The sequence below is a fragment of the Lactuca virosa genome, chromosome 3 (assembly GCF_052849685.1).
Source record: "Lactuca virosa cultivar CGN04683 chromosome 3, Lactuca_virosa_CGN04683_v6, whole genome shotgun sequence".
In the NCBI taxonomy this organism is placed as follows: domain Eukaryota; kingdom Viridiplantae; phylum Streptophyta; class Magnoliopsida; order Asterales; family Asteraceae; genus Lactuca; species Lactuca virosa.
In genome coordinates, this window is record NC_136428.1 from 41,372,866 (window position 1) to 41,440,695 (window position 67,830).

At 36.5% G+C, this 67,830-nt stretch overlaps 2 protein-coding genes across 6 annotated transcripts; both read left to right on the top strand.

Moving 5' to 3' along the window:
• Positions 1-4,439: 4,439 nt before the first annotated feature.
• LOC145165532 (heat shock factor protein HSF8-like) lies at positions 4,440-7,622 on the top strand. 2 transcript variants are annotated; one of them, XM_079084263.1, is made up of 3 exons: positions 4,440-4,871; positions 5,742-6,907; positions 7,274-7,622. In XM_079084263.1, exons 1-2 carry the CDS (start codon positions 4,587-4,589, stop codon positions 6,876-6,878), a joined length of 1,422 nt encoding a protein of 473 aa, XP_078940389.1. In that variant the 5' UTR covers positions 4,440-4,586; the 3' UTR covers positions 6,879-6,907; positions 7,274-7,622. The 2 variants fall into 2 exon arrangements, with proteins under 2 accessions (XP_078940389.1, XP_078940388.1); XM_079084262.1 differs by lacking the exon at positions 7,274-7,622 and having other exon boundaries at positions 5,742-7,106.
• Positions 7,623-30,176: 22,554 nt separating this feature from the next.
• On the top strand, positions 30,177-59,237 carry LOC145165533 (beta-amyrin synthase 2-like). 4 transcript variants are annotated; one of them, XM_079084265.1, is made up of 19 exons: positions 30,180-30,326; positions 30,401-30,613; positions 30,705-30,890; positions 30,989-31,078; positions 31,219-31,416; positions 31,559-31,643; positions 54,950-55,116; positions 55,194-55,382; positions 55,482-55,595; positions 55,721-55,840; positions 55,958-56,080; positions 56,165-56,263; positions 56,465-56,521; positions 57,266-57,312; positions 57,412-57,555; positions 57,654-57,831; positions 57,960-58,040; positions 58,142-58,225; positions 58,749-59,237. In XM_079084265.1, exons 2-19 carry the CDS (start codon positions 30,413-30,415, stop codon positions 58,869-58,871), a joined length of 2,286 nt encoding a protein of 761 aa, XP_078940391.1. In that variant the 5' UTR covers positions 30,180-30,326; positions 30,401-30,412; the 3' UTR covers positions 58,872-59,237. The 4 variants fall into 4 exon arrangements, 3 of the variants coding, with proteins under 3 accessions (XP_078940391.1, XP_078940390.1, XP_078940392.1); XM_079084264.1 differs by having other exon boundaries at positions 30,181-30,326; positions 30,410-30,613; XR_013740106.1 differs by lacking the exon at positions 58,749-59,237 and having other exon boundaries at positions 30,177-30,326; positions 30,410-30,613; positions 57,970-58,040; positions 58,142-58,182.
• The last annotated feature ends 8,593 nt before the right edge of the window (positions 59,238-67,830 follow it).

Sequence of the window (67,830 nt, forward strand, 5' to 3'; positions counted from 1 at the left end):
CAAAGGGCCGGCCTTGGTGCCTTCGACCATTGAGTATAGTGAGGAAAACTCACCTCACAAGTAGTGCTGTAGTGACAATATCCAACTCCCAATCATAGCTCCAAGCTCAAACGCCTGTAACCACCATATGACTAGTTCCATCAAAATCCCAAATTACCAAAATACCCTCAGAAGTCAATCTTGGTCAAAGTCAAAGCCAACGGTCAAGGTCAACAGTCCATGTTGACCCGACTCGTCGAGTGCAACTTACTGACTCGTCGAGTTCCTTCAGAACTTAGAAATCATGAAAACTCGAGTCAACTCGCCGAGTCCATGTAATGTCCAGGAGATCGGGTAAACCTTAACCAACTCATCGAGTTATCTCACTAACTCATCGAGTTCACTCAGAATCCAGAAAGCGGGAAAACCCTTATCAAACTCGTCGAGTTCCTTCAACCCTTTTCTCATTCAGGCTCTTTTAAGCGAAACCAATGTTCCAAACTGTAGATCTAGCCTCCTAGGGTGTACTTACCACATAAAGGTGCCAACTTTACGTGCATGCAAGGCTTCAAGAGACTAAAATGCTAAAACCAAGCTTGATAATAGGTTTAGGGCATGGAGAAGGGCCAAAGCTTGATAAAGTCGATAACTTTATGACTATGGGGGCCTAGAGGAGTCTAGATTTGAAGTTACAACTTCAATTCATGCCCAACTTCCAAAAATGGATCCAAAGTGGGCTAAAAAGACCCTAAACTCTTGAATGGAGAGATCTAACAAGAGAATGATCAAGGTAACAACTTTTTACCTTCAAATGGTTGCTACAACTGAGTAGATGTTGGATCTACAAGCTCCTTCTCGTTCCAAGCTCTTTAATCTTCGAGTTCTTCAAGAAGTGCACCAAACACACACTCTTTAGCCTTACACACACTCAATATGGAAGGTTAGCTTGATTAGGGTTTGCTTCTGGACGATAAGGTGGTAAGGGAGGCTGGAGAGAGGACTTAAGAATATTTAAATAGGGTGCAAACCCTAAAAATTAAGGTTTTCATAATCAGCTCCAACTCGTCGAGTAAGTTCTCTGGAATAAGCGACCCTTCTTGGTTTCTACATGACGGGTTGGGGCCTCCAACTCGTCGAGTAGACTTTCTAAAGTGCACAAATCCCTAAATTTTATTCCTGAAAATCAGGATGTTACAGTTCGATCATGCTCAATGAGATTATCGATTGTATAGAAAGAAAAAGAAACAGTTAATGTTTTTTAAAGTGGATTTTGAAAAAGCTTACGACTCTTTGAGTTGGTAATTTTTGGATCGTATCATGTCTTTTATGGGTTTACCCATCAAATGGCGTGCGTTGATTCGTACTTGTCTTCAGACTTCTAGATGTTCTATTTTGGTTAAGAGGAGCTCGACTAAAGAGTTTTCTTTGGAAAGAGGTGTTCGACAAGGAGATCCCATTTCACATTTTATTTTTATTTTGGCTATGGAGGGTTTACATGTGGCTATCATGGACGCCATGCAAGCTAATCTTTTTACTAGAGCTGCAGTTGGCAACCAACTATAATTTTATTATGTCCCATTTATTTTATGCAGATGATGTTATTTTTTTGGGGTGATTAGTCTCAAGAAAATATGGATAACGTGGTGCGTATTCTTCATTTTTTCCATCTGACTTCGGGCATTCGTCTAAATTTACACAAGTCTAATCTGTTTAGGTTGGGGTAAATGAGGATAAGGTCAATCTATTGGCAGAGGGGACTCGTTGCAAGGAACTGAGGAAGGTAAATTTCCTTTTGTTTACATTGGTATTCCTGCTGCTGAGAACATGGCTAGAGTTGCAGGGTGGATATTGATTATTCAGAAATTTGAGGAAAGACTTGCCAAATGGAAAATTCCTTTATTTTCTATTGGAGCGAGATCTATGCTTTTAAAGGCTGTTTTAGGCCCTCTAGGGATTTATTTCTTCTCTATTTTCCTTCTGCCAACTACTGTTAAAAAATATCTGGAGAGTTTGAGGTCTCGTTTCTTTTTGGGGTTCTACTGATGTCAAGAAAATTCCTTGGGTGAAATGGGACCTCGTTATGGAGTCTAAAGATAAAGGAGGTTTAGATATTGGTAGCCGGGGGAATTTTAATCATGCTCTTCTCCAAAAATGGCAATGAAGATATCTTATTGATAAGGGTTCGTTGTGGGTTAAAGTCATTAATTCGGTCCATAATAAACACAGTGGGATTCGTTTTGGTGATTCCTTGGGGCATAGTCCGGGTGTGTGGGACAGGATATTGAAATCGCTTAATTATATTCATGTGGCAGGTGTTATCCCTCATAATACAACTATGCGGGTTCTTGGTGATGGTTGCTCAATCTGCTTTTGGTATGATATCTGGATGGAAATATGTTGCTGAAACAAAGATTCCCACACCTTTTCTCTTTAGACCTGAATGAAGATTGTTTCATCTGAGATCATAGGCATGATGGTGGTTAGTGGTGGGAGTGGAGGCGTGACATAAGGGGAGGGTCAGAATCTTACCAACTCATGGAATTGAACTCTCTGATTGAGAATGTTACCTTTAATTCCCATGCACATTCGTGGAGTTGGAGTTTGAATAACATGGAATTCTTCTTGGTTGCTGATGTTAGGAAAGCTCTTGCTGACTTTTTCCTTGCTATTTCAGTTTCCAAAACTAGATGCAACACTTTTGCGCCCAGAAAAGCCAATATTTTCATTTGGAGGTTGATGTTAAATCAGTTTCCTGTTAGACAATCTCTAGTTGATAAAGGAATTAATGTTCCTTTGATCACTTGCCCATTTTGTAATGGAGAATCAGAAACTACTTCTCATTTGTTCCTGTTTTGCGACCTAGCTACTCAAATATGACATAATATCTTCAGATGGTTAGACCGGTTATTTGTGCCTATGACATCGATCTCTCAGATTTTTTTTGTGGTTGGATTCGCAGCCTTTATCGAGTGGTAAGAAGAAAATGGTGGATCTCATTATAATTTCTACGCTTTGGGTGTTATGGTGTTATCAAAATGATGTGATTTTTGAAGGAAATAAGTACCGAAGACAGACGATTTTTGATTCTATCGGGGATCTTTCTTTTTCTTGGTAGAAGTCTAGGAATCAAAATTCCTCTGAATGCATTTCTAGTGTAATTCCTCTAGTTTCTTGCTAGAGCCGTTTTTGTTTTCTAATAACTTTCATCCGTTCAAAAAAAAATTGTGAAGGAGAACGCTTTGGCAAAGGCTCTATCACATCCATGGTGGCCGAGATTGAAGATGTTCAAGATTTTGAATTTTATTTTTATTTTTTGTTTTTAATTTAAGATTTTTTTTCTCTTAACAACCATCCGATGGCAATTAGATACCAATAACCGGCTAACCCCTTCATATTTTGAATATTGACATTTTTTAACACATAAAAATCGAGTTTATTCCTTTATAAAGCCAAAAAATAACATGAGGTACCTTTTAAACAAAAAATGATTAGTTTGTTAGGCTATAGTGATATTATCCAAGGTTATTAAAAAACATGATTTTGATCGTAGAATTACACGATTCTACGATCCCACATCAATATTTCGATTCCGATCTTATCAAACTCATTTTTAGGTAGAATCGTAGTAGAATCGTAAAATCGGATCGTGAAATCGTAAAGTCGTAAGCGTTCTGATTTTGCCTACACTAATTTTTTTTCCGACCAGTTTTCCTTCTCATTTGATTCTAATTAAATGAGTATAATTCCAAAACTCTAAAAGGAAACAACAAACAAAAAACAACAATTAGTGTAGTTGAACTGTTGATGTTTCAAAAATGAATTACTAAGCATGAAATATAGTTTCGTGATTTGCAAATAACTAAATATACTCGTCATTTTTTTATTATTTTTTTATTTCATTTTAACATGATGGTTCGGCCGTTAGCAATTTAACACATAAGTAATATGAACAAAATAGTCCAATAATTCATAAAAAATGAAAATGAATAGCCATATTGTATATATAATGTTTTTGGCATTTTATGTTAGTTTTGATTAAGTGTGATGGTTTGGAAAGTGAATAGTGTGTACATAATTGATGTTAGATAATTAACAACAAGATTCTTCATTTTTGGCATTGTTTTTTAGATTTTTTTTGGGTTATGTGAATGAAAACTAATTAAAATTAGCACTAGCAATAGTTCATTGGTAGAATCTTACAAATTCTATTCGATTTTACGATCACGATTTTACAAAGAATCTTACAAATTCTATTTGATTTTACGATCACGATTTTACAAACATGAAAATGATTTTGATTTTGTAAACCTTGATATTATCCCTAAATTTTATCCTAATTTTAGTTTCTTTTGGATGTGAAGGTTGATATCTTGAAAATAGGTCCAAGTTATTTCAGGTCATTATTTATCTGTCTATAACAAAAAGATATTAATAAACAAATCCAACTTGCGATCCGTGTCCCCCTTTCATCGACCCATCTAAAGATCTAATCATCATTTTCTTTTTCCATAGTTTCTCCATACTTCCACTACAATTTTTAATCTAGGGTTTTTAAATTCCGTTAATGGCGCTACCACATCCCTAAATTGGACACAACATCCATCGCCATGGAAGCTCGTAGTTATAGTAATGCTGCCGCATCCGCACCAGATGGCGGTACTGCTGCTCCACCGCCTGCACCGCCTCCGATGTCCAGTGTCAATGCTCCACCGCCCTTCTTGGTCAAGACTTACGATATGGTGGATGATCCTGCTACCGATAAGGTTGTTTCTTGGAGTGCTACGAATAACAGCTTCGTCGTCTGGGACCCGCCCGAGTTCGCTAAAGACCTTTTGCCCAAATACTTCAAGCACAATAACTTCTCCAGCTTTGTTCGACAGCTTAACACTTATGTATCATCCTGTTTCCCTTCCTATTGAATTTCAAGTTACTGTTGACATGATTCTCTGATTGCTCTGTATTTGATTGGTTATGTTTCTAATTGCAGTAAGTGATTAGATGTTAACAGATTTGTAAATTTCAATCACTTTTCACGTATGATGATCCATTAGGTTAAGAATTTAACATTTTAGGGCAAGAAAGACCAACTGTTCATATTCTGGTTGCCTGGAAATGTGTAGACTGTAGAGTTGTCAAAGATCTTATTACTAACTATTTCTGAGCGTACAAAGTAATACAAAAAAGCAGAGTATCATTCACTATGTAACATCAATGCTTATCTTTGTAATTGGGCAAATAGATACCACCAACATGGCATCCTCTTCCGTATGATGTGAGGTCTCAGGAAAGACAAATCATGAAATGTAAAACCCCATTTTCAGATTGATCTTTCATGTTGACTGGTTGTCAGATTATATTCTTGAGTATCAGTCTGCACTTCTGGTGTTTATGTTGGATTTTCAGTGGATCTTGTAGGTTGAATTAGTCTGAGATTGTCACCTTCCAATTGTCTTTTTCATACCATAATCGGAAGAAAAATGCACTCAATCCTTTTTGGTTACGTTTTTGTTAGTTGGAGTCATATCTGTATAAAGCCATAGCAGCTCTGAAACATTGAAGATACTGAGATCATTTAGCTTCTTATTTCCTTTTCCCCATTTGCTTAGATCACGAACCTCTATAAGACTAACTAAATCACAGAGATAAGAATATAAGATTAGATAATGTTGGCTTCATTTCTCTTTCTCCTGTTATATATATTTTAACCCTATTTCATAGTTTGATCCTCATTCTATTCTTTCTTTTGAGGTGTTTTCAAACAGGGGTTTCGAAAAGTCGACCCTGATCGATGGGAATTTGCAAACGAAGGATTCTTAAGAGGCCAAAAACACCTGCTCAAAACCATCGTCCGCCGGAAATCCACCTCCGGCCACCACCAACCACCGCCACAGCCCCACCAACAAACCACCTCTGTGAGTGCATGTGTTGAAGTCGGAAAATTCGGTCTAGAAGAAGAAGTAGAAAGGCTAAAAAGAGACAAAAATGTCCTGATGCAAGAACTTGTGAGATTAAGACAACAACAACAAAGCACAGACAACCAAATGCAATCAATGGTGCAACGCCTTCAAGGCATGGAACAAAGACAACAACAAATGATGTCATTTTTAGCAAAAGCAGTCAACAGTCCAGGATTCTTGGCACATTTTGTACAACAACAAAACGAAAGCACAAAATTAATAACAGAAGGGAATAAAAAAAGAAGGTATAAAGAAGAAGACGGGGTCATTTCAGACAATTCACCTGATGGAAGGATTGTTAAATATCAACCAATGATGAATGATGCTGCACAAGCAATGCTTAAACAGATCATGAAACTAGACACTGCATCTCCACGTTTAGGTCCTTTCACTTCAGGGGTAACCCTTCAAGAAGTCAACCCACCACCAGCTTCCGGTCAACCCTATCTACCATCAGTCACCGGTGTATTATCCGCACCTCTACAAGCAAATTCCAATGTCATTGCAACAAATCAGAGTCTGCTAGCGGATGGTCAACAGCTGCCCGAACTGCCTGAACTACCCGAACTGCCCGAGCTCTCACAGTTGCAAGAAATGGTGCCTGAACTGTATCCTGAAACACAGAACATGGTGGATGAGAAGCTTCAGTTAGAAATTGGGGGGTTTTCACCTGATGTGGATGTAGAATGGGACAATAATTTGCTGACCGAAATGGAGAAATATCTGACCGCATATGACCCGTCATGGGAGCAGTATATTGAGGGGAGCCCGGAGGTTGACACGGCTGATGACATGGACGCGGGCCCGGCCCCGGCCCCGGTGGATGATGTCATGAATGGAGTTGATAGCAAATCTTCAGAAAGTAGTGAGTGTTCGAGGTCTCAAGTGCAACAGCTTACTACACAAATGGGGCTTCTTTCTTCAAATACTAGAAAATCTTGAAGCCATATATTATACAACAAACATGTGAGGTAAAAATCCGAAAAAGAATTATGATATTTGTCGTAGTTGTTAGTGTGTTTGTCTTTTTTTTTTTCTGCCCTCGAAGGGAAAAGCTAATACTTGATTCAAGATTTGCCTTCTTTTTGCATGAGGTACTTGTATACCTAAAATTTCGGACGCTTTATTATGTCTTTTAGAAAAAGAAAAAAGAAAACATTTATTATACAAGTTCAAACTCGTAATCTTTGTTGGGTGAGGTATTTGTATGCATGACATGACATGTTGTATTGTGATACTGTGTTTGATGTGCACTGGATTAGGATTAGATTGATGTGAGTAAGACAAAAGACAAAATAGGCATAGAAAGTTTGTCTAATATGCTATGGATGTATCAGGTAGAGTATGGAGGAGAAGTAGCAAGGAATGTTGACTCAATGAAAGTAGGGGTATATTTGTACAGCGACATGAGATAGATCTCTTGAGGTCAGAAATATAACCTGAGATCAGCTAAGTTATATACCTTTTAATTATGTAACAAGCCAACAAATTAGATAATTGAAATGAAACTTAAGTGCATGACTAATTTACCTTATCAAGTTATATGAATATGATTGTATTTGATATTAGTGATGCTCAACTCAAGGAAGAGCTTCTTGGGTTGGGACATGCCAATTGCCATTGTAAAATAAATTCTTGAACAACTTTTTAAATGTATGACTAGTGACGCACAGCCTTTTATGAACAGTCAAGTTCTTGAACCTCACAACAAAGTTTATAAATGAGATAAATTGAGTTCCATTTACTAACCGAGATAGGAGGTACGGGGTGCACAATCGAAATCGAAATGATAAATGTGAACTTGAGAATACGGTGGTCTGAGGGTAGCGCCCTTGGGTGCAAGGTTCCAAAGGGCTACGCCCCTGACGCCCTTGGGTGCAAGGTTCCAAAGGGCTACGCCCCTGACGGGGTCTAGGGACAGCTCCTCCAGCGGGGTCCAAGGGCAGAGCCTCTGTCGGGGTCTAGGGGCAACGCTTCTAGCGGGGTCCAAGGGGTAGAGCCATGTATTTTCCAGCCATGCATTTTCCCGCGAAAACTATTACTGACATCATCTTAAGTTGGTTATGTCTTAATAACCAACAATTTTGACGCAAAAAAGGATGCAACTTTCGTTTAACTACTTTCCCTCTAATATAAAAACTTTTTCTACTTCCAGAAAAAGGGTTGGATTACATACACGAAAATCATATATTATTTGTTCTATCTCTCAAGAACACAAAGCCAACAATGTATTTTCCGTGTTTCTGATTTAGAAGTGGCCCGAATTTTAAATTGAAATTCTTTGGATTATCCCAAATTTGATTTCGTGATACCCCAGACTATAGAGTCAAAATCGTAGATTTTGGAAAGTGAATGCAATCACGTCCAAAAAATATCCAAGTATATTGATATTCTTAAGACCCAAAATCTAACATATAATAAGATTAAAAAATTCATCTCTGGTTTGATGAATCACTTACCAATGATTGATCCATTAAAACATGAAACTTAAATGTTAGAAGTAGTAGTAATAGTATGAGTAGGTTCTTTTTTCGTTTCCTTCTTCACATGTTTCTGAAAATAAAACCAAAATTCAGTTACTTTCATAGTAGATTGATTGATGTAATACTAATAGGAGAGAAGAAATCAAACTAAAACCTGATTATTTGCCACCTTTTTGCCTCCACTTTGACATCCATCGCAAACTGTCCGATGTATTCCTCAAATGGGCCAGTCCCAAAAAGCATTGCAAATCAAGTAGACACACCTCAAACTTCACTATACATTCATTTTAATTTTGGGTACCAACATCTTCCCAGTTTAATATGCAAATTGGCATTAGAGAAAGGGTAAAGTCTCAAATGTTTCAAGACAATTACTTTAAATGGATAATATTTCAAAAAAAAAAAAAAAGTCCTGGTGCCTTTTGGACCCCAACTATATAAGATATGTATTGGTGACGAAAGAGATAATGGCGTAGAACATCTCTTGCAATTGTTTTAACCATGATCTCCTTATCCCCTTGTATTGTTTACCTGAGAGAGCTTCCTTGTCAAATGCCTTTATATTAGGGCGTGCCTTAACATTAGTGTGAGGTATGTAAATAATGATTAATTACAGAAGGTATCATCAAAAGTTGAATTTATAAAAGAGTAGCATGGATGGATAGTGTCAGACCAGAACCTTGATTAAGATATCAAATGCAGGTAAGGGTGTATAATTATTGACTCATTGTCTCTAAATACAACAGAAAAAATTAGCAAAATCAAATGTTGTAACCACCTTTGTCAATTTAATCAATATATCATTCAATTTTCATTTAAGTTATGTGCAGGCCGTATGAAGTTCAACAACTGGGTCTAAATTTACCAAAATGATATTAAAATAACAACATAAAATAAGAAAAGCAAAAAAAATATGAAGAACGTTTAAATTCTATGAATATCTAAGTTATTTGCAGGAAATATAAATTATGAAATGAGAGCACACAAGGTTCAAAGATGAAAAAAAATACCCTCTAAAGGCTTTGAAATGAGTCAATTTGGAACAATTGTCTTGATTTGTATCTACAAAATTGATAAAAAAAAACATAAGATTGGGGAAAACACAGTTGAGGTTTGAATTTGGAAGCCAAAACGGTAGGAAATCGATCATCGTCCTCATCCCTTGTTCCCCGTCTCTCTCTTTCTCTACAAAAATCAGAAATTTTGAATTTAAATATTAGATTGATTAACAGATAAGAGAGGAGGTGCAAGCGAAACGAAGAAAAAGATTTTTTTTTATCTCTTTACCATTGAAAACTCCAACGGATGCCCATCAAGGTGAAGAACAACGAAAACAATGATGATCAATATAAAGCAAAGGTGCACCAGAGAATTGTGTATGTTCACTGTATTCAATACGTCAGATACATGGGGTATTTATACAAAGAGAATACAACTGAAACCTACATATACGGGATACACTACTCAAGAAACTTGACTAGACCAAGTCTACAATTGAATACATGAATACACATGTGTTAAATAATTTTTGACCGTTATTACCCCCCGGCTAGCTCATGTGCGGGACGAACTCGGAGCTTGTTACATAACAAACGAAAACGATCTTTGCGTAGAGGTTTGGTAAATATATCCGCGTGTTGGTCAACGAATGAGACATGACTAATGTGGAGTTCTTTTGCTTTAACGTGTTCTTTGACAAAATAAAAATCAAGGGCAATATGCTTGGATCTGGTGCGGATAACTGGATTTTGTGTCATGAAGATGATGCCAACATTGTCACAGAGTAGTAGAGGAGCACAAGTGATGAGCGCATGAAATTCAAAGAGGAGTTGCTTGAGCCAAATTAATTCAGCAGCTGTGTATGCCAATGCTTTGTATTCAGCTTCAGTACTTGAGCGAGCAACTACCTTTTGTTTGCCGGATGTCCAACTTATGAGATTTTTGCCATGATATATAGCAAAGCCATATTGTGATCGACTATCATCAGCATCAAATAACCATCCAACATCCGAGAAAGCTAGAAGAGAAGTCTTGTTAGTTGGAGAGAAGTGTAAGCAATGAGTGATAGTGCCTTGTAGATAACGCAAGATCCGTTTGACTGCTTGCCAATGAAGAGTAGTAGGGGCATGCATATATTGGCAAACCCAATTGACCGCAAAAGTAATGTCTGGGCGAGTGATGGTGGCGTATTGAAGAGAGCCAACAACCTGCCTGTAAAGTTTCGGATCAGCAAATGGGTCACCATAGCGAGTAAGCTTAGAATTTGCATCAGCGGGAGTGGAGATGGGAGTGGCTGATGACATGTGACTCCGATCAAGAATATCATGAAGGTATCCTTCTTGACTGAGTGTAAGGCCAAATGTAGTACGGGTGATTGTAATTCCCAAGATATAATGAAAGATCTCCCAAATATTTGAGTGCAAATATAGAATGTAGTTGTTGAATGAATCGTTGTATGAGATGCACATCTGTTCATGTGATGATTAGGTCGTCAACATACACAAGGATGTAAATAACATCCAATCTTGATTTGTGCACGAAGAGTGACGTGTCTGAGTGGCAAGCGCAAAATCCATGCTCGGTTAGATACGACTTGAGTTTGGTAAACCAGACTCTTGACGCTTGTTTTAGGCCATAAAGAGCTTTAGTGAGGCGGCATACATGTATTGGTTTTGTATGGTCTTCAAAGCCTATTGGTTGTCGCATGTAAACAACTTCATGTAGATCACCATTGAGAAACGCATTATTGATGTCCAGTTGACGAATACACCAACCCTTAGAAATAGCAAGTGATAATACCAAACGAATGGTTGTAGGTTTGATGACCGGACTGAAGGTATCAAAGTAATCGACGCCCTCTTCTTCACTAAACCCTTGAGCAACCAGGCGGGCCTTGTATCGTTTAATTGTGCCATCCGAGTGTTTCTTTATCCTGAAAAGCCATTTGCAACCTACAAGATTGACATTAGGAGGACATGGGACAAGAGACCATGTCTTATTTCTCATAAGTGCATCATATTCAATTTGCATAGCCTCTTGCTAACATTTGTGCTTTATGGCAGACTAAAGTTATGGGGTTCGTGAATCAAGGTTGTGGAGACAGAGGTGAAAGCCTTAGGTTTTAACGAATTTGTTTGAGCTCTTGTAACCATGTGATGTTGATTGTTTTCGGCTTGGCGAAAATGGGAAGGGATAGAAGGAGATTGACAAGCACGAGAGCTTATAGTGGATTGTTGATACCTAGGGCCTGTAGAGGGGGACGGTGGAGCCGTAGATGGAGGGGAAGAATTAGGGAGAGGAATAGTTGGAGGTGTATTTGTAGTAGTTGGGCCAGAGGGTATGGGTGGGATTTGGGCTACAAGAGTTGGGCCAATGTCAACGGAGTTGGACTGGGCAGAAGATACATTGGAAGTTGGTGGGTTGGAAGGCTGTGAATAAGGAAAGATTTCTTCATTGAAGATCACATGTCGGGCAATGTACAGTCTTTTGGATGAGGGATGATAGCACATGCAGCCTTTATGAGTGGGGCTGTAGCCAAGGAAAACACAAGGAAGTGAGCGGAAGTCGATTTTATGTTGATTATAGGGACGTAAGAATGGATAGCATAAGCACCCAAAAGTTTCAAGAGATGTATAATCAGGAATCTTAAAGTAAAGTTTTTGGTATGGGGACAAGTAATTTAGAACAGGTGTAATGGTCCGATTGTGAAGGTATGTAGCAGTTTTAAAGGCATGTTCCCAAAATTCGTGTGGAAGAGATGATTGGGCTAAAAGAGTAAGGCCTTTTTCAATGATGATGCGATTTCGGCGTTCAACCGCACCATTTTGCTCATGTGTGTGAGGGCATGAGACACGATGGATGACTCCATGAGTGTTCAAGAAATTTGAAACATTCCGATATTCACCGCCCCAATCGGTTTGTAAGCTTTTGATGGTACGGTTGAATTGAGTGTGAATCATAGTTCGAAATTGAATAAAGGTATCAAAAACTTGAGATTTATGGGACAAAAATCATATCCATACGGATTTGTTACAATCATCCACAAATAACACAAAATATCGTTCGCCATTTATTGAGAAATACGGGGATGGGCCCCAAACATCTGAATACATTAATTCAAAAGGTTGCAAAAAGGAAACATATTTGTGAGTAAAAGGAAGCCGATGAATCTTGCCTAACTGACAAGGTTCACAAACAGTAGGAAAGTGTTGAGAAGAAATAAGAAGTTTATAACTAGACAAAAGTTGTCTAAGTAACGGAGCATGTGGGTGAGCTAGCCGTTTGTGCCATCCATGGAGAGTAGTGCGAAGCCCAGAAAGGGTCATAGTGCATTTGGCTTTATTGGTAAAGTGAGGGATGTGATACAGGCCCTGATCAACGTCCCCTTGAAGGAGTGTGTATCCCTGCAAAGACTTTCCAGTACAGTGAGAAGGCCAAAACTCCATATACACATTATTATCAAATGTTAGTCTTGATACACTAATGAGATTTTTAGTGAGGCGAGGGACCACAATGACAGATGGCAAGTTAAGTTTATGCAAATATGATGAACCTAGATGAGAAATAGAAAGATCATTACCATTTCCAACTTGTAGCTTGTCGGTCCCATAGTATGGCTCAGTGATTTGAAGCTTATAGATGTCAGGTGTAACATGATTTGTTGCACCTGTGTCAAAGTACCAGGCTGGATCAGCAACTGAAGATGGACTGTGATTTTGAACGAAGTTTGCTTGATGAGAATTGGACCGAGGATTGGGCCTTCTGGAAGGATAATCTGTTTGGTTGGTGCGCTGCCAACAGTCAATTGCTTCGTGTCCAGGTTTGTTGCATAACTGACACTAAGGACGTGAGCATTTGCTTTGTCATTGGATCGATTTCCAGAAGCCGATGAAGAGGAGAAATTAGAGCTGGAGGTAGGCCTCTGTGAACGATTGATATCGAGTGCAAGTGGAACTTAAGCCTTTCAAATTTGGTTAGGGTAACATGGATTAAGAAAACCTCCAGGCTAAGCGATATAGATATATTCTAGTAGATGTCTATTAGGAAAAAGCGGTCTTTCTTGAAATCTATTTGCTATATCTCATACTAAGAATATGAAGTTATAGTAAATAATATCCTTATTGATCTAATCATAGCTACTTGTGAAAATGTTTGATCATAGTCAATTTAATGAGTATGATAAGAACCATAGTCAATGACACGAGTATGATAAGAATCCTTTTATGACAAGCCTTGGTAAATGTGTATGATATCCATGTATATATTCTTTCTAAAGGAATCTCTTACTCCTTCTAGCCTTGCTATAGAGAGGAAGATTAATTAAGCCCATACTTGATTATTATACATGAATTACATCTCAATGTTCATGACTCTATGTCATTTATCAAATTCAAGATTTGATATGGCATCTTGGTAGTTGATGGATTTTCCAGAAACCTTCAAGAACTCATCAATGAGAGATTCCATATTTCTCATGTCAACGATGATTTCTATCATTAATGCGAACAGTTTGTGTTTGTGAATAGCTATTATTCAAGTTCAACAATTCCTTGTTGAAACTAGTGCCAATAATTGCTACATCAGGCTATGGTTCTTGAGCTTCTTCGAGTTCCATGTGCCTCCCACTTTCTTTATCACTAGAAGTTTGCTTTCTGCTGACTCAACATTCAGAAGAATAAGAGAACTTATTCTTTATGGATTTGTATTAATAATCTAAACACCCATTTAGAATATTATACAAATATGTAACTTGTTGGTGTTTGTACTTAAGATACAAATAATAGTGATTAAGGTACAGTCCTAAGAGCATAAAGGAATATAATTTCTACCGATTAGAAAGTAAAATTTATCCGAGAAGGTCTAATTCATCATTTATTATGATATAAAGCTTTAGATGGTGTTACTGGATTGCATCTCAACTTTATATTTGAAACTTCAACAAAGGTTTCACAAATATGATTTACCATGTAAAATATAATTATAATTATTACAGTTGTTAATAAAGTTGATTTGGTACCTACCATTAAATCTTAGACATTCATTAGAAAGGAAGTCATACAACACAGTGTATAGCTCGTTAATAATTATTTCCTCTATAGATTGGTAAAAATATGATTAGGAATATTATATATATATATATATATATATATATATATATATATATATATATATATATATATATATATAAGATTGATATATGTCAAATAAACAACATTATTTCCCTTCAAAGATCTTTTTTCTTGAAGTTGGAATATGTGTATTTCATTTATATAATAAAGATAACAATGTCTTAGATAACTTTGATTCAAATTAGTTTTAAGTCAAAAGTAATTGCATATAGAAATTAATTTTATTTATTAAACTATTAATATTTACTTTATAATTCTATTAAGAGATCTAGTCTCATAAATAAAAGGTATTCATTTCAAAATATGAATATTACTATTTTGAAAAATAAATCCAGTAAATAATCAAATATTTTAATAAAACAACCTAGACATAAATATGTAGGCATGCTAAATTTAAAACATACATTGTTCCAAAACAAATATTGTTTTTTTATATTACAAGTAATTTATGTTCTAAGCATATATATTGAACAAAACTCCGAGAGTGCAGTTCCAACTTGCTTGTGCTCAGTTGGTTACTATAAATATCTGCAAGCAAGTTATAAATATTAGATTAACATTTAAGTAACAAGTACGTGAGTGTTATATGAAAAGTACGAGTTCTATCTTGTAGATACCTGAAGTACTAGTCTGCTCCAGACTTTCTTTTTAGATTAGAGAAGTAGATTCTCTTCCAATATCTAGTTTTTTTTCTTCATAAAAAAACAAGATCCATCTATGAGGGTCTTCTTGGATTTCTTGGGCTTAAAGAGGTTCAGTCCATAAAACATAGGCTTCTTCGATCACATAAGGTGACTCCTTTTAGCCTTGCATTATTCCAAAGCTTAAAACAAATATCATTGTATTTATTGGAATATTGCTTAACCTGTTATATCATCAGATATATATCTAAATTATCCAAGACTTCCTGGAACTCAAGAATAACTATTTCTAGTATGATGTTAGTGTTGGATTTGGTGTCTAAGCCCATAACTATAACTGGTATGTACTTGACCCGATTGTAACATGGTCCTTTTGGGTTGCCTTCACCAGTGCAACTTGATAGGATGGATTTTGAGAATAAGGTTATTTATGGTTTATTAATATATTACAAGTATAATATATTAATATGGAATTATTTAATTAGTATTGATCAATAATTAATTTATTAATTTTGTGATCAAAAGAGACTAATTAAATATATGGGGATTGATTATGTAAATCAATCATTCTTATAGTGTGGGCTAATGATCCATGATTATGGGCTAAACTAATCCATGGATAGTCCATGGAGGTTCAACCCATGGAGCATGAGAATGTGGAAAGTCATGGGTTATTAGGGTTTACCTAGTGTAACCCTAGCATGTCCAACACTATAAATAGAACCCTCCATAGACCAAAATCGGTTGCCTCTTCTCTTTGAGAAAAATAGATTATTCTCTTAAATCATCCTCTTGTATATTGGTGTTTGTGAACCATTAGAGGCATCACACTTGAGGTGCTCAAGCTTTCAAAGGTCAAGAACTACAAGTCCTTCTAAAAGGTATGTCATCTAACTAGTTGTATTGTTCATTTGGCAATTTGTATGCTAGTTAGGAGAATGCTTTGGAAAATTATGAATGCATGTATAATTAGAGAAAACATAGATCCAAAGCATTTAGGGTTGCATGTGCACTTAGGAAGTGTTATAGTGCTCAAAACCCAATAGTGGTATCAGAGCCTATGATTGTTTTCCATTATATTTGATGCTTACTAGTTTTTCAAAGCTGAAAAGTCGAAAATTTTGCCCCTGACTGGTGAACTCGCCGAGTACATGGACATACTCGTCAAGTCCACTCAGTAAACAAGGCAACTCGGCGAGTCAGTTCTTGTACTCGACGAGTTGAAGGCCCTGTTTGCAGAATTTCGCGTTTCTTGGCCTTTTTTTGGATTAGGAACATTACCACAAACTGTTTTTGGTTCATAAAATTGTTTTTTAATGATATGGTAATGTTAATCCCCATCCAATAACATGATATTTTTCAAATTCTAAGATAACTACTTGTTTTTGGTAAATACTAGTTATTTGTAAAATTTGAAACTATCTTGAATATGAATCAAATTAGGTCAAATTGGTAAATGATCATCCTATCATAATTGGACTAGTTAATTTGATCTATAATTGTTTCTTGAATTGTTCCATAACTTGTCCTCAAGTTATGGAATGTGAAAAGTCACACCATTCATGGAACATTAGTTTTTATAAGTTATGAAATACCAAGAGTCATGAAAAGTTCATAACTTGTCCTCAAGTTATGGAATTGGAAAGGTCTCATTTATGCAACTTTAAAATCCATAAGTTATGAATTTCAAAAAGTCTTGACAAGTTACAAAACTTGCCCTCAAGTTTTGGAACTTGAAAAGTTACATTGATGAAATTTCAATTCCAAACCCTAGAGTTTTAAAAGTTAAAATTCAACCCTTATACTATTATAATATTAAAAATTAATACTTATATATATATATATATATATATATATATATATATAGGGCTAGGTTATAATGTGCATGGACAATTATTGTGTGGATGTGTGGACAGTGCTATTCTATGAGAATTACTAAGAAAATAAGTTGTTTAGTAATGTGAATACGTTAAACCTTACAAAAATATCGTCATTTTCATGCATTCTCAATAATTCTTATTCATTTTTGTTCTCAAACATCGTTTTTCACTCATTTTCATTCTGACAGAATACGTCTCAATAAACATTCTGACAACATTCTGACAGAATGAGAATAATAATAAAAAGTCTTGAATAACCTCATAGAGGATTTAATTAGTGAGAATTCGTGTTAATGACAATAATTATGTAAGATTGAACGTATTCATATTATCAAAAAACTTATTTTCTTTGTCATTCTCACAAAATAGCATTGTCCACACGACCACACAATAGATGTTAATCCACATTTGAACCTAGCTCTCTCTCTCTCTCTCTATATATATATATATATATATATATATATATATATATATATATATATATATATATATATATATGTATATGTATATGTATAAGACAAGTCAGTCTTACCGTTAGTAGGCCTCATTCACGAAGCCGGTCTATAAGGGGGGGTATAAGGTTACTGCCTGTAAAATGGCAGTTTAATGGGTGTCCACTCTCACCCATCGCTTCCTTGACTGGTGGAGGGTCGTTAACCTAACGGGTAGGATAAGACACTAATTCTCCCTCATTAAAAGTATAATGATAAAAATATAAAGTAACTAAACTTTTATTAAAATTCCCAATCTTAGTTACTTTAGGAAAATGTGAAATGGTGCTAATCCATGAAATTACACTTCGCACCTTGTTAAGTCGTTAGTGGAGCGTGTGTGGTTAATCGGCACACTAATATGGGACTGACAATGTGTGGCAAAGGGGAACTTGGTGTTAATCATAGATCAATGGAGCGTGTGTGGTTAACCGACACATTGATTAGGTGATTTGTAGCATTGGGTGTACGAAGCTAATTTGCATGGTTATTCACACCTTGTTTGTGATCCTCGGCATCCCAGTCACAAACTTGAAGGGCACACCGAGATTTAAACATGCCATTGAAAAGTTCAATGAATCTCAAAGATCTAGGAATTTCAAACCAATTAAAACTTATTTTGTTTTTCATGGTGGAATTTGGTAAATCTTCATTTACCTACCTTCAAATATTTTACAATTGGATTACGGCATCCCTCCTCGCAATTGTAAAATATTGTGTTGGGTCGTAGCCTTAATATTTTGTTTTGGGTGTTATATTAAGGACTTAAATCAACTGACTTGATTTTCTCCCTTGTAGATGTCTAGTTCAGACAACTACGGTCTTCTCGAATCCTATGTAAAAAGCTTTCCTTATAAAGATGATATTCCACAAGTTGATCAAGGTGAAAGATTAATCCCTTCTTCGTGCTGTAGTGGAACTTCACTTCCTCCACCTACTCCAATTATTCTCCCTAACCCACAAGTTCAAAGACTTGAAAAGTTCAAGGTCACTCAAGCCCTACTTGCAATGAAACATCAAGATGGAAGGTCTGTGTGATCTCATGTTTTGGAGATGAAGTCACATATTGACAGGCTGAGAGTATTGGGTGTCGTTGTCTCGAGGAATTTGGCTGTAGACAGGGTTCTTCAATCATTTCCTGAGTCATATAGTGAGTTCATTAAAGATTACTATATGACAGACCGCGACATGACCCTTATCGATCTGACCTATTTGCTAATTGCAGCTGAATCATCAATGATTTGGCGCAGTAGTCAAACAAACTTGATTGGATGATCTACCCCTCAACCTTCCATGGACTTTGAAAATGGTAACATTGGAAGCCTAGAAAAACTTTCTCTTCCCAATGGAAAGGGATTGGCTATGGTCAAGTTAATTGACCAAATGGTAAAGAGAAAGGCTAAGTCTGAGATAGTCCCGTGTACCATTCCCAAAGAGTCCATATGTTTCTATTGCCAAAAGAAGGGTCACTGGTTGCGAAGCTACCCTGACTACCTGAGAGATCTAAGAGATGGTAAAATCAAGAAGTTTGCTTCTACTTCAGGTAAGTTCACTTTCTAACTACATTAAGTTCCTATTTGTAGATTCTTAATACATGATGTGATAAGATTACATTTTGATGTTTTGTAGGATCGAAGAAAAGAAAGGATGCTAAAGGAAGAGCAGGCTAAATCTGATCGTGAAGAGATGGATTTCAATCGCATGGTTCGATGATCGGATTTTTGAGCTACTGCTTAGGAGTTATGATAGATTGCTTAGAAATTTGTAATAGCATAGTTTTCATTTGTAATTGCATTGTAAGGAAAAGTTTTCCGCACATTTTATAAATTAATAAATGTTTTTGAATTTTTTATCTTATTTGTTATTCCTTGCAATGGCACTTATGAAAATTGATGTTTGTATGTTTCTATTTTAGCAATATGGATTTGATTCTTTTGTTGTGGTAGTGTCTAAATTTACCAAATAAGGAAAGATTCTCATCACCCAAGTTTCAGTTGGATAGAAACTTGGAATCATGCAACTTGCATTGTATGATGAATGAGAACCTTCATCTTTGGGAAATTAAGACTAATTCCTTGTTCACATGTATATGTGAGTCAAGTGAAGGACTAGGAAATCGGGTACACTTGGTTACGCGTTGGTCAGGTCCACCACAAAGAACGATAAGACTATTCGTTATGGTTTACTAAAGTTAGTAAATATGGTTATGCTTACAAGATTAAGTATAATTCTGAGTCGTTGAAAAGTATCAATGTATAGCAGAACGAATAAGAAGAATCAAAGTCAGCAGAAAGATAAAAGTTTCTCCAATCTGAAAAGATGGGAGAGTATTAGAATATCGTGTTTTATGATCATCTTAATGATTATGAAAACCATATCACAATTTGATCCTCTAAGGACATCTTAGTGCATTTGTTTGGCTAAGAAGAGGAATCAGGAATTGTTGAAATGGTTAAATCAATTAAGATGAATCATACTTCGTTCCAAAATCAAATCTTAGAGTCATCCTCCAAGATTGTAAGAGTCATCCTCCAAGATTGTATGTTGAGTGACATATCAGCAAATGTAGAGTAAAATGTTTTTTACTCTTGTACATTTGAAATTGGTAAGTTGTAATGTTTTGGATAAAAAAAAAGATCAACTAAGACCGATTGTCAATAGTGTTTGTCTTGATAAGAAATCACACTAACTCTTGAATATTTGTTTGTCAAGTAATGTGCTTGACAAAGAGAAACTTATATGTCAAGAGGTAAGTGGGAGTCTTAAAGATCTTGACAAGTTTCAAGAACTAATCAAGAATAAACCTATTGTTAATCACTAGCACACGACTTGAGGTTTATAACCTATCATATTGACATATTCTTGTATCTGTGCCCATTCCAGTTAAAGTTGACTATGCATGTGAGTTCTATGAGTGCTCAATTGTTTGCATAACAACCTGGAAGCAATGGTTGGCCCTTGTGCTGCCAGATGGCAGGAAATTAAGATTGAACAAGTTCAGTCCACATGAGTTTGGATTTGTCACTAACCTTGTCTTGTGATTATGGTTTTGACAAACTCACATGGATAGGAACACATACACCATAAAATCTAAGTGTCATAAGGTTTCTCTCCAATTCATGAAAATGATTGTGAGGAAACGCTTTCACTAAGTAGATTTTAAGTAGATAGAAATTGTGATATTTGCATTCTCAAATTCGATTATGATTACGACATCCCTCTTCATAGTTCGAATTGTGAGAAATGGCAAAAGGTCTAAACATTCGGAACTTATTGCTATAAGTTCTGAAATAGTTTAGACACACATGTGAGTTATCTAAGGAAAGGTGTATGACTTTGAGAATCTTAGATAAAGACTTATAGAAGCATCTCGTATCAGAAATATGAACTTTGGTAAGAAAGTCAATAAGTATTGATTTCTAGAAGTCCAGCTGATTTTGGATACATATCAAAGCTAGTGGGAGCATAAGTGTTATGCCAATAAGATAATAATTATTATGCTAGTGGGAGCATAATTATGGTAAGTGTTGCAAGTTAGCAATGTTAATTATAGAAAACAAAGTTTTCAATTCGCAAAGTTGTAGGGTTTGAAAAAGTTGTTTTGCTATAATTAAGGGAGATGAACTTATACTTCATTTTTCAATTCTAAAATCTTAGATTGAGATTTTTAATCAAATTTAGTCAAAGACATATATGAATGTTATGTTGAAAAGATTCGACATAAGGAAATTCTATATATGGAAATGTTAATTGCATTCTCAAAATTCGATTATGATTACGACATCCCTCTTCATAGTTCAAATTGTGAGAACATGGCAAATAGAAATATTATAGCAGAAGACTGATCAAGTATCATGTCCTTATGTAAGACATTATGAATCGTGTCCTATATGCTTCGGATATAGGGTCGATTGCATATGATATAATATTCATGTGTTCTAATTTTCCAAATGCCTAGGGCATTAAGAGGGAAAAAGGACTAGAACCGGACATGATTAAAGTTATTAAACAACTGCTAAGAACAATCCAAGGTTCACCAAAGATTGGTTTCTTATGGATAGTTGGAAGTATAGTAATGGATGGACCATATTGACATTATTATGAATAAACGGGATTCTATTAACAATGAGTTGTCATATTGCAAATATGGAAATGTTTCCATAATGGGAGTTGGATATTAAGAATCTATGAGTAAGTTATAAACTTTTATGCAAAGAAGGATGTTCAAAGGAATGTACATTGAATTTGAGACTTCATCTCCATGGAATTGTCTTGTAACAATCTCCAAAGGAATATTTGCATAATAGTTTAGAACTAACACATTCGAATAGTGGCAAGAATTTGGTATTCTTACACTTAAATATTTGGAATTGTGAAATGTGTAACATCCGGACTTCTAGGTATATTGTATTTTTTTAAGACCATTGAGCTACTCGACGAGTCGGTGCTACAACTTGTCGAGTAGAGTCGCGATGCGCCACGTGAGATTAATGACCTACTCGACGAGTCCGAGAGCCGACTCGCCGAGTAGACGCTGTGATGAGAAACCCTAAATCCCTGGGTTTGGGGCCTATTTAAAGGCACTTATAGCCTCATTTGCGGCTATACCTCCCTGAGAGTAAACCATAATTGGCCTGTGAGCTTTGAGAGGGAGTTTTGAGCTAATCTTGAGTGTTTGGTGCATCTTTTGAAGAGAAGAGAAGGATTCTTAGCCAAGAGACGAGAAGGAGCTGCAAGATCTGTGGGCATTTCACCTCAGAGCTTCTAGGAAAGGTATAAAGCTTGCACCTTTCTCATTTTGTTGAGTAGATCTCATGATTTGGGAGGTTAGGGCTTTTTCTAGCTAATATGAGGACCTAGAGTGTTTTGAGTTCATGTTGAGGTTTGAACTTCAGATTTGGACCATGTGAGGTCCCTAGAGTCCAAAAGTCCATGCTTTATTCAGCCATAATAATGCTATTGAGTGAAAAACCCTTTTTAAGGTGTGTTTTGGCATTTCAAGCCCTAAGTGCCATGCATGGACATAAAGTCTGTGACTTTACATGATAAATGAGTCTTGAGAGTGTAGATCTAGAGTTTGGGAAGGTTTTCTGCCTTGAAATTGTCTGAATGAGAAAAGAGTCTAAATGGACTCGCCGAGTCGAGGAGCCGACTCGACGAGTCGGTTAGGGTTTGTCTCGATGAGCTGGCTATGCTGTTACTCGACGAGTTAGGGGTTAACTTGACGAGCTGGACCCTCACAAAGACTTCTGAGGAACGACTGGACTCGACGAGTCACATGGGTGCACTCGGCGAGTCAGGTCAAACTGGGGCTGTTGACTCGAGTTTGACTTCTGTTGACTTCAGGGTTTGGTCAACATAAGTAACGAAGACCATGAAGGGGTAAAATGGTCTTTTACCCATTCTAAGAGTTAGAGAGAATGAGAGAACAACCTTTGGTGTAATTAAGTATGAGTGAAGTATTGATTAGAGATACATATCTAATGTGTTAGGCGGAGGCTAGTTCGAGATTTCCAAGTACGAGACTTTTACTTGCTAGCTTACGAGGCGAGTCTTCTCACTATACTTAACATGAGTGGTACTTTCTTGTGATTGAGATGTTTATTGTGCTTATCTGTGTATCTTAATATTTTGCATCATGTCTTGTGATTTATGCTGAGTATTGTTATTATGAGTTTATTGAGTTGGGACCAGAGGGTCCCACTGAGACATATTGACTGGAGGGTCTTATTGAGTTATAGCCTAGAGTGGCTAATGAGCTGTGTGTGGTATTTTTGGGAACTCACTAAGCTTCGTGCTTACCGTGTTATGTGTTATGTGTTTCAGGTACTTCTCAGGATCACGGGAAGGCGCCGGCTTGATTGTGCACACACCTGCGTCAGAGATATGTTTTTGAGGATTCTGGATTTGTGTTATAAACAGTTTTTGAGACATGTGTTTTGATAACTTGATGTTTGTGGAAATTGTGATTTGAAATGAGATATTTGGGTTTTTAAATGAAAAATTTTGTTTGAAAATTTACGGTGTTACAAAATGAGTTTATTTGGAAATCAAATTGATTTATTTCACAAAGTAAGGACCATAGGTAAACATAGTGTGCATGCTTGGAGCATGGGATAACTATTGTTTTAATTCAAGTATTAAGTTGATCAATCGAAACATTATACAATGAATAATGAGTAATCAATATGGTGATTAAATAAAAGGTGTTTTATTTACGCTCACATGTTTTGGGGCCATATAGGATTAGTATTATTCTTGTGTTTCACTTTTCATATTTTGACTTCCCGAATAATAAGATTATTGAAACCATCCACAGTCGATCATACGTTGGAAGTAAGTATGAAATAAGACTGTCATGAGTTGGCTTGTAAGATTGTCTAAGGAGTTAGGCATAACAACAGGTTTGCTACACCATTCATGAGTGCTACTGAAATAAGATTTGAGTATTGGATTCAACCCGCGCTCACTTGAATCACTTCATGGAATTTATCACGAGTGATCGTGAGACGATAATATCATATAAGTCTTCAAACCTAGATATATGAGTTATTGACTATGAGTTGGTTGTACATTGATAGTACAAAAACGCATCGGTAACTCGATGTTATAAAACATGTTGTTGTGTATGATTCAATGAATAGTTAGTACAAGCATATGAGTCGAAGTTTATCTGTTCCCTTTTATCCTAAGAGGATTAAAAGCGATATATTGGGCCCCTCGATGATTCCATTTTGACTTATGTGCCGACCCGGTCAGAACTAAATTGATGTGTTCAGTTATGTTCTATGTCAGGCGAATCAGAAATCGGGAAACAAACTGTTGGACAATAAGTATGACATTGTTCCATGTATTTGTCCAACTGATATCTTGAGAACAGAGGACTATATGATCACTTATTTGAAGGACGTGTCACTAACTAGGTCAGAGTTCGACAACGGCTTTTGAAAGCTTACGATTGCTAAGTCAGATCCTGAAGTGCATAAGCAGTAATAGTTATTAGACTTATCCAAGTGGGAGACTGTTGGATTTGGTGTCTAAGCCCATAACTATAACTAGTATGTACTTGACCCGATTTTAACATGGTCCTTTTGGGTTGCCTTCACCAGTGCAACTTGATAGGATGGATTTTGAGAATAAGGTTATTTATGGTTTATTAATATATTACAAGTATAATATATTAATATGGAATTATTTAATTAGTATTGATCAAGAATTAATTTATTAATTTTGTGATCAAAAGAGACTAATTAAATATATGGGGATTGATTATGTAAATCAATCATTCTTATAGTGTGGGCTAATGATCCATGATTATGGGGTAAACTAATCCATGGATAGTCCATGGAGGTTCAACCCATGGAACATGAGAATGTGGAAAGTCATGGGTTATTAGGGTTTACCTAGTGTAACCCTAGCATGTCCAACACTATAAATAGAACCCTCCATATACCAAAATCGGTTGCCTCTTCTCTTTGAGATAAATAGATTATTCTCTTAAATCATCCCCTTGCATATTGGTGTTTGTGAACCATTAGAGGCATCACACTTGAGGTGCTCAAGCTTTCAAAGGTCAAGAACTACAAGTCCTTCTAAAAAGTATGTCATCTAACTAGTTGTATTGTTCATTTGACAATTTGTATGCTAGTTAGGAGAATGCTTTGGAAAATTGTGAATGCATGTATAATTAGAGAAAACATAGATCCAAAGCATTTAGGATTGCATGTGCACTTAGGAAATGTTATAGTGCTCAAAACCCAACAGTTAGAAGCATCTTGAGCATCACAGTGACGCCTTTACTAGTTATCATGTTCAAGCCTATTTCTCAAAGCAAGTTGTTAAGGACTATGACTCTATCCAAACGATGATCATTGAAGTATTTGGGATTTACCATCAAACGATGATCGTGTCCTACTTGTTTACAATGACTCTATCCAAAATGGTTAAAATAGCTCAAATGAAAATGTTGACAATGTTGACGTAGTTCAAAATATCTCTTCATCCAATGCTCCACTTTTTATCGATTTCAAAATGTACTTTCAAAACATTCCTAGAGTCGATGTTGAGGTAGAGAGTGCAACTAAAGTTCCTCCGCCAACCGGTAGAGTCAATGATGTTTCTGATTGCGAGACTGATTATGATGAGAACGATTATGATTATGATACTGACAAAGACACTGATGGATATGAGGAAGATCCTGATTAGAATAGTTCTTTTGTAATGCGTATTTGTAGTAGAAACTTTATTTGGAATCCTAGTTTAAATAGAAATTTTTATTCATATGTAATGTGTATTTGTATAGAAATTGTATCTATATATCTTATAATTTTTCAGGTAATGGCATCGATATGGATCTTGTTTTTGTACACCATGGCTGTTGTTATGGGCCGTAGACATGTGGGAGATGGAGCAGAGGACCCACCTCTCCCAGACGGTAGAGGTGTTGGTCAACATGAGCAGGATGGTAAGTCCTATTATGACATTTTATTTACTATTTTTTCAGTTATTATAAATTGTTGTTTCTAATAAATTTTAATTATATTTGTAGTTGTGCCACACAGGAGAGTCAGATAAAAAGAAAAAAACATTAAACTCGAAAATGCGCTTTTAATAATGAGGGCAAATAGATTGACATGGACTATGATAGAGATATGACATATGATCCCGTAGGAGAGCCAAAAGACATGTTTGCACGCAAAATTGGGAAAATAATGTGGCGGATAGTCCCTTTTGATAAAGGAACTTGGAAAAAAGTATCCCCTGCGTTAAAGGATACAGTAAAACAACATTTAAGGGTAAATTATTTATATAACAATATTTTATATGGTTAATTATGACTGGTTTTTACTTAGCTAACTTTTTTTTTGTAGAAAAAGTTTATTTTTGATCGAATTTCCCAGGATCCAGAGGCTGTTAGGTTGTTAGAGAGTTTTAAAACGGCTTTGTTAAAAGGTTTTAGGGAGCGTAAAGCTGACACAAAAGCATATTTTTTGAGAATTTGAGGGTATGAGAATATCCTGAGAGCATTAGCCACCCCCAGATGATATGAAGGCTGATAATTGGAGGAAAGCAATTGAGTATTTCCAAATGGATGAACACCTAACTGCTTCGACAAGAAACAAAAAAGTCTGTGAACTGCAAACATCCGTGAACCGTGGGGGGTCGAGCTCGTATAGCAGTACTTTCTATAAAAAGGTAACGTACGATATATGTAATTATTTATTTAAAATATAATCTAATTTTTAATGTTAAACAGAACCTGAAGAGAGTTGAAACATTCCGCAAGGCTCGTACCGATAAGAATGGTATATTTGTTACTGATGTAGCGGAGCAGCAATACATAAGTATTTAATTATAATTTTATCATATAATTAAGTGTTTATTTATAATTAATTGTTAATCATTTTTGGAAAACATAGAATCGGTTAGTGCAAGATCTCTTAGAACAAACGCAAGGGTCAGAAGGTCAACGAGTTTTAACACCCGCTGAAGAAAGAGCATGTTTCGAGAGAGTATTAGGTGAATGGTGTGGCCATATCAGAGGCTGAAAACCTTATATTATCCCGCCGATTGCACAACCATCGCAACCACCACCCAGTCACATCCATCACAGGTAAAACAAGACTATTTAATTTCATTAAATGCATGTTGATTTGGTAATTTTGGTTTGTGGTGATTATTTGCTAAAAGCTTTGGTAATTGGTTTTTTGTCCCAAGTGCAAGAAATAGCAATGTACATTGGTTTTTTGTCCCAAGTACAAGAAATAACAATGTACTTTGGTATTAATAAATGCATGTTGATTTGGTAATTGTGTTTGTAATTGTGATTTTGTCCCAAGTGCAAGAAATAGCATTGTACTTTGGTATTTCTTGTATTTAAGGTTCTTTAGCACAAAAAGTAGACTATTTAATTTCAAAGTCTCATATATCTATATAATGATCAATAAATGCATGTTGATTTGGTAATTGTGTTTGTAATTGTCTTTATGTTCCTAGTGCAAGAAATAGCAATGTAGTTTTGGTATTTCTTGTATTTAAGTGCAATAAATAGCAATGTACTTTTGGTATTTCTTGTATTTAAGTACAAGAAATGGCAATGTACTTTGGTAGTTTTTGTTTATGTTTGATAGTTTAACTTATAAGTTTATGTATGCTGTTATTTATTATGTAGTTGAAAAATCTTCAGACAATTCTCAACGACCCAACGTTTATGCGTTTTTTCAATCGGGGAAAGATCAAGGACGAAATGAGGGGAACGAAGATGATGGTTCGTCGAATAATTAGTTTGTATTTTGTATGTTAGACTTGTTGTGACACTTTGGTACTTGTTGGAATTATAATATTTTTGGTGTTTATTTTGGTATTTGTATGAAATTATAACAGTATTTGGTACTTAATCGGGTATCATTATGTAATTTTTTTCTGCATTTAATGTCATTACGTATCGGTTTTTTGCACCCGAAAGTGTTGATTTTTTAAAAAATTAAAAATAATATTACCAGCGACATAGTGAATTACCGGTGACAAGGTTATTAGCGGCGACACAAGGTATTACCGGTGACATGAGTATTAGCGGCGACAAATATATTTATCAACGACATTTTGAGCAATAACGACAGGGCAGTACCGACGACTTTTTACCGGCGATGTGTCGCCACTATTGCCTTTACCGACGACAAAACTAACTTTTACTGACGACTTTTGTCACTGCTCATTCTTTTTTTTTTCTTGTAGTGAGTCTATTGATCATGTTTTTGTTGGGTGCAATTAATATTGCAATCGAGACTCGTGAATGGGCATTTAAGTGGTGTGGGATTTATCATTGGCAATTCTTATCGGTGTCGGAGTTTCTAGATTATGTCACGGTATGGGGAAATTGTAGGGGTGAGCATAATAACCGAAAAACCGAACCAAAACCAAATTAACCAATATAACCGAACCATTTTAAAAACCGTTGGTTCAGATTCTAATTTTTGTTAACCGATAAATAACGGTTCGGTTATGGTTTTATAGGTTAACCAAACCATTATTAACCGAACCGCTAACTTTATATTTTATTATATAAAAGTTATAGATTATATACAAAATAATATAGTCAAACTTATTTAAGACTCGTTAAAATTTCAAAATATAATTCATTAATCCTCACCTATCAAGAGACGAACGAGCAATCAAACCATCAAAGGCTGATCATGCAAACACACACAATCTTCCAATCATGCATTGAGTTAGATTATTGATTAATGTTGTAATTCTTAATCGGCTGATTCTACAATTTGTAAACATTATTCACAATTAGTTTAATCTTCACACTCATAATCCTAATCGGAGGCTTGTCACACCGTTAATCCTAATCAAAGATTGTTTTCACTTTATAGTCCTATTCGAATGATTTTTTGACTTTATAATCAAGACTTCTAGGTAAGTTAGGTTTTTAGTTCTTCTTGACTTTGTGATATAGTAAGAATGTTTTTTTTTTTTTTGAATTTTTTGGCTTTTTTATTTACTGTTTTTTACTTAATCACATTGAATGTATATGAGTGATTAGCTTTTTTTTTTATCTAGATAACACATAATATGAATGTTTGACTCTTTATTTTATAGTTTTTAATTTAATGGCATTAAACGTGTATGAATGTTTGGCTTTATTTTAATGTTAATATCAATTATCAATATATGAAATTATTAATGTCAATTTTTTTAATGCTTTATATTTTTATTGAATTTTTTTATTTTGAATGTGACTATGTGTTATCTTACTCTGAGTATCAAAGGTACACATTTTATTCTATTACTATGAGCTTGGTTACAAACATTGGCATCAATGACTTTTCTGTATTCTCTTTTCATTTTTTATGTCAATATACTTTCGTCATTTATATTATTTTGAACATTGTGGTTACCCAATATCAACCATTAACCAAAACCGTTAACCGACAACAACCATTAACCATAACCAATATTAACCATACCCAATGGCTATCAAAATGCATTAACCAATCATAATGGTTATGGTTCGGTTTTGACTAATAACCGAACCAAACCGCCCCACACACCCCTAGGAAATTGTCTGGAGAAATGTAAAATATTCATCACAATTACCTATTGCTTATTATGGTGCCTTTGGAATGCAAAGAATGACAAGGTGTTCAATAACATTCTCCCATCACCAACCAAAATTGCATAATACGTAGATGTCTTTTATTTGATGTAAACATAGGGAGAGTTTGGTGTTACTAGTTAGTTGGACAGATTGGAGTTGTTTTCTACTGTCATATTAAACATAAAAAAATTCAAAAAATTCAAAATATAAAATATAAAATAAATTACACCATATCATGTATAGATGTCATGGCTCATGTGGTTAACTTAGCCTAATTAATAAAGGAAAAGGGAAGAAACATGTGCTTGAGTTATTGAAGTCCCACCAGTATAGATGTCATGACTCATGTGGTTAGACTAGCCTAATTAATTTGGAGACTTTTATGGCACCCCACCAAATAATGATACATCAATTCTACTCAGTAAATGCAAATAACATCGATCATTATAAAAGAAAAGGAGTCATAAAAATATATCTTTAATTAGGAGACTTGAATGTATTTCTGATCGTTGTTATTGTACTATAAAAACAGGAGGCAGTTGTAGTGTCAAGTGCCAATATTTAATATTACAAGTCGTTGCTACTGGCTTCCAGTTCAATTCTCCCTCCAAAACTAATCTTAGAGCCTCAGAGATAGACATTCACAGGATAGACGTACCACCATGTATATGCATGTTTAAATACTTAAGATTTTAGTTTTTACAATTTACTGATAAGCTTCATTGATGTACTGATAAGCAATTGCAGCAAATGTGGAGATTGAAGATAGCCGAAGGGGGCAACAATCCATACCTGTACAGCACAAACAACTTTGTTGGTAGGCAAACATGGGAGTTTGATCCTAACTATGGAACTGCAGAAGAGCGTGAGGAGGTTGAACAAGCTCGTCTCCATTTCTGGAACCATCGACACCAGGTCAAGCCCGCCAGTGATGTCCTTTGGCGCATGCAGGTCGTTGCTCTTCCTTAATTTCCTGGATGTCATTTCGATTCAGGCATTTATTTCTCGGATCTTTAAATCAAATTTTGAACTATATATGCAGTTTTTGAGAGAGAAGCAATTCAAACAGACAATACCTCAGGTGAAGTTAGAGGATGGTGAAGAGATCTCTTATGAAAAAGCTACCACCACCTTGAGAAGGTCTGTTCACTTATTTGCAGCCTTGCAGGCAGACGATGGCCATTGGCCAGCTGAAAATGCTGGACTTTTATATTTCATGCCACCATTGGTAAATATTTTGATGTTTTTTCATACTCATATATATAATTAGTTTTTATAATTTATAAGATGTATCTCATATTGACAAGCTGATAACAATTCTTGCAGGTTATATGCTTGTATATCACAGGCCATCTTAACAGCGTCTTCTCAGCAGAACATAGAAAAGAAACTCTTCGGTACTTATATTGTCATCAGGTAAGGTACTAAATGTTATATATAACGTACGGATGACAGATTTATATATGCAATACCCTTTTAATTTGTATATCATATATGTAACAAAAACATCCAGAATTATACCACTTGACGCATAGATGTGGCCAATTAATGTACAGAACGAAGATGGTGGTTGGGGACTTCACATAGAAGGTCCTAGCACAATGTTTTGCACCACCCTCAGTTACATTTGCATGCGTCTTTTAGGAGAAGGGCCTGATGGTGGTTTGGATGGTTCATGTACCAAAGCAAGAAAATGGATTTTAGATCATGGCAGTGCCACAGCCATTCCTTCTTGGGGAAAAACTTGGCTTTCAGTAAGACATTAATTATTTTCATGAGAAATAAATGAAAATAAAAATCTTCATGCAGAATTAATGTGTGTATAATATATGCCTTCATTTAATTTTTTTTTCCTTATTAAACATTTAAAAAAAAAAATCCCCTTGTACATGGTAGGTCCTTGGCGTTTCAGAATGGGGAGGAAGCAACCCAATGCCCCCAGAGTTCTGGATCATCCCTTCCTTCATGCCTATGCATCCAGGTTAGCTTGGCTATCTACTAGCAATTCTAAGACATGGATGGTTGATATCTTTTCATTTTTTGGTGCCCTATTTTAATAGAGCTGGTTCCCAATTTTTGGTGCGATATCTGTAGCATTAAAAAAAATAAGACAACCTCATCTAAAAAGCACCAAAAAACGATATTTTAGTAGATTTGTTAAGGCGATTTCCATTTTTTGGTGCGATTGTTTAATAGGGCGGTTCCTGTTTTTTTGATGCAATTTGTAATTTTTTCCCAGACATTTTATGATGCGGTTTACAACATTTTGTAATGCGGTTTTGGAACCGCATAAACAAATATGTTATTTTTTGGTGCTATTTGTATTTTTTTTCCGGGCATTTTCTGTTGGGGTTGAAACACACTTTTATTCAGAACTAGAACAAAAGAGAAGAGGTTACACGCTCAATATTACAAGAAAAAGAAACAACCATCTAATACTCACTCTAAGTATTACACACTACACTCTCTGTTTGTGGTGTCTTACAACTGATATTACAACTTCTATTTATACTAAAGCTAGCCACTATAAGTACTGTGACAATTTATTGTGTTCACCGTGTGAAATAAAGAAGCTGCCAATTCTAGTTGTTATTGTCAACAAAGGAGGCATTCATTTGTCAACAAAAGAGGGTGGTGCAGCTACTCATGGCAGGTTCACGCCCAAGTAGGTTTACACTCACATTCTCCCCCTTAAACCTAACTTGGCTCGAGATTCGTCACTCCGATCATGTTTCGCATTTCACCATGTTTCACGTATGCTAAAGCCTTTGTAAAGATGTCCGCCCGTTGATCCTTCGAGTTGACATATTCCACTATAATTTGCCCACGTTCAACACATTCTCGTATGAAGTGATAACGAATGTCAATGTGTTTGCTTCGACCATGAAACACAGGATTTTTCATCAATGCGATTGCTGACTTGTTATCGACATATAAGGTGATAGGCATAATATGATGTCCCGTGAGCTCCTTCACGAGATTAGCAAGCCAAATGGCTTGACATGCTGCTGTTGTAGCTGCCATGAACTCGGCTTCACACGTGGACAAAGCAACAGTCTTTTGCTTTTGGGATTGCCAAGTTATCGCATTCCTTCCCAGATAGAAAATCATTCCACTTGTGCTCTTGCTATCAACAGGGTCACCTCCAAGATCACTATCGGTAAAACCAACCAAATCTTCAATTTCACGACCTCTTCCATAGTTGATTCCATAATCAACAGTTCCTTTTACGTATCGCAAGATGTGTTTCACAACTTGGAAATGCAAAGTGGTTGGTTCCTCCATGAAACGACTTGCAATTCCAACCGAAAATGACAGGTCTGGTCGAGTGTGAGTCAAGTACCTCAAACAACCTACCACTCGCCTATATTCAGTTGGATCAACTTTTTCACCATCTTCATCCTTCTTAACCTTCAACTTAGGTTCCATTGGTGACGTTGTCGGATTGCAATCCAGCAACCCAAATTGCTCTAAAATCTTCTTTGCATAAGCCGTTTGTCGCAAAGATATTCCCCACTTCTTTTGCGAAACTTCGATTCCAAGGTAGTAAGAAAGTAATCCCAAGTCACTCATTTCGAATTCTTTCTTCATTTGTTCTTTGAATTCGACAACATCATTAGTGTTCGACCCGGTAATGATCAAGTCATCAACATAGACACCAACAATAAGAATTTTGTCTTTTGAGTTCCTTTTGTAAACAGCTGGGTCTTGTGAACTTTTTGTAAAACCAAGCCTTTTTAAGCTTTTATCCAAACGAATGTTCCAAGCTCGAGGAGCTTGTCGTAGACCATAAAGAGCTTTATAAAGCTTGAACACCTTGTGACTGTTTGCTTTATCAACATATCCTTCTGGTTGGGTGACATAAACCTCCTCTTTGAGATCTCCATTGAGAAAAGCCGATTTGACATCGAGATGGTGGACAACCCACCCATGTTGAGCTGCTAAGGCAAGAATGAGCCTTACGGTGTCAAGTCGTGCTACCGGTGCAAAAACTTCATCAAAGTCGACTCCTTCCTTTTGTACAAATCCTTTTGCTACAAGTCGAGCTTTATGCTTCACCACTTTTCCCAAGTTGTCTTTCTTCACTTTAAACACCCATTTCAAACCGATTGCTTTGTGTCCGGATGGCAAATCGGTAAGTTGCCATGTTTTGTTCTTCTCGATTGCATCCAACTCTGTTTGCATAGCCTCCTGCCATGCCTTAGAGGTTACCGCCTCTTTAAAATTCAAGGGTTGATCCGCTGCAATCATCAACAATTCTCCGGGTTCAAGGAACACATTTTCGGTCTCAGAATAAATATCGGTTAACGGACGCAATCCCCTTGGCCCAATCTCACTAGAAGGGCTTTCCATATGGGGCGAGGTTGAAGAAATGTGGAGCTGGTTCAGGCTCGTCAAATTCAGCATATGGTTGTCCAACTTGGATAGCATCGATTCCTGGGCTGTTTGGTTGTTCCAGATTGATTTCGGGGTCATTTTGAGGTGTTTCGAGGTGTATTTGGGGTTGTGGTTCAATTATGGTAAAGGTCTTAGGAGTCGCCATCTCTTCTTCTTTGTTTTTGTACCAATTCCATTATTCTTTTTCGTCAAAAACAACATCGCGACTAACTCGCAACTTTCGGTCTTGCGGATCAAACAAACGGTTGCCTTTAGTTCCATCTTCCACACCTAAATACACCATCTTCTTACTTCGATCATCAAGCTTCTTCAAGTGACCACCTACAAGTTTAGCAAAAGCAACACAACCAAAAACTTTTAGATGTTCAAGGTTGGGCTTTTTGCCAAACCACGTTTCATAAGGCGTCTTGTCGGGAAGTACTTTTGTTGGCAGGCGGTTGAGAAGATAAACTGCATGTCTAACCGCTTCTCCCCAAAACTCTCCCGGAACATTTCTACCTTTGAGCAGACTTCTTGCCATGTCCATAACGGTCCGATTTCGCCTTTCTACAACTCCGTTCTGTTGAGGCGAATATGGTGTCGTAAGATGCCTTTGAATACCATTTTCTTCACAAAATAATGAGAATTCTTTTGAAGTGAACTCTCCCCCTCGGTCCGTTCGAAGTGTCTTTATTTTATAACCCGAATTCTTTTCAACCATCAACTTGAACCGTTTGAAAGCGCTCAAGGCTTGAGACTTCTCCGATAGCATGTAAACCCACATCCACCGGCTAAAATCGTCTACTAAAAGGAGAAAATATTTACTCCCTCCAACAGACGTAGGTGTGATCGGACCACATAAGTCCGCATGAACAAGTTGTAGAGGTTTTTGAGCCCGAAAAACTGCATGATCCGGGAAAGGAATTCGGGTTTGTTTGGAAAGAACGCACCCTTCACATACTTGGTTTGGGTGCTCAATCTTTGGGACTCCGATTGCCATATTCTTTTCGGACAACTTCTTTAAGGCGAGAAAGTTAACATGACCGAGTCTAGAATGCCATATCCAAGCTGGTTCGTCTTTTGTTGCTAAAAGACAAGTCGGTCTACCGGTCCTTAAAGGAGTTTTATATAACCGGTTTGGGGATCGTTTAACTCTCAAAAGTAGAGTTTTGTTTCTGTCAAACAATGTCAGATCCGACCCATCCATTATGACCCGACTCCCTTCCTCCGTCATTTGTCCAAGACTAATAATATTGTTTTTTAGACTTGGAATGAAATATCCTCATTAAGGAGTCTTTGGTCGCCATTTTTGCTATCGAATAAAATCGACCCTTTTCCTAAAATAGCGACGGTCGAACCATCCCCAAATTTCACATGGCCCGTAACATGCTCATCTAGTTCGCGAAACTTTGAGCGGTCTCCAGTCATGTGTTTGCTAGCACCGTTGTCGAGATACCATACCTCAGACTCGACTCGACTTTCTCCCGATACAAGAAGATTAACACAAATCTTCTCTTTTAGAGACACTTTTTTGTGTGCATATTCTTATGAGGTTGCCATCATTAAAATAGGCTCTTCTTCATTGGCTTGAGTGAGGTTTGCCTCCTCACCTCGATTCTTGTTTGGACACTCCGAAGCATAATGACCAAATTGTTCACAAGTAAAGCATTTGACTTTACTTTTATCCTTTCGAGAAGGATTATGGTCATTCCGATTTGTATTGTACTCGCGTCCACCTCCTTGGCCACGTCCACGACCTCGGCCTCGTCCCCGGCCTCGGTTACCATGTCCTCCTTGTCCTCTTGAAGTGTTTGACGAGTTTCTCTCGCCAGTTTGCTTCGAACGAGATGCCCACTCGGCATGTGTAAGCAATAGAGAAGGTCCTTCTTCTTTTTCTCCATAGCTTCGAAGTCTCTCTTCATGGGTCTTAAGACGACCCACAACTTCTTCCACCGTCTTATTCTTCAAATCTCCGAATTGCTCGATCGATGTTACGATTTGTATAAATCGTATCGGTACGGCTCGCAAAAACTTCTTCACAACCGTAATTTCTTCAATCTTTTCACCAAGAGATCGAATACCGGTTACGATAGTATTCAATCTCATGGAAAAATCATCTACCGATTCACTGTCTTTCATCCGGATCACCTCGAAGTCACTTCTCAAGGTTTGAGCTTTAGCCTCCTTGACCCGATCGGCTCCCATGTGCATCATCTTGAGCGTTTCCCATGCTTCTTTAGCTGTGTCCTTCTCAGCTAACATCAGAAGTATGTCCTCTGGAATTGCTTGATAAATAGCCGCAAGAGCCATCCGATCTTTACGTTCGTCCGTTTCTGCATTTTTAATTACATCCCATACTCCTTGTGCTTGTAAATTCACTCGCATTTTTATGGCCCACACCGCGTAGTTCATCTTCGTGGGCATTGGATAGTGTAACGTAACGCTACCGTCTTTCTCGGTCCTTTGAAAACTTTCAACTCCGGCTTGAGAAGATGACGAGGTTGGTGTAGTCATTCTTGGCATATACTTGGGCATACACGAGTAAGAATTTTTTTTTTTTTTTTTTTTTTGAAGTACGGGGACCAATATGAACTTTTCAGAAGTTCAGGGGGCAAACAGAAGTTTTACAGAAGTAAAACAGGGGCTAAATTGAAATTTTTCTGAAAAACGGGACCAAAATTGCAATTTTTCTGAAAAACAGGGGCTAAATTGCACTTTCCGGGAGAACAGGGGCTAAACTGCAATTTCCAGAACTTTGGTCAGTTGCTGACGTCACTGCTGATGTCACTGCTATAGTGCTGCTACAGTACCGTCTTCTCCGTCGAACCCTGGTTTTTCCGGCGACTTTTCCGGCAGATTTGACCAACTTTGACCGGTGATTTGGAGGCCTTCCGGTGGTCAAAAAATTCAAAAAAAATATATTTTCGGAATCCTCAGAACGAGGCCTTTCCAACGGTGTACTCCGAAATTGTTTTTGAGACAAAAAAATTTCGACCAAAAAACAGAGAATGCTTCCCCCGGAGCTTAACCAAGCTCTGATACCACTTGTTGGGGTTGAAACACACTTTTATTCAGAACTAGAACAAAAGAGAAGAGCTTACACGCTCAATATTACAAGAAAAAGAAACAACCCTCTAATACTCACTCTAAGTATTACACACTACACTCTCTGTTTGTGGTGTCTTACAACTGATATTACAACTTGTATTTATACTAAAGCTAGCCACTATAAGTACTGTGACAATTTATTGTGTTCACCGTGTGAAATAAAGAAGCTGCCAATTCTAGTTGTTATTGTCAACAAAGGAGGCATTCATTTGTCAACAAAAGAGGGTGGTGCAGCTATTCATGGCAGGTTCACACCCAAGTATGTTTACACTCACATTTTCTAATGCGGTTTACAGCATTTTATAATGCGGTTTTTAGAACCGCCTCAACAAATATCTTATTTTTTGATGCTATATTTATTGGTGTGGTTTGAAAATCGCATCAACTAATAGTTTTAACCGCATCAATAAATGTCTTTTGTACTAGTGATTGGTAGTAACTGTGTTCTACTGTTTTAGATGTTTGTTTTTCATTTCATTCGCTACAAATTTATTCATGGAATATTTATTTGGCTCTCTTTTTCACGGATAAATCCCCCCTTGACATACATCAGAAACATGAGCAATCTAGACCTACGAGAATATTGTAAAAAGTAATTTGTTTTAATTCTTTTAGAATGAGGCTTATACTGTTATACAGGAATCAATTCACTTGATTCCTGAAGAATACAAAACAATCTGGACAAAAGTGAACAGAGAAGAACGAACAGGGGAAGAGAAAAAAAAACAATTCTGGGAATTTTTTTGGGCTGCAAGGAATTCTTATTGAGACATAAAAACTGAATAAAAAATACATAAGACATATGACATGTACCCTATTTATACTAAACGTGTATATCCTATTCTAATACAAAAACTAAAGAAAAAGGAAACTTTCCAAAAATGCCCCTGGGACTAAAATCTGTCCAATCTGAATTAACCCAACATTCTCCTCCTTAATTCAGATATGGTCACCATCTTCAAAATGATCAGACATCTCTAAGCCACCATTCATTTTCTGATGTTTTTTTCTCCTCCGCTTCTTCTTCTTGAGAGCCTTCTATCTCAAAACTGTTAAACGATAATCACCATCATTGTTCCCTTTTCTTTCTTTATCATTATTGTTCCTTTCTTCTAAATTCTCAGAGATCAGATCCGTGCATTTAGTATCATCAACATATTCTTCATTTTGGGTATGCAAATTTGCATTGTTTTGAACATCCTCTTCAGATGCTGACTCATACATCTCACGCTAGCTTTCCTCCTTAAAACCCCCTATGAGTTCTTTTACTAACGTTAGGGAGCCAATCATCTGTATTAATAACATCTGCCAAAATTTTGATCTTATTAGCATCATAAACATCAGTGCTCTTAACAACTTGTTCTCCTTCCCAAGTGTTTTTTGCCAACATGACCATTATATTAACATCCTGAGCAATGCCATTACTCTTTATCAATACAAAAGGATCGATAGTGGTTCCATTCTCGAGATTCACTTCATCTTTATCAGTTTTAACATCAAAATCCCCTTCTATTGCAAAACCATTAATGTTTCCCTTAGATTCCAACACCAACAGATCAACGAGTATTCCCTCATTTTCTAAACTTAGCTTTTTCTTTTTGAGATTGGTCAACTTCATCAGCCGAATCAGATTTAGGAGAGCTAACATCTACATATCACCCTCCAAATTAGTGTCACCAACAATAGTCTTAACCTCAAACTTTCCCACTACATCACCTAACAATGAGTAATACATGTTTCTAGCTTCTGTGCATAGTTCCCTATGAACTTTCTTTTCTGCCAAGTATCCTTCATACAAGCTTGTGTGACATCTGTAACCTCCCAATTTTCATAACAAATTTTTATGTTTTGAAAGATAGCACTTTATTCAAACATTCATTTATTTATGACTAAAGTCATTGTTTAACAATCAATGGTTAATTATTCAATCAGAATACAATAGAATATGCGGAAAACTAATACATGACGTCGATGCATGTGTACGGTCAAGCTTTGCCCTTCTCACGATCTGAAGAAGTACCTGAAATCATTTGTAATCAACTGGGTAAGTATGAAGCTTAGTGATTTTCCCAAAATACCATACATCACAATACATATACATACATCGAGTATCTAGGCTTACAATGCTTAAGTGGTTGTTGCCATCACCTCGCCCTTGTGAATATCTAGACTCACAATGCTTAAGTTGCGGTTGTCATCAACTCATCCCTTGACACTCAACACAAAGCTGAAATGCCTGCATTTTGGCCTTCCGCACAAAGCGGGAATGCCTCAACTCTTAACAGATCATATTAACATATAAACAGGCATTACAAGCAACAACCTAACAAGTTTATCGGTCTCATAGCATATCATAGCCTAATAGCATACTACAATCTAATCACATCCTTGCACACAAGGATACATATTGCAATATAAAGTATAGTGAGAAAACTCACCTAGTCAATTACTCAGACGACTATCAGCTATCCAACTGGCAGCTAACGCGTCTAACAAGTATTAACCTATAATATTATAACTTATTAATCTTTATGGCAATCTGGTGATAAAAGCTAAATCTTTCACTATTCCTAATGCATACTTCAAGTTCTATCAAATAAGGAAACCAGGTAAGATCATATCGGAGGTACGATCCGTTTGGTATATAGAGTATACTATTTTAGAAAATCCACTTTAAACATCTCCCTAGATCTAGCCTCGACATCACTCCCGTAAATAGATCAATCAATATTTTGACCTAGATTTACTAATAAATCTTATTTATAAATTTATAATAACGACTATGAATATAAATATAACTTACATTAAAGCGTACTAAGTTCAGCTTAACTTACAGAGTTTCTAGCAAAAAGTTCAGAAGGACGCGGACAGAACTCTGACTCCGAATACTTCATTTCATCGGGATTTCTAACGCCGCAGCGCCTCGCTAAAATACTCGAGACTCAGAAGTCGGATCCCAGAGGTTTGGGAGAGAGTTTGAAAGAGAGAGAGAGAGAGAGAGAGAGAGAGAGATTTGGAGTAAGGTGTGAGCAAATGAGCTGATTTTCGCTGCTATTTATAGGCTGCTCGAGGGGGCGCCCCGCGTCTAAGGATAAGAGTGTGTCGGGCTTTGGCACGATGGCCCCATTCATTCCAAGTGTCGTCATTCCTCTAGTCAATTTCATCATGTCTATTGGAGGATAGGGTCGTCTGAAAAGGCCACGTGGCACCCTCTGGGTGGTGCCACGTCATCGCCAGCGCGAGTAATTTTTTTGCAATTTTCGAAATATCATAACTTTCGCATACGAGCTCCGTTTTCGATGTTCTTTATATCCACGCGTTTGTATCGACGAGTACTACAACTTTCATTTAGACTTTTTCGACTAATTCCCAATCTATTTTAAATGTACAAATTTTGAAGATTACACTGTAAAAGACCGTGCAAATTCATAACTTCTTCACACGAACTCCATTCTCGACGTTCTCTATATCGATGGTTTTGTATTTATGAGATATACGAATTTCTTTTATACTATTTTGGTTAACAATCAACCGATTCACATTTTGATTTCTATGTCGCACACTATTGTACTATGTCGCACCGAAACTTCGAAAAATCATAACTTCTTCATACGAAGTAAGATTTAGGTGTTGTTTATATGCATGATTTTTGTAATTATGATTAATACAACTTTCGTTAAGAATACATTGGCTAAAAAGCAATATAGCAATTACCTTGAATCGCGTAATTACTTGTTTATACTATAAAGTGAAAATTTGGTGTTACAACATCAATCATTAGTTCTTCAAAAACCATTCCTTATTCGGACAATGGATTGAGTATAGGTTCTTCACCTTCATTAAATAAACACCGTGGTCTAATTTCATTCAAAGTTGTTTGATAGAGTTGGTTTTCAGATTGCTTTACCTTCATGAGCAGTCGGTTCTTGTCATCGTGGATCCATAGGAATAATCCGTGCATAACGATCCGATCGCCGTTATGTACGAGTTGACCCAAGCTAATAATATTACTACATAATTTTGGTATGTAATATATTGCTTGAAGCATCCGTTGGTCACCATTCTTAAACTAGAATATAATTGACCCTTTTCCCTCAACATGTACCTTTCAGCCGTCTCCAAACTTCACATATCCTTGAACCACTCGATTAAGTTCATTGGATTTTTCTTCATGACCGGTCATATGATTGCTTGTTCCATTTTCGAGGTACCAAAAATTGGAGTTATTTTTCATGTTTTACTCCGTTTTTAGATTTGGGTTCATGTTTTCTTCATTCAAGAATACTTCACCTTCAAGCACTTTGTTTTGAACCACTTCCATTAGTAAAGCTAGATCGTCATCTACATGACCTTGGGCTAGGTTTGCTTCGTATTGTCTCTCTTGTATTGGGTTCTTGCATTCGGAAGCATAATGTACATATTCTTGGAAATTGGAACATTAGGTCTTACTTTTGTCTCAATCATAATTCGCACCACGAGTTCCTTCACAGGACTATTGGTTGTTTCCTTTTACATGACCTTCACTATTTGCACAATTTCCACTACGACCTCTTCCTCATCCACCATGGTTTTGTGTGTTGCTTCTATTGTTTTCCCCCGGAGAACAAACATGGTATTCATTTTTTTCTGTCCATTCTTGGTGAGTAGGTAACAATTTCTTTTCATCTTGTCCTCTCCTCAAGAGCTTTTGGTCTCCCGACGACTTCTTCAATAGACATGGTATCAAGTTCAGTAAATTGCCCGATGGTTGATGCAATTTAAACGAACTTAGATGGCACGACTTATAGGATCTTCTTGAGCATTATGCTCCCTTGTTTCTAGAATATAAATGTACGGATGTTGCTTACTACCGATTTTTGTAGAAACAAATCGTCAACCTCTTTCATGCTAAGAATCTCGAACTCCGCCTTTAGATATTGCAGTTTTGCTATTTAAACTCGATCTACACCCATATACATGATTTTAAGTGTTTCCCACTCCGCCCTACACCCCTACCCCTATGGCCTGGAGGAAGTGATAGGAGGGGATTTGATCCGCTCTATAGAGGTCCGCGCGAACTGTCGATGCAGCTTCTAACTATGCTTTCTGCGGTCTCCGTTTCGACTCTTCCGCTGTGAAAATAATAGGTTGTTCTCAGGTGTAAAGGAAGAGCTGCTAGTAACAAGTGAGGGAAGGAACCCCAAGGAAAGAAGAAATCAAAGCTCTCTAGCCAGGATATCATACGAGGATCTAACCTCGACCAACGAGAGTGTAGCTGATCGACCTCAGACATAGGGATTCTCGGACCGGAACAATGGGATTCGCTCGACCGAAGGGATTTTATACGACCTCTCATGAGACAAGAAAGCAGAAGCTTCTAGAGCCGTATCCTAATCTGATTCTGAAACAGAACGTGACGGAGGTCTAGTTTGTTGATGAGTGAGCCCCATCCGATGAATGTGTGGACTTTTCCATTTGCTTCTCCACTACCGACAACAAGATCTCTTACGGGATGGATTGGTAAATCACCGCCACAACCATCTTATGATTCTCGGCACCAACCGGGTTCAGGGGATTCTTAGGTTCAACCACATCCCAAAACTCTTGTGCTTTCATGAAAACTTTCATCTTGATCGTCGATGCCTCATAGTTGGTTCTCGTTAAGAAAGGGTAAGTCATCTTCAGTCCTTCCATGGTGGGGTTGTGATCGTTTTTTATTCTATACTCTGATACCAAGTGTAAAAAATAAATTTTTTAATTCTCTTAGAATACAAAACAATCTGGACAGAAGTGAATAGATGAGAACGAATAAGAGAAGAGAAAAAAACAATTCACAAAATTATCTTAGGCTGCAAGGAATTCTTATTGAGGCAGAAAAACAAAATAAAAAAATACATAAGACATGTACCGTATTTTTACTATACGTGCTAATATCCGATTCTAATACAAAAACTAAAGAAAAAGAAAACTTTCCAAAAATGCCCATGGGACTAAAATTTGTCCCATAATCTAAACTAACTCAACAAATGTTGTGTCGAGCTAGAACTAGCAATGCAAATTGGAATGAATCAAACAAGAAAAATGTAAAAAATTTGGCTCTTTTATTGCTTCTGATGGACGTGTATGTACTGTAACTGAATTGAGTTTGGTACTCGTAGAAAAGTAGAAGACTTTATTTTTTAGTTACAAAGAAACTCCATGCACATTGACTCCAATTTAAGAGACAAACATTTGAGTTGGGACCAAGTCTTCCACCTTTGATTTCATACTTAGAAGTTCTTTCAACTTCTAGATCCAGCTAGAGACCTGAAGCACTCCCTCCACACATGTATAGCCCAATGATATCAAGTTCTTCTCAAACCCTTGAATGTGTTGAGCACCCATGATAGTCCTCACTAGTTACTACTTAATGGCACAATCATATTTTTATTGACTCATTGCCGAAGTATTAACGAGTTGTCGAAAAAAGTACACACAAATTTTTTTCTATAAAACACAAGTCAACCATTGCAACCCTTCACATAATCATTTCAACTTTTCATATCGGGGTTACTATTTTTTTAACAACAAGAATGTTTTTATTAGTGAAAGCTAGAAGAAAATTACAAGCGTACCTGAGACAGATTAGTATACCAATCACACCATTTGCTTTGATTACCTTTTCTACTTCTATTTTTAAGCTAGAAATAAACATAAAATTGTACTTCACTCACCAAGATTTTATCCTGCTTAACCTTGTTGTTGTTGAAGATACGATCATTCCTATAACACCAAAGGACCTAAATGAGAGCAAAATAACAACATGCTTCACACTCCCTATCATGGTTATGCATAACGAACCAGAAGTGATATCAAGCATCTCATCGATCAACTGTGGATTGATAGGGATAACTGGCCACTAAAGGTTTGTGTGAGTTGCTACTTCCTTTACCATAGAACATTCCAAAAGTAAATGATTCTTATTTTTTGGGAATACATTACATGTGGAACATAGGCCAGAACCTAATTAGCTTGACTAACTTTAACCACCATAACTAAAATAACAACCAAAAACCAAAACATGTTAAAAATCTAGATTATGCTTCAACATCCCCCACTAAGCTAGACTTTTACAACACTTAGTTTAATTATACTTCTTCATAAAACATCCAACCTTTAATGCTTTAGTAAACAAAGATGCAACTTGAACTTGGTCACTTATACTTCGCATCTGATTGGTATCATCATTTGCACTCTCTTGTTGAAGTTGGTGGTTACTACTTAGCATAACTAACTTTAACCACCTTAACTAAATAACCTATAACTAAAAATAACTACCATAACCGAAACATGTTAAAAGTCTAGATTGTGCTTAATCGGAATTGTAACTGTTATTGTTATCATTAATGTGTAATACAAGAGGGGTATATAACACATATATTTACACTCTAATCCCTATACCATAATAACTATCTATATTCCCCCACAAGCTAAGGCCAGGTAAGGACTTGTAGCTTGGATCGTAACCCTTCAAATCTTTGTGAAGATAATGGCTTAGTAAATATATCAGCAATATGGTCATCTATGGATATAAACTGTACTGAGAGCTTTTTGGCAGCAACCCTTTCTCTTTCAAAGTGAAAATCGACCTAAAAAATGCTTCATACGTGCATGGAACACAGGATTAGCGGATAAATAAGTGGCACCAAGATTATCACACCACAATAACGGTGCTTTGGTTACCGGAATGCATAGATTTCGTAATAGTGTTGCAAGCCAAATAACTTCAGCAACAGTGTCGGCTAGAGCTTTGCATTCAGCCTCAGTAGATAATCAAGAGACAGTCTTCTGTTTCTTGATGACCAAGAAACTAAATTGGAACCAAGATATATGACATAACCCCCGGTGGATCGACGGTCATCTTGACAACCAACCCAATCAGCATCAGAATAAGCAGTAACCAGATGGGATTTCACATCTCCATAAGCATGGATGGTGTTGTCACATGAGGGTGTGAGGTGCAGACCAAAGTTACTGGTGCCATTGAGATATCGAAGGATTCGTTTGACAGCATACCAATGGTTGTTAGTTAGGGAATTCATAAAGTGACAGACTTTGTTAACTGCATAGGTGATGTCTGGTCTAGACAAGGTGACATACTGTAATGCACCAACCACTTTACGATACCGAACCAAATTTTCAAATAAGGGACTATCGCCGAGGTACAGAGAGGAACCAGTGGGAAGAGGCTTTGAGACTGGCTTAGAAATGCACCAGTATTATCATTACCAGAAGGCAATGATGGCTTTGTTGTTTATAGTGATGCATCCAAGTTAGGCTTCGGGTGTGTTTTGATGCAAAATGGTAAGGTGATTGCTTATGCCTCACGACAGTTAAAGGTTCACGAGCGTAAATACCCAACACATGATATGGAGTTGGCCGCAGTAGTGTTTGCTTTAAAGATTTGGAGACACTATTTGTATGGGAAAAGGTGTCAGATCTTCACTGATCACAAGAGTCTGAAATACTTGTTTGATCAGAAAGATTTGAACATGAGACAACAACGGTGGATTGAGCTATTAAATGATTACAATTGTGAAATATTGTATCATCCAGGGAAGGCAAATGTTGTAGCTGGTGCACTAAGTCGCAAGGAAAGAAGAGAACCACCTAAGATTCGGATGATGAAGATTAATGTAACCACTAGCTTACTAGATGATTTGAGAAAGAGTCAGGAGGAGGCCTCGAAGGAAGAGAGGTGGAAAAGTGAAAGAGTGGTGGGAGTAATACAATCATTGGAAAAGGATAGTCATGGCTTGAAGTGCTTCCAGGGAAGGGTTTGGCTACCACGAGTGGGTGATGTGCGTAAATTACTTCTCAAGGAGGCACACATGTCGAAGTACTCTATCTATCCAGGAACAAACAAGATGTATCAGGACTTACGAAAATCTTACTTGTGGCCAGGGATGAAAAAGGATATAGCCTATTTTGTTGAAAGGTGTTTGACGTGCTTGAAGGTGAAAGCTGAGCACCAAAGGCCTTACGGTCAGTTACAGTCAATGGAGATTCCAATGTGGAAATGGGATCACATCACAATGGACTTTGTGACTAAGTTACCAAGGAAACCGAAAGGTTATGACGCGATTTGGGTAGTTATGGATAGATTAACCAAATCGGCGCACTTCCTCCCGATCAAGGAGATGTACCCGTTGGAAAGGTTAGCTAAGTTGTACATTGACGAGATAGTAAAACTACATGGAGTTCCATTGTCTTTTGTTTTAGATCGGGATAGTCGCTTTACGTCGACATTTTGGGGTGGCTTCCAGCGAGAAATGGGTACTCGAGTAAAATTGAGCACGACATACCATCCGCAAACAGATGGGCAAAGTGAACGAACAATACAGACGTTGGAAGATATGTTACGGTCTTGTGTTATTGATTTTGGAGGGTCTTGGGAAACTCATTTGCCGTTAATTAAGTTGGCCTACAACAATAGCTATCATGCAAGTATAAAAGTCGCACCATATGAGGCTCTATATGGTAGGAAGTGTAGAACTCCATTATGTTGGAATGAGGTGGGGGAGAAACAATTGGCTGGACCTGAACTTGTTCAACAAACTACCGACAAAATCCAGGCGATTAGGGAAATGCATGGCATTCATAGCACGTTCCACGTCTCTAATCTAAAGAAGTGTCTAGCGGATGCCGCCATGGAAGTGCCACTTCAAGAAATTAAGGTTGATGAGAAGCTACGATATACTAAAGAACCTGTCGCAATTATAGATCGAAAGGTCAGAAAGTTAAGGAATGTGGAGATACCGCTGGGGAAAGTTTAGTGGAAGTATCATAAAGGTTCAGATGCAACATGGGAAACCGAGCGAGATATGAAGACTAAATACCCTCATTTATTTGCTTAATTCAAAATTCCGAGGACGAATTTTTTCTAAGGGGCAAAGTTTGTAATAACTCGTGTCAAAATAAAAATATATAATATATATAATCAGATTATATTAATATAAAAAAATGATTAGTTCAAAATTAATGGGTTAATTATATGCAAATTATGAGGTATTATATCTAGAAACCGTCAAACCGTCATCCATGAGTAGGCAATAAATTCGAGCAACTGAGGGGATAGTAACTAATGAAACCTTAGGCAATATATGGCGCTCGAAATTTCTGGTGGAAATCCCACTGGAATTGCAACAATCGACTGAGAATCAAGGGAGAAATAGGATGTGGAAATCCTTGAAGATTTTCGGAGTTTTTCTTGAAATTAAGGTATGATTATTCGATTTAAGCTTGATGTAGTTGCTTAGATAGATTAATATGGCTGCTAAACGTGTTTTGGTTCGACCTCTTTTATCAGTTTCATCCAAGTAGTACCAAAATCGACAAGATTTATAAGAAACATTTTTTTTACAATAGTTGTTTTATCCACTCTGTTATGGAGCGAAATTTAAATAATTGTTTATGGATTATTGATAGACAAAAGTGGAGATAAACAATGGTGATTTTTATTAAATTATTTGATATCGTTTTGAGAAAAATCAAACTTCAGTATATTTTAAAAATGGCAGAAAATAAAATGTTTTTTTTCGGGTGAAGAAGAAGCAGTTACGGGTCTTGGTACAATCCATCTAATGAAAGTCAAATATGCTTTATTTAATCAACCGGGCAATATGGGTGAATGGTTGAAGGTCACTGTTCATACTTTTATCATTTTATGGACGTTTTATTATTCCAATTATACAAGAAATACATTTTTAACGCTTAACTTTCAGTTTTATTTATTTTTGGCTATCATCAAAGAAATCAAGAATTACAGATCTAGCCTGTGAGTTATATAAACTTGCTGATTAAATTGAAGTTATGAAAATGAATACATATGTACTTTTATATTGTATGGTTAAAAATATTTTTGGAAGTTACCGAATGGTGTCATAAAAACATTTTAGTTTAGTTTGGAGTTATTTTCTTATTCATATTAAAGTATTATTTCTAAAAGAAAGTATTGCAATATATATTACAAAAAAAGAATTATAACTATTATTTGGTTGGATGAGACATATGGACGGTTGAACCAAAATGATCGCATAGAGTGTTTTCTAGAAGTGAGCCTTAGAAAATATGTTGGTTAAATGCAGGGTGCGTGTAGCGTGACAAGCTTTGGTTAAAACCTAACGCCAACAATGTGAGTTTCGTATGAATTTTGTGGTTGCTTGCATGAAAAGTTGATTCTAATTTATTTGCAATTACATGTTACCTTCGTTATTGCTATGAATATTTGTGTGAATTTTATGAACTATTTCATGTAAAATGGTGAAAAGGGTGGGTGACATATATATAGGGAACATGTGTATTAACTACACGGTCTTATTATTAGTCGTCGTACAGGGTGTCAGTACGCGGCGGAGAGCTTACGCTCTGATTAATTAGCCGTAAGCATATTTGTTGTGCCCGGCGGAGGGACTTGTTCCCTGGAAATGACAGTAGTTCCCTAATGTGTCACCAAGGGTGGAAAGAAATGAAAAGAATTATATTTGATAAATTGTTGCATTTGTTTTTATTTTATTGACGTCAATATGCATGAAAACCACGAACTCACTAGGCCCTAGGCTTACCCATTAGAATCTTAAAATGCACGCAACCCAGGAAATAATGTGGCAAGTGGCAGCGGGAATGGAAAGAATAAAGCTCAGTCTTGAAGAAGGCGACAAGTTTTGAGGAGGTCGTAACGCACCAAGTGTTTATTTAAATTTCTATTTGCTTCCGCTATTATTAATAATAATGACATCAATATTTAAATTTTCGAATTTTAGATCTTTTTGAGACCATGTTAAGATACTATTTGTATTTGAAATTTGGGGCGTTACAACAAGTGTCCATGTGCCATTCCGGATTAGTGTAGCATACTCATCATCCATCGGCTGCTGCCAATTAGGGTTTTTAACATCAATTAAGAAGGTGGTAGGTTCTTGTTCATAGGAAGTAGATGTATGAAATGTCGATGGGTTAAACCGAGTTGTTTTCTTCGGTTTTTGATGAAGGTTAGAAGGGCGAAGGCAAGTGTAAGAGATCTCGATAGAAGGTGGTATGGGTGGTGAATTTGGGTCATGAGTAGGTGGTTTACTGCGCTGGCGTTCGTATATGCGAAAGGGGGTGGCAAGTGGGACGCTAGCAGCTACTGGTTCAGCAGAAGTAGGCGTGGCAACTGATAAGTCATATGATGGTGATGAAGATGTTTGTGTAGTGTTTAGTGGTGAGGTGTTAGGACAAACATGAGATGGATAGATGGAAACATATGGGTTGGAGGTGGGGGGGTTGTAAGTAGCACATGTTTTGGTGCCAAGAATGAGAAGAAGCTCTCATGAAATCGGACATGCCAAGAGATATACAACTTGTCATAGGTTGAATCAAGACATCAATACCCATGGTAAGAGGAACTTATCCAAGAAAGACACACGAGATAGACCGGAAGTCCATTTTATATGGATTGTAATCCCGAACGTGAGGAAAGTATTGACTCCCAAAAACTTTGAGGAAGGAGTAGTCGGGCTGGTGCTTAAAGAGGTGCTCAAAGGGGGATATGTGAGAGGGAGTTCGAGACGACATACGGTTGATTAGATAGACCACAATGTCAAAGGCAAAATGCAAAAAGGTATTTGGAACGCTAGATTGAGAAAGTAACGTCATCCCGATCTCAACAACATGACGGTGACGCCTCTCTACCAAGTCATTTTGTTCACTTATATGAGGTCAAGAGAGACGATGGAAAATACCAAGGGAGCTAAAGAACTGAGTTAATTTTCAAGCTTCACCCCTTCATTCGGTTTGAACAGACTTAAGTTTTGTGGAAAACTATCCTTTAGTAGTTGTCACACCCCCAAAACGGAACGGCGTAAACGTTCGGGGGTGGAGGACGTCATGTTCAGTATCACAACACATGCATCATAGTAATCAAAGTAACAACGACCATTGTATAAATAATAAAGTGTTTACAATGTGTTAGATTCACAAAATATTGACTCCAAAGTAAATAACAAAATAAGACATTAAGCTATATGCTCCATCTTCTGAATCCCAGTGCGCGTACCTGTCTACTAGTTTCCTGAGAATACAAGTTATTTTGAAAGAGTAGATCAGCATTTAAGCTGGTGAGTTCATAATTATTTTAGTGATAAAATGTATACTATAAGTTCTTTTTAGAAAAGTTCATCTGTTCCTTCAGAAAATCCTATATTTTCTGATGTGATGAATGATAAGTAAAAATGACTCTACAATTCCTTCTATGAGTACTAAATGGATACAAGCTATATAAAACCCAGAGTAAACAGACAATCGATTGTGTAAATCTGCCCTAAGCCCACAACCAAACAAGGAACATGAAATGAGGCGGAAGTCACACATCCCATTGTTTGTTAGATCTTCATTGTATATAACCCTGGCGTATTCATTTGGTACTTACGGAGTTAACTGTAATAGTTCCTTTATATTTGATGAAAACATTCCTTAAGAAAATCATATATTTCCTTTAGTAAAAATGGTAACCACAATAATTCCTTCTATAATCACTTAGTTTATACTAGCTATATATAATCTAATATTGAACGGACAGTTGAATGTGTGAATCTGCCCTAAGCCCACAACCAAACAAGGAACAGGAAGTAAGGCGGAAAGCACACATTCCACTGCCTATCGGATATTAATTATATATAACCTTGATGTATAAAATAAGGTATTAGAGAATTAACCATTTAAGGTCCTTTAAGTTATACTTGTTTAATAAAGCGTATCAAACCTTTTATAGATAAGTTTCTAGTTTCACCTACTTAATGTTCTATCCGAAAAGTATGTTATGACCTGACCCATACCTGTTACTCCCTATGATTACTTGGTGTATACATGATATATATATATATATATATATATATATATATATATATATATATATATATATATATATATATATATATATATATATATATATATATATATATATATATATATATATCAATATCGAATAGATAATAGACTGGGTGAATCTGCTCTAAGCCCACAACCAAACAAGGAACAGGAAATGAAGCGGAAAACACACATCCTACTGTCTGTCGTGAACTCTTGAAGATTATGCATTGAAGTGTTGTTTCAAGGGTGGAATCTACTGTTTCTAATGAACATTAAGAAGATAGATGAGATACTTACTTATTGGAAGCCTTTGGAGTGTTCACGGTTGAAGATAGTTGAGAGAGAAAGGGATGTTCACGGCTAGAGTTTGGAGAAATGAAGAAAAATGGACCAATCTCTTATATATATGAGTAGTTCACGGCCAAGTGAGGGTTCACGGCCGTGAACTCATTTTGATGGTGATTCCGGCTTGATTGCAACTCATAGAACTCAAGTGAATACTTCCTAACACACAATCCTTAAGTGTACTAGGCTTAGAAACTCTGAAACATACCCTTAACACAACATAAAGGCAATAGAAACAAGTCTGACTTTCGATTGATTGAATTGACTTACGAGGTAGAAATTTTCGAGTTATCACAGTAGTGGTGAGAAATTGTTTAAACACATTAAACACATCCGATTTTCGTTTAAGAGGAAAAATCCACATAAAGCAAGAGAAATCATCAACACATAGCAAAAAATAGTTGTGACCATCAGACGAGGTCACATGTGCAGGACCCAAAACATCGCACACAATAAGATCTAAAAAAAATTACTTGTAAAAGTAGACGTGGGCAACTGAAATTTGGATGATTTTCCAACATGACATGAATTACAAAAGGAAACTGAAGTTTTTCTAGAAACTGGAAGAAAATACTGAGAACACATAAATTTTAAAAGTTATGGATAAGGATGGCCTAGCTGTTGATGCCAAATGTCATAAGGGGGTTTAGTGGTGGTGAATGCAACTTTGGGAAGACACTGAAAAGAAGGAAGACGAATGCAGTAGAGCCCATTGTTACTTGGACCCGTGAGGAGGGTAGTTTTGGTAGTATATCCTTAATAGCAAAAAAAGAAGAGTGATATTCAAAGAAGACATCATTATCTAGACAAAAATTTTGAACATAAAGAAGGTTCTTTTTAATTTCTGGAACATAAAGAATATTGGGTAAGGAAAACATTTTTAAAGGAGAGTGAAAACGAGTAGAATCAATATGAAGAATTGGTAAACATGTACCATTGCTGACATGAAGAGCATCTTCACCAAAGTAAGGTGTATGACTGTCAATAGATGAGAGATCATGAAAGACATGATTATTGGAGCCTGTGTCAGTTAGCCAGGTGGCAATTTCGGAATGATTTTCTGCGAAGTTAGCTGATGGTTGTGGGCGCGCCGGCGGATAGTGGTAGAGTCATGTTTAGGGCATTGGGAGGGGATGTGGCTGATGCCACATCGATTACATGTTCCAATGTCTTGAGTGGAAGCCCAAGGTAATTGAGTTCTAGTACCACCTGATGAGGAGTTAGAGTTGCCTTTGCCACAACGGTTGTTGGACCCACGACCTCGAGAGGATGAAGGTCAGTTAGTATAGAAAGCCTGGGGGTGGCAGGTGTGGTTGGAGCTGGGTGAAGTTGAAAACCGAGTTGAGCAACCAGCTGTTGAAGGGCTTGCATTTGATCAGGAGATATAGTAGTAGTGGTAGGAAGGGAACGGGTTGATGAGGTGGTTGCAGATTCTTGGATAGGTGCAATTGTGGGAAGAGTTTTTTTTACCATAAATTCATGGTCTGCAAGAAGACCATGAAGTTCTTGAAAAGAAGTAGTTGCTTTTCGAGCAAGGATGGTTGATTTAAAGTCGTTGTATTCCTCACGTAGACCAGAGATAACGAGCATGACTAGATCTTTTTCTTTGATTGGTTAACCAATATTGGCTAGGGCATCGGAGTATTCCTGAGCACATAAGAGATAGGTAGAGAGAGTTTCTTCAGGTTTCATCTCCATTTTGAGAAGCTGAGTTTTGAGTGTAAATTTGCTAGAAGACGACTGAGGGGCATAGGCTCAATGTAGAGAAAGCCAAAGATCTTTTAAAGTTGTACCTTGTGCATGGGGATAGGCTGATTCGGAGATGGTGGATAGTAGGAGCATGCGTACATGGTCATCATTGGCTAACCAGACAACATATTAGGGATTTGGTTGGGGTTCGACGATGGTTACTTTTTTTTGCCGGTGGTAGGGTAGGGTTGGGACAAGGAATCGATTCGTCAATATAGCCAAAGAGGTTATTGGTAACAAGAAACGGTTGGATCATAATTTTCCAAAAGCCATAGTTGGGAAGAGAGAGTAAACGGAAACTTGTGGGAGTAGTGTGATGTTTTCTCAGTTGCGGAGAAGACATAATTGTAATTGTGGTTGTTGTCAATAACGTGTAATACAAGAGGGATATATAATAAATATATTTACACTCTAATCCCTATACTATAATAACTATCTAATACGCTTCAACATTCCCCCTTAATATATACTTTAACAACACCTAGTTTAATTAGAATTGTTGGTAAGTATCCAACCTTTAATGATTTTGTAAATGAAGATGCAACTTGGTCAATTATATCCCATCTGATTGGTATCATCATTTGCACTCTCTTGTTGAAATTTAATACCATCCTTAGTAATAGTCATTTGTGATCCATTATATATACTTCATCCATGTACATCATCATGATCATGTACCTCGTCAACATTATTAACACAACACTCGTCGTTCTTCTCTTGTCCACAATGACTCACTTTAGCACAACAACCATCGTTGAATTCCACTACATGCTCATTATCATGGCCATAACAACTATCTTATACTACATGCTTCACCTTTTGTATATTCTTATCATGACCATAACATTTCTTTTTAATCCTAAAACCATACGAGCATTGTGTGTTTTTGGTTATGTGAATAATTTGTACATGTATGTGAATGACTCTTTGTGCTTCTCAAACTTGTGTCTTGAAGCATAAGGATACTATTAACCTTAGAACGGTCACATCCCAAATTAAAATTACACTCACACCTTCCAAAACATGTGGACAACTTCTCTTTGTCACAAATAAACAATGCAAAAACTACCATTTTCCATAATGTTTTTCTTTACAACAATCTCTAACATATCACTATCTTCATTAGGATTCATTATAAAATCCTAAAACTCATCATTAATATTGCTCATGATATTTCCTTTCGGGTTTTTTCTCACACAAACACAATATATAAGGTGCACAACATATTTCTTCTTCAACAACAACATACCATCCATTTTGTACTTGACTATCGAGAGCATCGTCAAAAGTCACGAATATCCACTAATCTAGAACCATGAACATGGCTCTGATATTGCTTTGTTGGACTTGATCTTAAAATATAACTATTACTAAAAGTATGTGTTATTGTGTAAATCAATGATTTTTATACATGAAAATTTCCTCAATCAAAGTATGCAAAAGATGATTGCTTTACACAATAACATATACTTTTATTAACTTGACACCATGTTATAGAGATACATACACTTATATATAGGTACACAATAAAGTCAACAATTCACACATTTTCATATTAGCAGTTACTACTTGGGTTAACTAACTTTAGCCACTATAACTAATTAACCTATAACTAAAAATAACTATAATAATCGACACATGTTAAGAGTACAATAGTTGCTACTAAAATGTAATTGTTTAGTTTCTTGCTAGCCAATGCTTGCCTATTTTAATAGAGTGTTGTTTCCAAAAAATAATATGTATGCATGATTACATCATACCAGATTTCAAGATCAATGAATGTCAATGACCATGTATAATGTTGATAAGTTCACCCTTACTAGTTTGTTTGTCCAAATACAGCAAAAATGTGGTGTTTTTGTCGACTGGTATACATGCCGATGTCTTACTTATACGGAAAGAGGTTTGTTGGTCAAATCAGTCCTTTGGTTTTACAATTACGAGAAGAATTATACACACAATCCTATGATCAAATCACCTGGTTTAGTATAAGACATTTGTGTGCAAAGGTGAATTACTTGCTTCCTTCATTTGTTTGTTTATATCTATTAAATTCTTATATGCCTATGCTAACTTAATATCTCAGGAGGACCTATACTATCCTCATTCTTTACTACAAGATCTAATATGGGACAGTCTTTACATTTTCACTGAGCCAATCCTAACTCGTTGGCCTCTTCACAAGTTACGGGAGAAAGCACTCAAAACAACCATGGATCATATCCATTATGAAGATGAGAATAGTCGATATATCACAATTGGTGCTGTGGAGAAGGTAAGGAGAAAAGAAAATCACATAAACATTCATAGAAATATTAACAAGTACTTCTTATGGTTATGTGTATTTATGCCCCCCTCTAAACAAACTGTGCAGGCCTTGTGTATGCTTGCATGCTGGGTTGAGGATCCAAACGGGGACTACTTTAAAAAGCACCTTGCCAGAATCCCAGATTTTTTATGGGTTACTGAGGATGGGATGAAAATGCAGGTCATACAAGACTACCTACTCACAAAAAACATATTTTTAATGATGCAAGCTATATAGTTCAATAGCTAGGTTAACTTAATTAGATCATTCCGATTCAAAAGTTTGATGGTTTCATTTCAAAATAGAGTTTTGGCAGTCAACAATGGGATGCAAGTCTTGCCATTCAAGCTTTGCTAGCTACAGATTTGACCCACGAGATTGGCCCTACCTTGAAGAAGGGACACAATTTTATTAAATCCTCCCAGGTTTCTAAGGCCTAAATTAAAGTTATTATGCATATCTTGGATTACTAGTTATACATAAAACCGAGTATATATATGTGATTGTGGATTAATGCATGGCCTTGATCAATTTTTATGTAGGTTAAGGACAATCCTTCTCATGACTTTAAAAGCATGTATCGCCATATTTCTAGAGGGTCGTGGACCTTTTCTGATCAAGATCATGGATGGCAAGTTGTAGATTGTACTTCTGAAGGGTTGAAGGTATTTGTATATATATTTTTTCAGAAACACATAATCACACAATACAAAATAGCCTCTCAATATCTACTTACTTTCTATATTTAGTGTTGCCTTCTATTGTCAATTATGCCCCTTGAAATTGTCGGCAAAGAGATGGAGCCTCAGCAACTTAGTGAGGCTGTAAACGTAATACTTTCCTTAAAGGCAAGCATATATTTCTTATATTACTTTTCCTCTCTTTCATTTCATGGACACACTAGTAGAAAATTTTTGTTGAAGAAAACCTAGATGTTGGAAAAGATAAAGGGGATATAAAGAAAATATAAAATAATTAATTTACATATCTAAATTGTTAATCTTGTGAAGCTTGAGAAGTTCCTTTTTTTAACGCTCATGATAATATAGAGCAAAAACGGTGGGCTATCAGGATGGGAACCAGCAGGATCATCAAAATGGTTGGAGGTAACTTGCTGTTGAATTGTTCCATTTTATTGAATGTATGTGTGGAAAAGTTGCCTCCAAAATTAGCAAGTGGTAAATAGTTCAGGGGTTATTTCCGTAACTTATCATTTACTATTCATAGTTTGACTATGAATAGTAATCTAATATGAAATTGAAATTGAAAATGAAATTGGACGGAATGGAGGTGCAGACATTATTATATGTGTATAGTAATATGCAATATGAATTTGAAGATTGTAGGCGCAGCAATTTTTGGACGGCATTTTTGTTTTCATATTAGATTTGTATTCTCCTCTTTGGCTATAAATAGCCAGAGAGATTTAACCCACATATAACCCAAACAATCAAAATATATATATATAGTAAAACATTACATATATATATATATATATATATATATATATATATATATATATATATACTAATACACCACCATATATATTTTAGCCCTCTCATTCTATTTGTAATCTCTTTCATAATCCCTGTAAACACTGCAAATTATAATGAATTGTTTCTCGGCTTCCTCCGCCCGTGGTTTTTTCCCGATTTGGGTTTCCACGTAAATTCCTGTGTCTCTATTCTATTTATTTTATTCGTATTTCGTTGTGATTATTACGCTTTGATAATTTTTTATCCCATTCCGCATTGAGCTAATATTATTTAAGTCTATTCGGATCCTTCGTATTTCACAACAGTATGTGTTCGTTATGATTCCTTACTTATTGAACTTCGATTCCAATTTAGATTCTCAATCCTACAGAATTCTTTGAGGACGTTGTCATTGAGCATGAGTAAGACTCAAATATTGTTTACTACTTACATGTTTTCTCTGATTACCAATCATACTATATAATTTCAACTTCAAGAGACTTATCATGACTGTGGACCAGGTATGTAGAATGCACATCATCAGCAATGCAGACCCTCGTTTTATTTAGGAAGTTGTATCCCGAATATAGGAGGGAAGAAATAGATAGTTTTTTTACAGATGCATGTGGATACCTAGAGAAAATGCAAATGCCAGATGGTTCATGGTTTATTTCTCCTTTCAGCATCAAAGTCAAAATTCTTGAAACTGTTGAAATGACATTTCTATTCTTATTTTTCTAACTTAAAGATCCATGGATTTTAGGTATGGAGAGTGGGGTGTGTGTTTCATATACAGTACCTGGTGGGCTCTTGGAGGACTGGCAGCAATTGGGAAGACACATGAAAATTGTCACTCAATCCGCAAAGCTGTCAATTTTCTGTTGAAAACACAGAGAGAGGATGGTGGTTGGGGAGAAAGTTACAGATCTTGCTCTGAAAAGGTAATAAGTCAAGAAGACAAGTTTCCTATTATTAAAAAATATCGATCCATTTTAATCATGTCACATTATACACGTTTAAGCATGGCTTAGTATACTTAGTTTCATCTCCGTGGTTACTTTATAAACAGACATATGTAGGTCTAGAAGGAGGAAGGTCCAATTTGGTACAAACTGCATGGGCTATGATGGGACTGATTCATTCTAGGCAGGTCAGTTCTTATTTTGAAAAAAATTCATATCATATCAATTAGTTACATTATCTTGTCATTTATATTTGTATTCTAATACATTCATGTCTTCAATTGTATAGGAAGAGAGAGATCCAACACCTTTACACAGAGCAGCCAAGTTGTTGATTAATTCCCAGATGGAAAATGGTGATTTTCCACAACAGGTAATGCTAACCATAAAGTTAGAACATCCAATATAAATAATTTAATTGAATGATTAGATGAGATGGAATGTCTAGTTTACATTCATTGTATTAAACTCAATAATAATGGATATGGAGTTTAATGGTCATTAAACTCTTTAATGAGAAACATAAAAATTTTCTAATATTAACAAATAAATGGTTTTAGTTTTATAAAAATATGTTTTGTATAGTTCAATGCATTTTTGAGAAAAATGGTAAAGTTGTATGAAATTAGGAATGATTATGTGTCATTCCATTAAACTCTATAAAGTTTCATCCATTATGGGTACTCTTAGTTTTATGGTTAATGGCATCTCCAATACATGATGAATAACCCAACAAATCATGGGTTAAACATAAATCCCTCTAATTTTCAATCAAATTAAATGAGATACTAAGAACCTGATGATATTAAATAATATATAGAGTGCTAACCAAGTTACAATATCAATTTGTGGGTGGTTCTTGTATTTGCTAATTACTTGAAAACTGCATAATGTAGGAATCAACCGGAGCTTTCAAGAAAACATGTACCTTGCACTATGCACTTTACAGGGATATTTTCCCAATATGGGCTTTAGCTACTTATCGTAAGCAAGTGCTCCCACAACCCACGAGCATCTAGCACAGTACCATCATTGCGTATAGTTACTGATCATGTACTATACCATAAAAAATTTAATTTTTCTCCTCAGTGCTTTATTAGTTTCTATGAAACTACCCATGCTTCCAAGGATGTTCACAAAAGAACTAGGATACCTTTTAATTAAATATGAGAGGACGATTTTTGGTAGATGGCACACTGAAATGTCGAACAATCTAAATTTATTTTACAATCATGTTTTCTTTGTTTTGTTCCTTCTTTCTTAAGTTTTTCTTTCAACTAATGTATTGATCCCCATTAAAAGTAGATAAAGTAGTCATTGAAAGTGCTTCGACACTTCATAAATTTCAAGTAAAAAGGACAAGAGTTGTGAACATGCAACATGATCTTTGGAAAGCTAATGAAGGAATCTTAATGAGATTTCATTTATCATTTTCAGGATTTACATGTAAATGTAAATTTCAATTATATGATCCTTTTCTGAAGAAGATATATCTAATATAATGGAATTTACACTTTGCTTATAGTGACCTATGAGGCCTATATTCATCTCCTTATTTAATTATTTGGATGTTGCTACTTTATCAACTTTGTAATCTTATTAAACTCAATGCGTGCCTCTCTCGTTAGTTGTGAGTATATTTATACATGAGTTGCTGGATTGCATGTACAAGGAAACCTTCCTAACTTATTAATAATAAGATCGATCCTAATATAACAATTATTGTATAATATACATATGCCTAACACACCCCCTAAATCAAAGTCGGAGGTAGAAGAATGCTCAGTCGATTGTTGTAAACAAAAATCATATAAAACTTTTGACATGCCTTTAGTGAATATGTCAGTTATTTGATAGCGAGAAGGGACATGTAAGATGTGCACTCGGCCTTTGGAGACTTTCTCTCAAACAAAATGGGTATTAATTTCAATGTGTTTTTTTCGTTGTTAAACAAAATCACTTGAGAGATATATCATGCTAAAATTATCATTCTAAATAAGAGTAGCTTTTGTGACATGTAAATGTTTGAAGAGTAGATTATGACTATGTTTGACGTGCCATAACTAACAGCTGATAAACTAGCTTACTTTTTGAGTTTTTTAAGACGTAATGTTTAATTGAAAAGTCAAAAGATAGCTTATAACTTTGTTTTTTTTTAAAAGCTACTTAAATTAGTTTTTCAAAAGCTTTTTTATAATTTTCCAAATACACTTTTTTTTCGAAAGAGAAATTTTCCAAATATACTTATTAATTAATATAAAAGCATATTCTTTTAAATGTCTTTTATGTCATTTTATATATTTCAACTACCTTATCAGTTAGTTTACCAAACATTATTTTTTATCACCTAGCTTTTCCTCTATCAGCTAGTTTTTCAGCTAATATGTCAAACATAGACTACGTCTCCAACATGTTTTAGGGACACAACATATGCAACTCCCTAGTATTTAGCTTTAGCGTTGTAGGGAATATGGTAGCTTGTTGTTTATACGACTACAAATAGATCCAAAACTTCACAACACATCAAAATAAAAAACGGACAAATTTAAAACACTTAACACTTTCTGTCAAATATCCATGTATGTAAAGAAGAGTACAAAGCAAATGAAGAATATGTGTAGCAGTAACACTTAAAATCAAATACACCTTTCTAATTCACAATCAAGGGAACCGGAAAGGCCCACTAATTTCATTCGCACGGATTAATTGTATCCCAAAACAATGAATTGGTGATTGCAATCAGCCCTGACCAAACAAAAATAATCGTCGGAGTCCTCCCTCTTTGGCCCATTACCCAATAGCTAAAAAACAAACCACCGAACAACCGGCTCCACTGTTATATCACAGTGTAAATTGTTGGTGATTTTAGTGTTACCAATATATTTTGGTATAATTATTATTAATAATGAGATAGACCAAGCTTCATTTACTTACCGAGCTTGGAGGTGCGGGGGTGCACACTTGGTGTGATAATTATGAACTCAGGAATACGACGGTCCGGGGGCAGCGCCCCTGGATGCAGGGTTCCAAGGGGCTGCAAACCCTTAGCTGGGTTGTGACATTCCCAAATTCACGGTCATTTTAATTTTATTTATGCTTATTTGAAAATCAGAGTATCCTTTTTAAAGAATAATATTGCGGAATTTGTTCCCAGAAAACATGATAAATATATTATCAAAGCATTTCCGAAGAAATGTATTTTTTGGTTATATTAAAACTTTGGGATGTCATTGTCAATACAGAAACATAAGCATAAACAGACCTTATATTTATTTACACTAGTAATCTACATCTCCTTTAATCTCTCAATGTAATGTAGTTTCGTATCGACACCTGTGATACAAATAAACTGAGTGGGTCAGGTTGAGAAACCTGGTGAGTACATAGGGTTTTCAACCCACAATAATAAAGTTATTATGTTTCATCATCACACAATTAACCCAATTACCCATCCTCATTATCTTCTTTATTCTTAAGGATCTACCCTAAGAATCATCTATCATTCACTCATTCATTCCTAAGGATTCTCCTAAGGAATAGGCATGAAGTCCATCGCTTCCAATGCCACATCTGTCAATGTTATCTATTAGGCACAACTGCCAATATTATCATTTAGGCGCATCTGCCAGGATTATGAAGTTCTCTATTAGGCGCAGCTGCCGATATTATCATTTAGGAGCAGCCGCCAGGATTATGATGTTCTCTATTAGGCGCAGCTGCCGATATTATCCTTTAGGCGCAGTTGCCAGGATTATGATATTCTCTATTAGGCGCAGCTGCCGATATTATACTTTTGGCGCAGCTGCCAGGATGTTTAGAGTACATCGTAGTTCAACAACATCTACAGGTTGTGGCGCAGCTGCCAATGTTCAACTATAGGGCACTAAGTCCATAGCTACCAATGTTCAACTATATCAACTTTCATCCCTCATCATTCCTTTACCCATCTTTACCCAATATTTTTATGGGTATAAAATACATATATAGTTTATATTAAATAAAACATGTATATTCGGTTCATCAGGCATAGATATCAAGAACACGGATAATATGCACACATAGTACGTAATTTATATTAAATACTTCATACCTGTGTAAGATGAAAGTAACTATGCACTCACTTGTTAAAGTGATGATTCCAAACTCGGGCAGCGCTTCGCTTCTAACGATTATATTTTCCTTCGACGAAACCTAGCATTATTATCGCTAAGTTTTAGTCTAATCTTTATTGCGACTAATTATTAGTCTAGATTCATCATTAACTCAAAGTCTACTTTCATGATCTATCAAGTAAGGAACAACCAGGTAGGATCATATCGGAGGTAGGGTCCGTTTGGTATACAAAGTATATTGTTTGGAAATCCCACTTTAAACACCTCATTAAATCACAGCCTAGACATCACCCCCGTAAGTAGATCAATCATTATAATGACTTGGAATCACTGATAAATCTTGTTTATAGGTTCATAATAATGATAATGAACTTAAACATAAGTTATACTTAAAGTACGGTAAGCATAACTCAACTTACATGAGGTTTAGCGAGGAATCGGGCTCTGCGGGGCAGAACTTCCGAGCCGAAAAGCTCTTTTGCTCGGAGCCTTCGGGCGCTCTGTGGCTTTCCTCTAGAACCTTGAGGTTACTAGGGCTTTGGGAGCCTTAGAGAGAAGTTAGAGAGAGAGAGAGAGAATGGGTTTTTGGTGTGAGAAATGAAGGCACTCTCGTATGCTATTTATAGGCTGAATTTTGGACCTACTCGTTGATGTTTGGCATCCAACTCGTCGAGTTGGTGCCACATATCACCCTCTGGTGGCAAGGCTTGGGGAGAAAGCAATGGTCCAGATTAAGCCACGTCACCCATTTCGCAGCAGCACCATTCCGACTTCTAAATTTTGTAATTTTAGCATAAGTGCTCCGTTTTCGATGTTTTTTATATCCACGCGTAGGTGGAGACGTACTCTACAACTTTCGTTTACACTCCGTCGGCTAATTCTCGACCGATTTTAAATTTAACGGTATGAGAAGATTACACTATTTAACGACCGTGTAAAATTCATAACTTCTACATACGGACTTCGTTTTCGACTGTCTTTTTATCGTTGAGATCCTATTAATGAGATATTCAAGTCTCATTTAGGTTGTGTCAGCTGAAAATCAATCGATATAAAATTTGAATTCCGGGATATGTACTGTTATGCTAAATCTTAGAAAAATCATAACTTCCTCATATGAAGTCAGATTTAGACGTTCTTTTTATGCACGTTCTTGATTTAAAGTATATTATGACTTTCGTTTAGATTTCTAAGGCTAAAAAGTAATTTATCAAAAATTCACTTTTTACGTTACGCGGTGTCGTGCCGGTTTTGTCGTAAAACTTCGACGGGTCAAAACTTCTTCGTTATAACTCGGATTTTGGCGTTCTTTATATGTACGGAACCCTTGTGAGATATAATATAATTTGGTTAAGATTATTACTTCTAAATAATCTCTCATCAAAAAGTCATTTTTGATGCTCATTGTCTCTAAATTGACTAGCCCGAATCTGCGGGCGTTACAGGGGTCTAGGGGTAGCGCCGCTAGAGGGGTCCAAGAGTCAGCGCCCCTGGCCTCCATGCAATTTCCCGCCAAAACTCTCTTGATGATGTAAGTGTTAGTTATGTCTAATAACTACCGGTTTTGGCTCCAAATCTGGAGGCGACTGCCATAACCTTTTTTCCCTCTAGTATAAGAACTTTTCTCTGGTTCCACAAAAAGGGTTGGAACACATATACACGAAAAGTATATTTTGTTCTCTCTATCTATACAAAACACAAAACAACAAGGTATATTTTTGTGTTTTGATTTTGGAAGTGGCTTGATTTTCAAAATTGCATTTCTTGGATTATCCCAAATCGGATTTCGTGATACCCCATGCATAAGGGTCGAAATCACATATTTTGGAAAGTGATTACAATCATGATGCTAGAAATTATCCAAGTTAATTGATATTCTCAGAACCCAAAATCTTACATAAATCGTGCTGCTAAACCCAACCCCAATAGCGATCATCATTATCACAATCGGTGGAATCATCAAAGATGTCCATTTTCTTATGTAAAGATATGTGAATTCATCGTCTTCATCACCCCCAGATTGTGATGTTAAAGTGCATGAGATTTTAGTTCCAACTTTTAAAAGACCTTAAAGAATGCCATGGAGATGCACGCTGGTCCCACCAATCAACCAAAACTGTTCGTTTCTCTACCATTCTTCCATCTCAATTTCGGACCATTTGATTTCAATAACCGCTAACGTACATAGAGTTGTGGTAATTGCGAGGAGGCAAACAAGAAAAGTGACATCTATAATCTGAATGATAAATTGGCCAGAATATAAAGAAAGCCTAGGGAGAAAACAGTAACAATGAGGAAGATAGAGGTGAAATGGTAGATTCCAACATTTAGGTAAGTAATCCCTTGAAGGAACTTAATCTTTGAGTTCACTAAAAGTGCGTTCGTTTTTAGAAAAACATATTTCAACCGAACTAGTGGACCACCGGAACACCTGGTGGCGACAACCAGTAGAATAATTGAGGCGGTTCCTCGGAAATAGTCTTACTTGGTTATACAATAATTCGAGTGCCACCCACGGTTATGCATCTGGTAACCCGTGACCAATCTTAAGTAACCGACTTGTATATCGGTTCCCCTATTCGGGCTTGTCTTCATACCAACATGAAATAACACTGATTGCTTATACCAGTGTGTATAGAAGCATGTAGAAGCTCACAAGGAATCATGATTGCATCGAGGGTTCGACTAGTTTAGACCGTGGTTTTTTTTTTGGAAACGGCGAAATTTTATTAAGACCACACCATAGAAAGGAACTAAGTCGAGCAAGAAACTACAAAGCACTTACAAAACGTTAAACAGGCAACAACACCAACTAAAATTAAGAAAATTCCCTCTATATTTAACCCAATTAAAAACTAAAACAATCACCTCATTCACCACCTTATCTGGATAAGAACGTATCTTCTTAAACAATTTGTCATTTTGTGTCTTCCACATGCACCAGATGCACCCGTATATGATGACAGTAAAAATCTTTCGTTTTTTTTGAACAGTTGCCCCAATTCTCAGCAAAAGCAATAACCTCACTAATGGACTCAAATATTTGAACTGGGAGATGACAGCACCTTAAGATCAGGAACAAAACTTCAAGAGCAAACGCACAACCAACAAAAATATGGATTGTCATTCTTGTGTTCTTCAATTCTGGCAAGTTAAGCTTTTGGTAGAATGAATATGGCATCAAATTGATTACTTATGCTCTCTAATATAATCAAATCTACTAACTTATATCACCTAACTCTAGGATTTGTTCAATCACTAGATCTAGCAAATCAATGTTCAAAACAAATAGATAAATTTTTTTTGCAAATAGAGTGATCATCTACTACATAAAACTTGTAGAAAAAAGGAATTTAAGTTAGAACTTTAACATGTAAGGATTATGATTTATCAACACTAGTTAAACCAACATAAAGATTCATAAATTCGAAATCAGCACATAGTCAAAGGGTCCATCATCACCGAACGGAAGTATGAGGGTTTTAGCCCGTGATCAAAGCAGAAACAACCATAGAATCAAAGATAACTAGATTAGACATGATAGTAACTAGAAAACTGAATGATTGAATGTTGTTTTCTTCTTCAAATCTCCAAGCTTGAACTCCAAAATGATTTCTTATCTTCCAAGGACTTTCCAGAGGGTTTTTGTCGTAGGTTTATCACATCTCTATGACCAGAAGTCCGCTAAATTCGACATAAGGTTCGATATTTATAGTTTCCAAAATATGGTCATCATGTTGTGACCATATAGGTGTCACGATGTGAAAATCGTATCTATCTAGTATGCCCCACGAAAACTCTGCATTGTCGTATATGAGTCTTCTGATGACACATGGTCACTTCATGACCAAGAGATGGCCACGTCGTGAAAGTCTTCTTTATGCACGGATTGATAATCTTCTAAATTCCATACCATGAGGATTAGTTGTCCACGCCATGGGAAAAGTATAATGCTCGATTTCTTCTTCTTTAAGCTCCTAGTTCTAACTCCATTCCTCCAAGTATCCAGTTTTTGTCTATTTTAACTCCTTTTCCTTTAGAATGTCCTTTTTGGCTACAAAATACAACTTAAAATTATAAGTACCAAATATATTTCGTTTCACCAAAATATAGCTTAAATGTATTAAAATAATGCCTAAATAAGAGTAAAAATATGGCAATATCATGTACTATCATAAACATTGATTTTTGTTCTTGCAGTTTTTAGAAACGGTCGTCCCAAAAGGATGGAACTAGAATTCGGTGAGTCATCATCTCCCATATCTATGAATTAGAAGTCAGCTGGAATTATTGACTCATTCACTTCAACCAAAACATCCTCTAGCACACCTTTGGGTGTACTGTTGAACGATCAACCAACTTAATGATGATACCAGTTCTTTTTTCAATGGCCCTACCCCGATAGTTTTGGAAACTGAATAAGGTAAAATATTTATAGAAGCTCCTAAATCTAACATAGCACATCACACTGAAAGATTCCCCAACTTGGAAGGAATAGTGAATATATCTGGATCCTTGCATTTTAAGGGTAATCTTTTATACAGAACAACTGATACATTTTCGTTGACTTTAACAATTTCATTACCTTTCAGTTTCTTTTTAGAAGTACACAATTCTTTCGAAAATTTAACATATTGGGGTACTTGTTTAATAGAATTTAAGAGTGTAATATTTACCGTGACTTTTCTAAAAAAGTCCATAATCTCATTTTCCTCCTTCTCGTTTTTCGTGTTTCTTATTCTTGAAGGGTAAGGTGGAGGAGTGATTTTCACCTCAGTTCTGTAGGTTTGTCTTTCTTTGACATTTCTTTTGTCGCCTATGGTTTTTTCTCAACCACCATCTCTTCTTGTTGGTCTGGTCCTTTGTAGTTCTTTCCATTTGTAAGAGTCATAGTGCAAGCATTGTGCTTTAGGTTTTTCTCAGTTTGAGATGGTAACTTTCCTTACGCTTCCAGTTTGCTCATCGTGTTCACGAGTTGTGTTAACGTATCCCTCAGTAAAAATATTAAAAAAAAAAAAAAGAAGTCAAACTAGCTCCAAGCTTGGCCATGTCAGAGTCTGGTCATATCCAGTCTGAGGCCAAGTCTGGGCCTCCGCCAACGTGGATTCACTGGTATGGAGGTTAATGGGTAAAATTGCACCTTACCCTCTTCTCCCCAGAAGAAATACCCCGAAAAACGTGGAGACAATCAGAGAGCTCCACTTGCCCATCTGAAGACATCCACGATCATCATTATATCGAAGATTCTCCTCTAGCCAATGGGGTGACGAGACAGAAAGACGTGATGGAGGAACCTTCAATACGGATCTGCCACGTCACGGCTCATGAGGGAAGGCTCAGAAGAATCAGTTAGGAGGCACGTGCCTCTCGATCGGGTATAAAAGAACCCTTCTTCCTCACGGATGGGGGGGGGCTAAACTCTTTTTCTCTCATACATTCCTTTCCTTCTCTCAGAATCAATTCTAACTTGATAGTCGGAGCTTCGTCCTGGGAGCCACTCCCGGACGTTGTCTAACGATCATCTCTTTTCTTTGTACTGTGATATCATGAGAAGGAACCTTCTCAACACTCACCCTTGATCTCAATCAAGCCATCTCTGACATATCACAACATTTGGCGCCATCCGGACATATCACCAGAACGATACATCCACGAAGCAAAACCAAAGAGCAAAGATGTTAGGCGAAATTCCGGCGACGTTGGGGGCCGCGGATGCAAGCCCGGTGCATCCGATGCAGCCGTTCGACGAAGGGCAAGTTCCCATCCAGGAAGAACACGCTTCAAATCGCACACCAGTCTCATAGACACCGTCCAGCTCCGCAACTGAAACGGTGGCGACCTACATAGCCAGTCTATGGCGTCCAAC

What these genes read in the sequence shown, in the direction of transcription:
- LOC145165533 (XM_079084265.1), top strand. Translation starts at nt 30,413, where the DNA reads ATGTGGAGATTGAAGATAGCCGAAGGGGGCAACAATCCATACCTGTAC. An exon ending in CTTCATGCCTATGCATCCAG is followed by an intron (nt 31,644 to 54,949) that starts GTTAGCTTGGCT and finishes GTCCAAATACAG; the next exon opens with CAAAAATGTGGTGTTTTTGT. An exon ending in CAATTGGTGCTGTGGAGAAG is followed by an intron (nt 55,383 to 55,481) that starts GTAAGGAGAAAA and finishes CAAACTGTGCAG; the next exon opens with GCCTTGTGTATGCTTGCATG.
- LOC145165532 (XM_079084263.1), top strand. Translation starts at nt 4,587, where the DNA reads ATGGAAGCTCGTAGTTATAGTAATGCTGCCGCATCCGCACCAGATGGC. An exon ending in TTCGACAGCTTAACACTTAT is followed by an intron (nt 4,872 to 5,741) that starts GTATCATCCTGT and finishes GTTTTCAAACAG; the next exon opens with GGGTTTCGAAAAGTCGACCC.